This window comes from Rousettus aegyptiacus, unplaced genomic scaffold (genome assembly GCF_014176215.1).
Source record: "Rousettus aegyptiacus isolate mRouAeg1 unplaced genomic scaffold, mRouAeg1.p scaffold_m13_p_12, whole genome shotgun sequence".
In the NCBI taxonomy this organism is placed as follows: domain Eukaryota; kingdom Metazoa; phylum Chordata; class Mammalia; order Chiroptera; family Pteropodidae; genus Rousettus; species Rousettus aegyptiacus.
This window is the reverse complement of record NW_023416287.1, coordinates 29539581-29611669: the sequence shown is the minus strand read 5'-3', so window position 1 is coordinate 29611669 and position 72089 is coordinate 29539581.

Here is a 72089-nt window from a genome sequence, read left to right as displayed (position 1 = left end):
ATGTTTGGAAAACATTACCCTAGAGTCTAGACCGATGCTGTCCAATATGGTAGCTACTAGTCACCTATAGCTATTAGCACTTGAAATGTGTCTAGCCTAAATAGAAATAGACTATAAAAAGACTTAGTACAAGAAAAATAATATTAATATCTCAACAATTTTTAGACTGTACATTGAAATGCTAATATCCTGAGTATATTGGGTCAAATAAAATGTTTTATACAAATAATTTTACCTATTTATTATTATTTGTTTAATGTGGTTACTAGAAAATATTTGTAATTACATATCTCGACTGGCCAAGAAGAATAAGCTTGCTACAGCCTGCCTCTCCTACACATTACAACTAAAAATTCTGAGCAGAATGTGAGAAACAACTACAAGATCTCTGAACAGTAACAATAACTAGTGGCTTAGGTTTTGAAGTTAAAACATGAGTGATATGAAGAGTAGAGCTGAGGGATGGAATGTGGGACCTGAATTTCATGTTCTCTTTTTTCTACTTTGCTTCCCAGCTTAGACTTGAGGAAGGGCCAAATCCTAGAATTCCATGGCAAATACTGAAAACAAAAACTTCTGGAGAAATTTTATCTTTTTGACTAAAGGATTAGATAAAGGGACCTCTGCTGGCTGGAGATTGTTGGGGAAATCTTTAATCTTTGTTCTCTCATGTCCCGCCCTTCCCCAGAGCTGTAAATAGGTGGTGGTGGTAGTGCACATACGTTTTCTCTCTAGCCAGAAGAACCAAAGAATCATTTGTTGTCAGAAGAGTGTGCACAATTCATGTCATTTTTCTCTTTCTCTTGTCTTTTACCACCGAACCTGAAATAAGCCCCATTTACACAGAACTACACAACATTGTGAGGGGGGAGCTAAATATCTGAGAATACTGTCTTTCTGGCTAGATGAGCCGAGAAAAGAAGCCTTTGGGAATTGGAGAGTGTGCAAGAAGACCCAGAGAGGAGAGAGCTGAAGAAATAGATCTTCAAATACTAGGTATGTAATGACATAACTCTTGGAATCACCCTGAGCTGGTTATGTATGGAATGTCTCACCAAAGCATAGCAAAGGCTTTGAGGACATAACTAAAATACAAACCATGTCTCAAATCTGAGGCTATCCTCTGAGCGGAGTATACAGTAGGCAAGCAAAGACTGAAAATGGAACTGACATTGGGACCATCACCACTGAAGGTGAAACTTCTTGTCAGCCTGAAGCTACTCATGTGGGTTAGCAGTTTTTTTTGTTTTGTTTTTTTAAATCAACATTCTCCAGAGGGTTTTAACATGACCCAGAAGTTTGCAAAATAAAAAAATGCCCTGGATACAATCCAAAATTCTGTGACATACTAAGAATCACAAAAATCTGAAATATTCTAAGGCGAAGACCAAAAGCAGATGTCAAACACAAGACAACCTAAGTCTTGGAATTGTCAGTCAAAAACTTATATTATAACCAGCCATTATAACTATCTTCAATGAGATAAAGTTAACACTCTTGAAAGTTGAAGATTCAACACAGAGAAGTAGAAACAAGGAAAAAGTATCAAATGGAAATTTAAGAACTGAAAAATACAATATTTGAAATTGAAAAAATACACTGAACAGGCTCACTAACAGAATGGAAATGAGAAAGCACAGTCCAATAAAAATTATAAAATCTGAAGAAGACACTTTTTTTTTTTAAATGAACAGAGCCTCAGAGACTTATGAGAACATATGAGACAATATCAACATGCTTAGCATTTATGTCACTGGAGTCCCAGAATGTGAAGGAGAAAGAGTTTGATGCAGAAAAACATATTTGAAGAAATAATAAATGAAAACTTCTCAAATTTATCAAAAGTCATAAATTTACAAATTTAAGAAGCTTGGTGAATCTAAAAAAAAAAAAGAAAGCAGTTCACATGCATAACAAACTATTAAAAACCAAAGTAAGAAAAAGTTGATGATAGCTAGAGAAAAATAACACATGGCATAACAATGATTCAAGTGACTACAGATTGATTTCTTATCAGAAACCATGGAGGCCAGGAACCTGGAATTACATTCTACAAGTGCTGAAAGAATTTAAAAGATTTAAATAGCTAAACAAAAAATCTTATCTACCTAAAATCCTATATCCAAAAAAAAAAAAAAAAAATCCTTTAGCAATGAAGACAAAATAAGCACATTCTCAAATGAAGGAAGGCTAAGATAGTTTGTCACCAGTAAGTTTACTATAAAAGGAATCCTAAAATTCTTTAGGCTGAAGGAAAATGATGCCAGAAGAGAACTTGAAACATCAAGAATAAAGGAGGAAGAAAATAAACTTAAATACTTGTATAAGTATAAAGAACTACTTCTCTCTTCTTAAAACTCTTTCAAACATTTATGACTGTTGAAAGTAAAATTGTAACATTGTCTGGAGGTTTTTAAAATGTAATCAGGTGTAATGTATATGGAAATTATTTTACAAGAGGGAATTGTAAATGGACCTGTATCATTTATTAAAATTGTTCAAATAATCTAAAATGAGGCAAGAAAAGAGGAAATAAAGAATTAAAAACAGAGGGGACAAATAGAAAACAAATGATAAAATGATAGACCTAATTTAATCAAATATAGTCAGATAAGATAAAAAATTAAGACCCAACTAATTGCATAAAAGAAATCCCCTTTAAATATAATGAATAGTTATGCTACAAGAATGGAAAAAGAAGCACCATGCAAATCCTGTTTAAAAGAAACCTGCATGGCTTATTTTAATATCAGGCAAAGTATTTTCTTTGGATGATAAAAATTAACATGAATAAACAGACAAAGTCAGCAAGAATATATAAGAATTCTAAATGTGTTTGTACCTAGTAAGAAAGCTCCAAAATACATGAAGCAAAAAAAGATTACACTGAAAAGAGAAATAGACAAATTCAAAACTATTCTTGGTAATTGAACTCTCTATTCTCAGGATTGATAGAGCCATTAGACTTCCCAAAAAATCATCAATGACAAAGAAGACTGTAGAAACTTATTAATCAACTTAACCTCATTGATGTATATAGAATGCTCCAACCAACAACATAAGAATATACATTCTTTCCAAATACTCATAGAACATTCACCAATATAGATCATATTCTGAGTCATAAAACAAACTTTAAAAATTTTTGAAGAATTAAAAAATATAAATCATATTCTATCACTAGTCAGAATTAGAAATAACAGATACCAAAGAAATCTCAAAACATTTTGAAATTAATTGACATACTTCTAAAAAACCCATGGGTTGTAGATAAAGGAAACAAAGATCTAATAGGACAAATAGAAAAACAAATAGTGAAGTGTAGGTTTAAACTTAATTATTATCAATAACTATTAAATGTAAATGATATAATCCCCTTTCTCCCATTAAAAAACAGAGATATTCAGACTGGTGAAAAAATTAAGACCAAACTATATGCTGCCTACGAGAAACACATTTTAAATACAGAGACACAAATTAGATTAAAGTCAAAAAGTAATAAATGATATATCATGCTAATAGTAAGCAAAGATGAAGTGGCTGTATTAAGTAGACAAAGTAGAATTCTGAGCAAAGAATATTACCAGGGGTAAAGATGGTCATGTTATAATGATAAGGGGATAACTTTCTCAAGAGGGCATAATAATTGTAACTCATTTCCTGTTTAGGAAAAAAAAAAAGTGCAGCTCACTGCCAGGATTAATTTAATTTTACATAAACACACTCTTTGTGGTTGAAGCAAATCTGACTGGTTTTCAATGTGAAAATAAAATATAAAGACTGTTCTTGGAGTTTATTTCTAAACAGAACCTATCTCTAATCCCGATATAACAGAGATGTATAAATCAGATTCATCAAATGAATCTTCAGTTAACAAGTATTTGAAAATGATGTTAACATCACAGGTTGGAACATTACGTTTTTCTAAGATTTGACATTTTCAGTGATTGAGAATTATTATATTTTGTAAATGGAAATACCACTACTAAAAACAGAATGCTATAAATAGAATGACGTCATATGTTCCCAAAGACTATTGATACTAGAGAAATGCAAAATAATAATAATAGTGAGACATTTCGTGGTGAACATTTAAAAAAATTATTTACTTTTTTAATGGTAAAATTGGTTAACAAAATCCAATAAGTTTCAGCTGTATATTTTAGCAGTAAGGCACACACATACACACACACACTGCGTGTTCACCTCCCATAGTTATAGTTCTTTCTGTCACCACAAATTTGACTCCCTTTACCCCATTTACCTTCCTCCTTCCGCCTCCTCCCTACCCTCTGTCGTGGCAAACTTTGGGGGCAAGGTTAGGACTGTAATTTGCAAGTTATCTTGGGGTAAATGCTATAGCTACAGTGCTACTGGTGAGTATTCTCAGGGCAAACAGGAAATAGGCTAAGAGATGTATTCACTTAATAATAGGAAATGGACTAAGAGATGTTTTCACTTAATAGAATCTCAACATATATAAAGAAAAAAACTGATAGAACTGATAAGACAAATAGTCAAATCCACAATTATAGGCAGGGATCTCAATAATTAATAAACTAGCTTGCTAGGAAATCAACAAGCATAAAGAAGACTTCAACATTTTTTGCAAATGCAGATGGAACATTTACCAAGACAGATTATATTCTGTATCACAATACAAGTCTTAGTAAATTTAAAAAGATTAAAATCATACTAAGTATGTTTATTCATCACAAAAGAATTAAATTAGAAATGACTAACAGAAAGGTCTCTGGAAAATTCTTACATATTTGGAAACCTGCTTATGATAAAGCTGCTTATATGAATGAAGAGTGATATTTTAGTTTGTGAATGATTTTGGCTAAATATCAGTCTTTAATATCTACTGAAGGGAGATACATTCTTATTTAGGAGGAAACTAAGACTTGATTCTTAATGGACACAATTGTAAATAGCAAAACACCCAGTATATTATTGTTTCTTCCTTTACATTTCCTAGGAAACTGATAGAAAATTTGCTAGTCTAAATTACTTACAACGTCCTGGCCTGTTTCAGGCACTTTATTCATGATTCCATTTACTCCTCACTATACAATGTAGTATTACACAGATATGTGATCCCAAGTTCAGAGAAGTTAATTTTTTTTTATCCAGCTTTATTGAGATGCAATTCATAAACCATGAAATTATCCCATTTAAAGCATACATACAATTTAGTGGTTTCTGGTATATTCAGAGTTGCAGAAGTATCTCTAGAATTGAACTTTAGAATACCAACACAATCAATAATCTGTTTTCTGTCTCTGTGGATTTGGTTATTCTGGACTTTTCATATAAGTAGAATCACACAATATGTGGTCTTTTGTGACTGGCTTCTTAACACACTGTTTTCAAGGTTCATCCATTGTGGCATGTGTGAGTACTTACTTCATAAATCTTCATGATTAAATAATATTCCATTGTATAGATTGCTACATTTTATTTATCCACCCATCAGTTGATGGACATGTGGGTTGTTTCCACTCATTATGAATAATACTACCATGAGCATTCATGTACACATTTTTATGTGGACACATGTGCTCAGTTCATTTGGGTACATACTTAGGAGCAGAATTGTTGGGTCATATTGTAACTCTGTTTGGCTTAGAGGAACTGCCAGATTATTTTTTCTCAGTCTGAATACTCTCAGTTGAGCTCAAATATGCTGTTAACCCCCTCTAGAGTATTTTTCATTTCAGTTATTTAATTTTTCAACTCCAGAGTTTCTTTTATAATATCTCTTTATTGGTAAACTATTTTATTTGGAGAGACACCATTATCACACTTTCCTTTAATTCTTTAGGTATGATTTCCTTTAGTTATTTGAATATATTTATAGTAATTGAGAAAGTCCTTATCCGTTAAACCAACATCTAGACCATTTCAGAGACATTTTCTATTGGCTGTTTTCTTTTTTGTATAGGCAGTACCTTTCTGTTTGTTTGCACGTCTTATAATTTGTTGTTGAAATCTGGACATGGCAGATAATATATTTTAACAACTTTGTATCACATTCCTCCCCACTCCCTAATACTCCTATTTGTTATTACTGATATTTTGTTTGTTTTGGCTTGTCATGTTGCTGCTTATTTGTTCAGTAACTTTCCTAGACAAAAATCTATAGATTCTATATTCCCTGCAGTGTGTTCTTTGAGTTTTCTGCTAGCTTTTAAAAGAATTCTTGTTTTTATTTTTAAGACTAGGACTTAGGGGTCACTCCTGAATCAGGTGGGTCACTGACATCCGATTTCCTTAATTGCCTTGAGCCAGTATACCTTCCTTTCACTTTGCCAAGAGGATCCGTTTTGAAGCACATCTTCAAACCACAGGCTGTATAGGGATTGGCCTGAGCTTTTACATCCTGATTGCTTAGGGCTTTGGGTCAGTCAGAGGTGAATGATTGGGCTTCCTCCTTCCTCATGTATTTCCTGGACTCAGGGACATCTTTGTTCGTAGGTGCAGCCTGGCACATGTGCACAGTCTTCTAGATCCTTAGGAATATGTCGGAGCTTTTTGAAGTTCTCTATGGTCACCTAGTCCAAATCTACCTTTTAAACTTTTATTTGGTCACTTGTTTGTCTCAGCTGATGTTAGAGCCTTAGGCAGCTTTGAAGTTGCAGAGTTACCAGTAGATTGCTATTGTTTTCTCTAAAGCCCTAGGGACAGGGGTTTTTTCACCCGATATAAGCTTCAAGTAGAATCAAATAGAAACAACAACCTGAGTGTGAGGATTTTCTGGGAACCGCTAATGTTATCCAAAGATTGACTGCTCCCTGAAGATGGAGCTTTTACTAGGGCTCCAAATAGGTCAGTACTCTGCTAGTCAGAGGCTGCAGGCATTTCATGGTCACCTCAACCCTGAGCTGGGGAGGGAGGGAGATAGAACTATTCCCAAGTGAAAGTGACACAAACTCCACTGTTTTTCAATGAAATTCAGTAGTTTTTCTTCTATAGATTTGTTATTATTGTTGTTGTTCTGTGCCTTTGGTTAAATTGAAGTTCAGAAATGGTTGAATCTAATTGTTTTGCCTGTATTTTCATTGTTTGTGGGATAATAGATATACTGAAGTCCACACTTTACCATTCCAGCGGCTAAGTCTGAATTAAACTCGGGTATCTCAGAGTAAAACACCCATGCTGTTAATCCCTATTCTTAGTCAATAAACGATTTAATGAATATAAGTGCTTAGATGAGTTTCAGGCATACATTGTGTTATGAGCATGTTAAGTATATGAGTGGCAACTATTATTTTCCCTCCTACCCAAGAATGGCTTCTCTCTTCTGTTTCAGTGTTAGAAGCACAGGGAATAGTAAACTATTTGAAGCTACAACTCTATGAAGCCGTTGATAACTGAGGAAAGTATTTAAGATGGTTTTTTTTTTTTCAGAGTTAACACAATAACTAACAACTAATTCAAAGAGTTTCAACCCCCAAGTCAGCATATTGCATAGGGATAGCATCTACTCAAGCCTAGGAGAAAAACTAGGGTTAGATTAAGCAGTGACTGGAAAACAATTTCATGTAATAACGAAGGTACTAAATCATTCTGAGGGTGTCTCTATTCTTCAATTTAACCCTTTTAAATTAAAAAAAAAAACAAAATAACTTGTTTTACTTTAAAAACCTGATTGAGTGGAAAAATACTATTCTTCTTTTTCTTTTTCAACTCTATTTCTGGTGATTGTGGCTGTCTGTAGTCAAGTTATTAATGGGAGGTTGTCTCAATTAGAAGTGAGATAGATAGCAAGAAATTAGAAGTCTCTTGAATTATGTCAATTTATCTACACCTTATAAATGGAAAATAATTCCCCATTCTATATAGGATAGAAAAATTTGAACTGGGAAACACCTGTGGGGAGGTGATTAGAAAGATCTTTTCTGAACATGATATAGAAATAGAACGTTTTAATTTTTAAAAGAATAAAAAGTTATTTAAAATAACAAAAGCTCTTGATAATCCATGATATACTAATGACCTAAAATCTATGGGCGATAGATCCAGTTGTCTTAAAGATTAAGTAAGACAAGCCTTGATGTCTATATTTATCAGTTTAATGGAAGCCCACTTTTGGCCAACAGTGGAATTTAGACAGGAAGAGACAAATCCGAGAGAATGGTAGGCTATGCTGCCGATTTGAGTAATCAGTTTTTATTTTATTTTTCTTTGGAGAGAAGCAAAAAAGGATGGCTTTTTACAAGAATGCCTAAAGAAAAGGGGACAGGCCAAGGTGTTCGCTTGACCCTGGAGACCTGCATAAGTGCCCAGGTAGCAAGATTTGGAAGATGAACATTCCTTTCTTTCTGCAGGCTGTGGGCACTCCAGAAAATGCTGAGTTTGGTGCTTGTGAAACTCAAAGAGGCAGTTCAGCTGGTATAATTGTCACTGCACTGTAGAGAATTATGACATATGGAGGCCATAAACTAGGGGGATTATCAGGGAGACTAAAGGAGTAGCATGTGAATTCAAGTGAGCTGCACCCCTAGAGAATTATGGAAATAACTATTTGAGGCTCAGGGGAAGAATTGAGGTTTTTGTTATGACATCATGTTCCAATCAGGGAAATTTGAATTATAACTATGAATATGACTTCTTTATATCTACACACTAGTGAGGATTAAAGACACAGTAATAATCCCATTTATTGACCTCTTATACACCCAACGATATATATTTTTAAATTTTATTTTATCATTAGTTTCGAGTATACAGTACATTAGTTAGACATTTATATAGAAATGATCCCCAATTGCTCCTTCTCTCCTCTGGCTCTACACCTAGCCATCACATTACTGCTGACTGAATTCCCTATGCTGTATTCCCCATCCCTGTGACCATCTATCAACTACTGATTTGTACTTTTTTAACTCTATGGTATTTACAGCGATTCTCCAAGACTGTTTTTATTCTCTATATTTGGTAGATAAGAAAAGTAAGACAGAAAAAGGTAAGCAGCTTTCCCAAGGGAGTACACTTAGTATTTGGCAGAACTGGAATTAAAACTTAGATCTTCGTCACTCAAAATGTTATTCCAGTACGCTATGTCTCATGCATCCATAGAAGCACAGTTCTTATTTTGTACCTTCAGAACATCTGGATACCAACTTAGAGTGAACAAAGAAGGCCCATAAACTTTAACAACAGCAACAACAAACAAACATCAAAGGAAAAAGGCAAAAAATTATACATGGAACTTCTACTGTTAGCATGTTGTCAAGTCCTACAAAATCACATTGAGAAAACTGGGATGATGTAATTTTTTCTATAGGAAATGGGCCCCAAAGTACAGAAGAAACCTGACTCATAAAGCACTGTGATAATTTAGTGTACAGTAGCCAAAGTAACCATTACTTCCTATTCATTTACCCAAGTTGAGAAAAGAAAGTTGTTATGCTGGTAATTGCTAATGTGTGCGTCCATTTTAAAGAAAAAGCATTGCTGAAGCTGGTATTGTTCCAGTGCAAGGGTAGTCGGTGTTGGAAAAATTTAGGTGAAGTTTATTAATTGGATGATGATGAAGAAGAAACTCAATATGTCTAAATATAAATTAAACTAATTCCGGATGGATATAGTAAGTATGGAACTACTTAACAAATTAGCCAGCAGGAGGTTACCATTGCAAATGAAATTACACTGGTGCATGCAAGAGGCTAGCCTTTTGAGTTAACAATTTTTATTGAAAGTTGTTTTTCCTAAGGATCTAGGCCAAGGCACCTAAGATAATTTATGAAGTTGATTTTCTAAGTGTTATAGATTTCAGTGCTGGGATCCATGGTGAGACTCACTTTTATATCCTGAATGTGTCTACCTTCCCTTTCCCTGCTCCCGCCCTTCCCCCTCCCCCCCCCCCCCCGTGCCCTGCCCCCAAAACTCTAGGTTGAAGCCTTAACCCCCAGTGTGACTATATTTGGAGATAGGTCTTTAAGTAATTAAGTTTAAATAAGGTCATAAGGGTGGGGTCCTAATCCACTGAAATGAGGGACCTTATAAGAAGAAGAGAACCTAGGAGTTCACACGCACAGAGGAAAGACAAGGTAATGCATCAGCGAGGCAAGAAGAGAGGCCTCGCAGGAAACCAGTCTTATTGGCACCTTGATCTTAGACCTTCAGCCTCCAGAACTGTGAGAAAATAAATGTCTGTTTAAGGCACCCAAGCTGTGGTATTTTGTTCATGTGGTCTGAGCAGACTAATACACTCACACCGAAACAGTTCTCAAATTTGAACGTGGCCATTTCATGTGCTTTATAGTAGGTCAATATCATTTAGCATTCTTCTTTCAATCAATAGAAAATGTTTCCAGATAAGTAAGCAATGACAAAGATTCCCAAATTGAAATTACCTTTGAGTGAATTTTAAAATGAGTCATATGAATTAAGTCTGACAAGTGTCTTTCTCCTCTGTTTAATTTCATTGCATGTCATTTACATTGACCTATATGAATTTTGTCTCTGCCTTGCTTTTCTTTCAACTGTAAATAATTTCATTGCCCTTAGAGTTGCTACTTAAATACCACTTAAAAGAATTTTAAGAGGACTTTGCAATATCACAGGAAAACCTATGGTCATTTAATTCCAGAATGTCTTTAACATTCATTCAAGAAAAAAGAGGTGATCTGAGGAAAGTGAAGATGAGACAGACATAATTTTTAGGTTTTCTAGATCTCAGTAAAGGCATGGATGAAAGAAAGTTCTCTCCAGGTATCTATCACAAGGGCCATCCATTCTTTCAACATAGTTTTGAGCACTTACATTGAACTAAGTTAACAGAAACACAGTAGGCAACTTACGCAATTTCCAAAGTACTCATTTAAAGCTAACCCTTTCGAGACCTTTCACTTTCTCTAACTAGCTTTCAGAAATAACCCTTTGCCTCTGTGAGCTATTTTAGGAAGAAATCCGTTTTACTTTATTTCATTGTTTCCAGAGCCTCATATTTATTACGCACTCCAAAACATGTATTGAATTGTATTGAAGGCTACCTGAACTAATTAATATATTTAGCTCCTTAAAAACTGTATTCAAAATAAAACTACAACAGGATTATGGCTATTTTATCCTAAGTACATTTTAAAGTTTCATTTCTTTTATTTTATGAGATCCAAAGAGTACATATATTTCCCTACAAACAGAGCAACTCTACAAATTCATGATGACTCCTTCAAACAGAAGAAGAATAGAAGAGTGGATCAATTTAGCCAAACAATAAAAATTAAGTTACTTATATTTTGACTAAAGAAAACATCTTCTTTTATGAGAGAATTTCAAAACTGCAAATTACAATTTAAAATAATAGCTGAAGGACATAATCTATAGGAAGGCAATTTTTGTAAGAGATATTAAACCTGAACTTTTCTATTATATTTGATGAGATGTAGAATCATAGCATTTTAAAACTTAAAATAAGGAAGGGGCCTTGGAGAGTTTCTATTGAAAAGCAAATCACAAAAAAGAATCTTTTCCTGTGTATGTGTAAAAAATGCAAATTTGCCTTTGAAAGATGGAGCAGCATTTCCCCAGAGGTCCACATGCAGAATGATTTTCAGATAAAGACACCAATAATGAAAATTTTTGTTCTCCTAATGTCCACTTTTTTGAAAAAACAGACACACCAAAAACCAAAAACCAGGCATCCATCATCTAAGGTGTTGCACGTTGCCATGGCACCACAAGAGGGTTGCTAGCTGGCTTGTCCACCTGGGAGAAATCTTACATTGCATCCTCCATACTCATTCAGTCTTGAAGTCTCAACATTTAGTTAATGCTTCCCCCGCCCCCACTTTTCCATTCTGACACTAAATAAATCATTCTGGGGAACTGAAATATAATAGAATATCAAGAGTTTTAGAATCAGACTCAGGTTACATTCAGCTCTGCCATTTTACTAACTAGGTGATCTTAGTCAGCCACTTTATCCTTCTCATGTTCAGTTGAATGATAACAATAATGATGCTTGCTTGTGGCATTGTTGTAGGAGTTAGAGACAGTGTATCTGATCTAGATGCTATATCTAGTACACAGTGGGCGCTTATTTATCATTATTCAGTTTGTACCTGGAATAGCCAATTTGTCATCCAGCTATAGTTTCTCAGTTTTGATCTGGACTGAGTTGTGACCTTGCTCATTTTATTTATGCTCTGTGTATATCTAAACTAGTTTTGATCAGGTCATGTGAAAATATACACACACACACACACACACACACACACACACACACACTCTGCTTCTTTAAGCAACCTGTCCACCCCTAAGAAATATCCTCTAAATGCATAGGAGTTATACACTCTGATGAATATTATAGGCAATTAAATCCAAAATGTTTACTGAAAACTACTGTGTCAGGTAGTTCGCAAGATGTCTGGGTAGCAGCAGTGAATCCGGTAGTCATAATCCTGGAATTCATGGTATTACAGAGAAAACAGAAATTTAAAAATACTCACAATCCCCTTTCCACAGATATTTTTTTACTCCTCTCTCTTCCCAGGAAATTTTAACAATCAATTTCCTCAGAATCCAATTCTCGATTACAGGACACAAGCTATTTTTTTAATGTAATAAAGCTCAAGGTCATGTATTTGTATTAGTATGTAGTACTCTATTGTCAAATAAAAAATGGTTCAATAAATAGAGTGAAGATTTTGGAGCAAAGGAGAAAAAATGAAGGGAATAGAAATTGATGTCTCTTGGTCAACCCAGGGTAAATATATATAGTAAATAATATGCTCTAAGATGTATTCTTATCCTTCATATTGATCAATTTACCTTTAGTCATAGAAAGCCCAGACTAGACATTATGTATCTTACACATTTAGTCACCAGAGTGGGTCTATTAGCAGGAATGCCCAAGTCAAGCTGCACAATTAAATTCTGGATTTTAAAATTTTGTGTTTGAAAACATCATAATTTTTGTTACGAGAGGTGGGGATGCTGGAGGAAGACTTGGAGAAAGGAGGTCAAAGGCACAACATTCCAATTATAAAATAAATAAGTGACAGGGGTGTACTGTACAACATGATGACTAGTTAACACTGTTGTGTAATGTATAGGAAGCTATTAAGAAGGAAGCCTCGGGGGAAAAAATAGCATAGAGATGGAGGCTCCGTTCATCCCTCTGATGACCAAATCAAAGTTGTGACGGAAACGAGCAGCAGCAAGGAAAAATTGCCTGGGATCTAGAGAAACAAGCCATACAACTAGGGAGAAGTCCAAGAAATCATCCTGCAACAGCAGAAGGTAGGATGGGGTAAGGATGAGGGGCTGCCAGGTCCTGAGCAGCTGAGTGAGATGGGGGCTGCAGCAGCGGCAGAAGCCTCTTTAAGAAGCCACATCTGCGGCGGATTTTCTTAGTGATAGACCTACTGGCTCTGAGCACCAGTGCTGATTCTGTTGCAGAAAAGTTGCAAAACTCAGACTGGCAAGAAAACAAGCAGCGCTCAGAGAGTTGGAGAACTCAGGTTTATTATGCCTGTGGTCCCAGAGGAGCTAGGGCTCTGAAGATCTAGGCCTGGAGCTCAGTTGAAACATTGCATATATAGACAGAACTTTCTCCTCCTTTCTCCAAGTCTCCCTCCCTTATTTGGCATGGGCTGATTGGTTAATTTATTCTCAGACGGTCACAAAGTGTGGGAGTTGCTATGAGGTGCAGGCAGTTACAGAGTTGCAAAGTGCAGAAGTTGCTAGGGGATACATGTAGTTACATTTGTTGCTTGGAACGAGCAAAGGGAAAATGAGTTTTTAGTTAATTTCAAGTAAGGCCTATGTAGTAAGCATATCTATAGAAGCAGAACAAAGAGCTGATTAGCTTTTTGAGTGAAAATTATTCTTCATTTCGGCTGCACACAGGGGGCACCAGGGACATACAGGGAGACATTGTCAGAGTTAGGGCCAAGGCGAGACTTGCTAGGTACAGAGTGCTGGCAGTATCCATTGTTCCCTTTTGAGCCCTCCCCCATACCAGTGTGCCAGAGACATCACTGCCATAGCCATGAAGTCATCAAACTGGATAATAGAGATTGCTCTGCCCAGAGGATTCCCTGAAACCCTGCCTTCCCCAATTCACAGCCCCACCCAAGCCACATCCAGGTATATCCTCAGCGAGTCAGGTGCTCCTTGCTGAGCAGCTCCTAGACTCACACTGGAGGTAGCTGGCCTCAGTTTCTATAGATTGCTTGCTGAATCTTAACAGGTGACCCTGGAGGGGTAGAGGCTTGGGCTAAATTTGGCCTGTAGCTGAACCCCTCTTAGGACTATGCCGTTGGTTACCTACTTCACAAATCCACACTAATAGGACCGGGAGACTTAGGAGCTTTGTGTAGTACATAAAAACAGACACAGAAAGGCAGCCAAAATAGAAAGAAAGAAGCAGAAACCATATGAGAGAACAGAACAAAGTCCCAGATATAATAGAGTCAAATGCTATAACATGCAGAGTTCAAAACACTGGTTATAAAGATGCTCAATGAACTTTTGGGAAGTGTAGATAAATTCAGTGAGAACTTCAACAAAGAGATAAAAAATATAAAAATGGAAATGGAAATTATAAAAGGGAATCAGTCTGAAATGAAGAACACATTATCTTAGATGAGAAGTATATTAAATAGAATAAACAAAGGAATAAACAAAGTGAATAAAGAAAAGGATCAAATTCCCTATCTAGAGTACAAGAAAGCTGAGGACACACCATCATAATGGCAAGAAAAAAGATTCCAAGGCTACAAAAATAATTTAAGGAGCATGTGGAACACTATTAAAGGTCCAAATATCCATCAGATTGGCGTAACTGAAGAAAATCAAGATGTTGAACAGCTGTTTGAAGAAATAATGATGGAAAACTTCCCTAATCTGGTGAAGGAAATGGAAATAAAACCCCAGGAAGCTCAGAGAATTCCAAAAATCAGGGAACCAAAGAGGCCCACACCAAGACAAATCATAATTAAAATGCCAAAGTTTAAATACAAAAAAAGAATATTAAAAGCAGCAAGAGAAAAACTGATAATTACTTATAAGGGAACACCCATAAGACTGGCAGCTGATTTCTCAAAAGAAGCTATACAAGACAGAAAGACTTGGCAAAAAATATTTGATAGGATGAAGACTCAGAATCTACAACCAAGAATATTTTATCCAGCAAAGCTATTATTCAGAGTTTAAGGACAGATAAAAAGCTTTCCAGACAAAAATAAACTAAAGGAATTTATCACCACCAAGCCAGTATTACAAAAATGTTGGAGGGACTTCTTTAAGAAGAAAAAATACAAAACACTCACTTTAGATTAAAAGACACACACAGACTAAAAAGAAGGGGATGGAAAAAGATATTGCTTTGATGGACCTAGAAGGTATTTAAGTCAGACAGAGAAAGGTAAACACTATATGATTTCACTTATGTGTAGAATCTAGGGAATAAAAAGAACAAACTAATCAAAAACAGACTCACAAATATAGTGGACAATTTGGTGACAGAAAGCGGGGAGAGGGGTTTTGGGGGCTAGGAGAATGGGGTGAAGGATCACGGGGATGAGGGGCATGGCATAGGGAATGAAGTTAACATTAATACATTGGCTAGGTGGAGGATCAGGGGAGGGAAGGAGCAATTGGAAGGATCATTTTATGAACTATATAGAACCAATGTACTTTATACGTGAAACTAATTAAAATAAATTTTTTAAAAAACAAAGAAAAAAAGAAAGAAAACCCTTAGAATTATCATCAACAGGAAAAATTTCTTTATCTTTATTGTTTCTGTATGAGATGAAAGATGTTAACTAAACCTGTCATAGTAATCATCTCACAATATATGTAAATCAAACCACCACACTGTACCCCTTAAACTTGCACAGTGAAGTATATCAGTTATTTCTCAACAAAACTGGTAAAATGGTCAGATTCGAACTAGAGTTATTTCTTAGGAAACCTTTTGGCAGTATCTACACAAGCTAAACATGCACTTACCCTCTGATGTGGTAATTCTATTTCTACATATGTGTTCAAAAGAAATGTATACTATATTTTTTTCTTATATTTTAATTTCTACCTTTAAGACTAGTTAAATTACTGTCTCTAGTCCCAAATGTGCATGAATTTTATATCTACTTGGGAATAGTGTTGAAGTTTTTAAAAAATCACATTGGAGTACATGTTTTAAATTTTAATTTGAAAAGTAAATCAGATATGCAAAAAATTAGAGTAAATTGTATAAAAAATCTCATATGCCTGTTACAATTAATCAATTTTTTTTTTAATTTGGTTACATTTGCTTCATATATCCAATTTTTCTTTCTTTTTTTAAATAATGTATTTACTCAATTAGTTTCAATGTGAATGGCTTGATTTTCTACCTAACAATCTAGTAATTTGACAAAGAGAGGTGATTATGAGACAATATTTATGTACATTAGCTTAATGAATTCAACAGAAATGCATATTATGTTTACTGGATAGCGTATATAAGAATTTTCATGGCACCACTACTTTTAACAGCCCCAAACTGGAAACAACACAACTGTTCAGCAATAAACAGTACAGTGGCAGATCAGTTGTGATATATGACCCAGCAATGATAATGAATTGTCTACAACTATTCACAACAGTATGGATTAATCTCATGAATATAATGTTGAGTGAAAGAAGCTAGATACATAAATGTCCCCTATATGACTCTCTTTACTTCTAAGCAGACTGAAGTAATATATGGTGTGAGAGGCCAGGATACTAGCAACCCTTGCAATTCTTGAGAGGGTGGTGACTAGAAGGGAACACAAGGAAGTTTCTGGGCTGCTGGTGATGTTCTATGTCTTAATCTTGGTATTGTTTTTATAGATATGCTCACTTTGAAAAATTAATTTATTATTAATTACTTATGGATTAATTAATTATGACTTGTACACTTTTCAGCGCGCGCGCGCGCGCGTGTGTGTGTGTGTGTGTACATGTCTATAAAAATTGCCAAATAAAACACAGGCCTCTCTCATAACAGATGGAAGTAGGGAGAACTAGTCAACAAATTTATGAGAAGATATCAAGTTGAGTATGATCATTATCTCTAAAAAGGATAAAGAGGCAAAGGTGAATCTGATATCTATACTTTAATATCAGCACCTTCTTTTAACCCCTTGGGTTTCAACTTTCCCCCTTGGAGATAACTAAATCCAGTGGTTAATACCAGGGAGCCCCTGTAATTGAATCAGCATTTTCTTGAACAAGATCCTCTTATTGATCTTGTTTACTTGTTTGCATATATTATGAGATGGACAATGCAGTATTTTAGCTAAAAGCCTCTCCCAGGTTGTAAGTAAACAGGCTCCTTACACAAGATATTTCAGTAACACAGCTCACCAGGACTATGTAGTTTAAACGAAAAGCAGAATCTGAATGAATAACTTTGTTCTTCCTCAAAGAAGACCATTGTTCTTATGTAGTCATCGATTAATTCATCAATCAGTCACAGAATTTACTGTACTCCAGGCCCTGTCTTTAAATGCTGGGGACAGAAAGAAGCAACATGCAATCCCCGTCTTCATGGAACTAATGAGCTAGCCATGGGTTAGTTCATTTAATAACAAAAATCTAAAATGATGGCCTTTACCATAAGAGTGAATTTTGCACAGGGCTTTGAAATATTAGACAAAATGAGTGACTGATCCTTTCTAGGGATAAAAGGAGACTTTATCAAGAAGGTAACAATTGTACTTGGTTGTAAAGAATAAGGTAGAGCTTTCAAAGAGGAAAGGAGTCCAGCCTAAGGAAACTGTGAAAGTGTATGCTATGCTATGTGATGTGCTTGGGATTTAAGGACAGCAAGGGCAGTTGGGGCTGGATATAAAAGCATATAAGATGCTGTTCATGATGTACCCAGATCCCCTTTGCCTGACCAGTGTATTCTTCTTCCAGTTGCTGTGTGTTGACTCATCTCTTCATTTCTCAAGATATTTTCCCTCAGTCAGTAGGAGCCGCCTCACTTAGAAATGCCTGAGAGGTTATAGACCTCTCTTCTTGGGAAAACCTGCAGCCAATAGGTGATGGATCTGGGGATATAAGAGCCTGTTCCTTACTTCAAGATGAGGCAACTCTGCAGTGCTGTTCATACCCCAGAGGTCTTGTTGGATCAGGTTGAGCTAGACTCCAGCTGAGACCACATCCTTGCTTCGGTCCTTCCGCCTGTCCTAGCCTGCTTCCCTTCTTCTGAGGGCATCCCTCACTAAATTACAGGAAGAATAATCCTAGTCTCAGACTCTTGCTTTTAGGGGGCTTGACCTAAGACTCTCTTGATTTTGAAAATAATCAGGAGTTAGTGAAAATTTTAAATCAGTAGAGTGACTCAATCAAAATTGCATTTTGTAAATTTAACACTGTTATAACTTTGAATGTGAATTTGAGAATGAGCATTAATCCTTCTGGTTTCTTTTTAATTTAAGAATATACCACTTTTAAACACTGTTTTGAGGAGCGATGTGTGTATGTGTGTGTGTGTGTGTGTGTGTTTGTGTGTGTATTTGTGTAATTCTGATTCTGTGAGGAAAATGTGATTATGTGATTGCATCTAGGAAAAATAGAAAGGGAATTTTTTCTTTACCTCTTGTGTGTTTATTATTCAATTCTAATTGTATTCCAGAATTTTCCCATTTATGTAATTGTTTGATGATAGCGGTTTTATCATGTTTCTTGTGGCAGTAACTACTTCTCATTTTCATGTACTCTGAAAAACATTCTTATCCTATAGTTTATTATTTCATAATATTATTAGAATTTGAGCTTTAATAATTGATCATAAATGAGAAAGGTGACTAACTCTCATTGGTGACCTGCTAGGAATCACATGAACAGTGTTATAATCTTCTTTCCTTCCTTTCACCTGCCCTTCCTTCCTTCCTTTCTTCTTTCCTTCCTTCCTTCCTTCCTTCCTTCCTTCCTTCCTTCCTTCCTTCCTTCCTTCCTTCCTTCCTTCCTTCCTTCCTTGTTCCCTCCCTCCCTCTCTCCCTCCTTTCATTTTCTTTCTTTGTTTTCTTCCTTCCTTCTTTACCAGAATATGTTAAGTGTATAATAATTAGGCTTCTATCGCTTAGAATAATTGCCCTTTAAGTTCTGTTTTATAAAAATTTACTCTTGCTAATTAATTGACCTTAATGAATAAAATACTCACAGTTTTATTCAAGAGGTGCTGGGGGATGTAGGTATTTGCTGTAGAACATTAATCTATTCATTGGAAATTGCCTTTCCAAAACTGTAATTCTAGGCTTGATTTATATATCTATGTAATTTCTTCTCAGTCACAGAAGAAGAGGATAAACATTTATTTAAGATATTAAATACCTAAGAAACTTCAAATGACGAATTGCTTGTATTAAAATAAAGATGTTATGTTCTTTTATCTTTTTCTAAGGAAATTCTATTTAACCTTAAAGCTAAGTCAGAATATCACTTCCTCTAGCATAGAGGAAGACGAGAGAAAACATTTATTAGTTTTACTAATCCAGAGCCAACTTTTCCTCTGAATTCTTCTAGTATTTACTTCCAGTCCTTTTAAACTGCCATTGAATGATTGCCCTCTTGGATTATAACTATGTGAATTATAATGAGCTATAATTGCATGATAAACTTCCCAAAACTAAGTGACTCAAAATAACACTTTATCATCACTCATAAGACTGTGGGTTATCTTGCTTGCTCTGGTCTCATCTGGGCTCACAGATGTGTTTATGGTCAGCTTTAGATTGAGAGGGAGCTTTGCTCTTATTTGTTGGACTCTCACATGTTTGGGGCCCAGCAGCTGGTCCAGGTTAGCCTTGCCTAGGACAACTGTGCTATTTTCTATGTGATCGTTTATGGTCTTCAAACAGATTGGCCCAGGTTAGCCCAAGCCTGTTCACATGGTAGATTCTGAGAGAAGTCAAAGTGTGCAAAGCCTTTTGAGGCTTGAAACTGGCACATTGTCACTTCTACTAAATTTTATTAGTTAAAGTAAATCACAAGACAGACCAGGTACAAGGAGTGAGAAATTTACTTTACTTCTTGATAGGAGGCATCGCAAAACATATTATGAATAATATGGTTCAGAGGAGGATGAACAATTGAGGACTTTTTGCAATGAATATACCACATATACCATGTTTGAATACATATTTTCTGTTGGTTTTACATCTTCTCGAAAATAAGGCAATATTTTATCATCTTATATTCCAGCATTAATGGTGTTGTTTAGAATGGACAACTTCTGAAGTTAAGTTTATAGCATCTCTCCTACTTTGCAGCTGGAGAAAGCTCTTTGCTTATCCTTTGGCTTACTCTTCCACTCCTATCCAACAAGGTCCCAATGGGTTAGTGGGGTTTTCAGTTGGGTACCCTAAACCAAACACCTTGTCAAGGAATCAGAATAAAATTAAGACTGGGACAATGAGAGTCTTTCTTGCAGAAGTTTGATGTGGCAGGAGAAATGAAATTTCGATTGAGTCACTATACCGATTTAAAGAGAAAATGTGGTTGAAGCTGAGGTTCCTTGCCTTTTTGAAGCCTGGTTCCTTAAACCTTTCCTCCATTTGGAAATTTCCTCCAGTAAATATCCTTTATCTTTCTTCTTAGGGCAAAACATCCAACTGTTATAAGGACTTTACACACTCCCAATTCTCAAGAGTTTATTGAGTGACTGAATGAAGGCAAGAGTTATAATCACTTCCTGTCTTTACCATATATTTAACATATGCTCTCCTAGGGCATGGACACCTCCAGTTTGGTCAGCTCTAGGTCCCTTTCTCCATGCTTCCCTCATCCACATGGTTAATGAGGAGCCAACAATTATTACTGCAAGGGTACCTTAATTTGTGGCCAATGGGGAGGAATTGAGTCCCCAAATTTGTGAATGGAAGACCAAGTCAGTCAGATAATCAGTAAATATATTATGTTAAATTGATATACTGTGGAACATAATTCCAGTCACATGCAGAGATTTCTTTCTGTGAGTATGTGAATTTGAGCAAGTCACTTGACTTCTCTAAGCATCAATTTCCATATCCGTAAAATGGTGACCACAGTTTCTACCTCCCAGGGCTGTTTAAAGTATTAAATGTGATAATGAACATGAAGAACCTTGTATAATACCAAGTAATGTGCAGTTTTATTCTTTTTCTTTTGTGTGGATTACCTTTCATAAAATATTTGATTTTGGAATAGCTGAATTATTTTTTACAGCAGATCTCACACAAAACTCCTATAATGTGCCAACTACTTTGTCAAGATTCTTATTCAGTAAGAATAATCCTGAATTCTTACATATCACCATACTAAGTGATTTGCATATATTGGCTGATTTTATTCTCACAGCAATATCCTGGATAGATAAGGAAATGAATGGAAGACACTTGGTCAAGATTCATTCCTTTCAGTCTCTTACATTTCCTTCATCTATAGTCCTTGTGCAGTGTTTTCTCAATCTTGTGCACTTTGGCTTACAGCAAAAATAATATTTCTATGGCTCACAAGGGTAAATGGATGAAATTGCTCATGGACAGAGGTGATTGGACTTCAGTGCTCTGCTAGGCTCACAACCCATCTAGTACTCCCTTGTGGCTTAGAGTATAAATATTGCAATTGTCCATTTGCAGATGTTCAAAGGTTCACAGTTTGGGACGATTTTAGAATGATTTTTGACAATAAAGTTAGGGGTAGAAAAATATTTTTCTGGTAAATATTTTCTCTCAGGTAAGCAGAACACAGAACCTGCACCGTTGCTATAGAAAATGGACAGAAACAAAGTACAAAACTGATCTCTAGCATTTTGACAATTTATAAGTCAAGGTTGATTCTACTTGATAAATTACTTCATCTTGCTGTCAACATGTTCTATTGCTTCCGTTTTTAATGTAATGATCAAATGCTTAGATTTCTAGGTTTCCAGATTAGCAATAAATAAAATTGTTTTAGAATCCATCCCCCTATTTCCTCACCTACCTTTTTCTTTTCTTTCTCATGAGTTAGAATTCTTATAAGAAAACAGAATGTTTTTGATATGCAGCAGATGTTTGATTCTGGAACTAAAGTGTTCTGCCCAGCATTGGTACACGAACACTTTGCCAGCCTTTGTTTTTTGCAGTGCCTGTGATAAAGAAACGTGCTCATAGCTTCATTACTGAAGAAAAGGGCTGTGTTTTAAAACATGTGAATAATTAACTCTATAAATTCTAATGGAAGAGAACAGCAATATATCTATGTAATCAGAAGCACATCCAGCAAACTGTTCTTTAAACAGGAGAGGAAGAAATACACCTGTCAATAAATATTTAGGATAGATATAAAAATATGAGAGAAGATGAGAAAATTTTATAGAAGACCTACTATGTGTATGAAAGTGACTATGATCCCTTAAATTCCACAATAAACTTGAAGGGTATTTATTTTGACCCCTATGTAAGAGATGCTATTGGTTCCCTTGTCTCAAGGCGGGACCAACTCTAACGTAATGTAATTCTGGCACCAGGCTGCCTTAGGTATTGAGCTGAATCTAGACTCTAGCTGAACCACATCCTTAGTTCCTCCCCTGCCCTGTCCTGCTTGCTCCTTTCCCTTTCTCCTCAATAAATAGCTAACACAAAATTCCCCATCTCAGGCTCTGCTTTTTGGAAATCTGACTCAAGACACTTTACTTTATTGATAGAATAATGGACTCTCACAGAGGTTAGCAGCTGGGTGAGGGTAACCCTGTTGATATATGGAAGAGCTGGGATTCAAATCTCAGCTTTTCAAACTTTACCAATGACATTTCTTAATGTAATTTTTATGCAGAATTGGTAGCTGAGATAATTAAAATTCTCTTTCATCTCTGCATTTCTGTAACAACACCATGCTGGTAGCCATGTGCTAGTGATCATGGATCAAGTATTACATCTGAATAGTTCAGTCCAAGTTGTCAATTGCTCTTCTTGGACATCAAAGACATCTCAAATGCAACATATCTAAAACTGAGCACTTATTTTCCCCTACAGCTGTCCTTTTTGCAGTCTACTCCAACTCAGTTGATGGTAACTCCATCCTTCCAGTTGCCAGACCAAAATCCTTGGAGGCATCCTTGATTGCTATTGTTTTCTCATGCCCTACCTCCAATCAGTCAGAGAATCAGGCTTGCTTTAACTACATTCAAAATATAGTCCGAATCTAATCATTTCTCTCAACCTGCACTTTTACCGCAATGATCTGAGCTGCCATTATCTCCAGTGAGAATTGGTGCAAAAGTCTGTTAACTGGCCTCCCTGCTACTCTTTCTTGCATATAGCTAATTCTCACAACAGCTAGAAGAATCCTTTTAAGGTGCAAGTTTGCTGGCTTTCGTTTCCTTCAGAGTAAAAGGCAAAGCTTAATTTGATCTACAAGACCCAATATAGTATTTCCCACCCTACCTCTCATTATCTCTCTGATATCTCTCCTTCTACTCTTCCCCCTCATTTATTCCACTCTTGGCATACTGGCTTCTTTGCTGTTTCTTAAACACACTAGGCATGCTTCTGCAATAGAATCTTTACACTAACTGGTTCCTCTGCCTGAGACACAATTTAAGATATTTATGACTCCTTATTTTACCTTCTTTGAGTTTTTGCTCAAATGTCATCTTTTTATTTAAAATTCTACCCCAACCCTAACTAACAGCTGATTTCCTTTATTATACTTTACTTTTTAAAAATCACACTTACCTTCTTCTAATATATGATAATATTGATTATTAACTTTTTTTTTTTTTTTTTTTTTTTTGCTTTCTTCTCCCTCTGTTCTCATTAGAATGTAACCGCATGTGGGAAGAGATCTTTGTTTTTAATCACCAGTACATCTCATTGTGCCTAGAGCAGACTGGCATATAGTAGCACTCAATAAAAATGTTAAATGACTAACAGAAACTTACGTTTTTCAATTTGCGCGTCTGTCTTTTGATCAAAATGGGAGTTGAACAGAGTAATATTTTGGAATTAAAAGGCTAGTCAAATAACTTGAGCTAACAATTTCTGAGTATTTGATTTAATGATTGAATTCATTGAAGTGGAGATGCAAACATACAAACATATACATAAACATGATTTTTGTTCCTGTTATCAACTTGTTCTGTTTGTCCTTTTACATGTGAATTTCTCTTTAAAATATATAATTCATCATTGAGAGATTGAAGAACTGCATCACTTATCAGTAAAGGACATTTGCAAATTCTTTTTTGTTTAATTAGCAGCTAAATGAGAGCATGGTAAAAAAAATCAGCTATTTATGAAATTTCGAATGAAACAATTCATAGTCTATTTTAAGATGAATTAACCATCAACTGTTTTCCCCCCTAGGTTGGCATTTTTAAATCTTTTAAAAGACTTCTAGTTCTTTCTATTTCAAATGGGGATAGGTTAGGTTCAAAATTCATATCCCACAGCACTAAATGTTAATAGTTTATTTATACTTTGCTCGCTCATTAGTCCTAAGTTCCTAAGGAAGGAATAACATAACAAACCTCTTCACCATCATAAGAAAACTTATAAGCATACACACACACACACACACACACACACACACACACACACAGAGAACTGGAGAGAAACATCTCAAAATACTATACTGTTCTCTGTGAGGTGTAAAACTGGAGATATCAATTTCTGTACACATCTCTCCTGAGGACTTCTGCAGGCTCTGAAACATTTTGCATTTCGTTCAGCCAAAATGTTCTTCCTCCATTTTAAAAAATTGGGTTGTTTTGTCCAAACTTTAATAGCCTTTCTAATAGCTAAAGTATAAAGTAACAGCCCAAATATTCTTGAAATACCCTTTCTGAATACTCATTCTTCAATTACATTTTTTTTACAACCACTTACATAGCTGTGAAGTTTGGCCTTTTATACGTTTCCAATGGTCATGTTTTTACAAGTGATGTAATTGTTCTTTTGGGAAGTACAAGCTTTGTATTTTTGTTGGAAGGTTATAAAATTTGGTAGCTTCAAGACTTTGTGACAAATTCTGAGTGGTCTATTGATGATCAACAGTGGTGACTGTTTCCATGAAGATAATATCCTCATCTATTGCGAGTATAATATTGAATCCGGAGCTTGATATTTTCCTGGCTCCTCAGGCAATCAGCATTTGCCCCAAAATATCCTTGTGGAAAGTGAGTGGTCATTGACATTTAGAGGTCATGCTCCATAAATATTAAAAGTCCTGGGCCCCAGGCATGTTTCAGAGTAGAGCCTGGAACTCCTCAATTATTGGTAATATCTTTCAAACTGCCAAGGCAGGCCTTTCCGGCTAATCAAGTTAAAGACAAATAAGGTAGTTTCCTTTTGACATCATTTCTCTCTGTGGATGCAGCATTTTGTAAATTCAGATAGCCTTCAATCTGTATCCCAAAAGAACAATGAGGGTGACCTTGAAAATATTGCTGAACTTGTCATTTACTTAAGCAGAGAGGATCCCTCCTCCCACAGACTCCCCTCTATCACCCAAGAAAATAACTGATGGCTTCAACAAGAAATGATGTTAGTTAGACAGGGTTATTAATAGGATGGGGAGACAGAATTAACTCTAATGGTTAATAATGAAACTGTTGAGAAAAAAGATGTACACATATTCTGAAGTAGCTGTTGACTATAGTGCAAAACAAAACTGGTACAATTTTTTTTTGTTTTGTTTTGTTGAAAGGAAAAGACAAACTGTGAGGATCCATTATGTTGAGCTACATTTAGAAACAATCAAGTTTATTTGTTGTATATGACCTGGAATTCTTCCCAACTGAAAACAGGTGCATAGATGGCTACATCTACGTGTGATGCATAAACATAATACATTTCTTGAGGGTGTTTTTCTTCCCTCTCAGATACTTGTTTTTATTCAAGATTGTTACATTGTCAATTAAACACTAACTCTATTCCATTCTTTGCTGCAAGGAAGTGCTTATTCATTAATTGGAAAGAAAAGGAAAGAAACCACAGCTGCCTAACTGGTTAAACTAAACACTTTGTTTTCACTATCATCTGCCAAAAATAATGTCTCACATTATGAGAGGAAAAAAAGATAAATACATTTGAAGATTTGAGAAGAATCAATTAATTTTTGTATTACATTTTATAAGGAAAAAAACTAAAGGAATGCTTGCATTATATGTGTGAATCACAACCACACATATTAAAGTATCAAATGTGTATTTGTCTCGGTTCCTGAGTTTTGCCTTAGCCCAAGGTTAGTTTTCCTGGAATATGAATAAAGATCCTTGGATTTATAGAAAACTCTTTGGTAAACATATAGTATCTTTAACAGGACTCTGATGGTTCTCTACAAGTTACAGACACTTCCTTAAATTAAAGTTTTCACTTTTATGAGAACATAGTTTATCCATTAAAAAGATGTGCTTTCGAATTCTTTCTTGATTAATAGCTTCCTTCCTTTTTTTCTTTTTTTGTAACTTAACTAAGAATCAAAGGAAAAACAATTCTGAAATTCTATTTCAAAATTTTAATATTTTACGTATATATTAGAGCTATGGCTAGTTAATATTAATACTGATCGCACACGGGATTCTACTACAAAATAAAAATAAAAACTGTAAAAGGCATCCACATATATAATTAATTGGTTAGCAGGTTGTTTAATGATAGAGAATATTTCATTTCCTAAAAATAAAATTGCTACTTCTGTCTTCTTTCCCTCCTGTTTCAGTGGCAAGGAATCATTCCTTAAATTCCACTTTATTTTCTCCTTTTGTCCTCAGAATATGGAACTGATCTAGTCACAACCCCTGCAGGATAACACTGAAAAAATGGTTCCTAGACCAGGAGTTGATTTTATTTACCTTCTTTCATGACGCTTTAACAGTCTTCCCTTTTCACAGAATGCTGTATCTTAATGTTTTCATGTTTCCAAATTCTTCTCATTCTTCACATTTAGCTCAAAAGCCATTTTCTCCCAGCAGCTACTCTCAGCCATCCATTTTTGCCTCGTTCTGTGTGAGCGACCTCTTTCCTTCATTGTTACAACATAGAGCTTGCTTATCACATACCTCCAATTTTCTCTCATAACTTTGGCTCTATTTCATTATGTGTATATTCCCAAGATATCCCATATTTCTGAAAAGCAGAGCACATGTTTCATGCATTTTTGTATTCTCCATTCTATTCAGCAAAGTTCATTGTATAAAGTAAGCCTTCTAAATGTGGATGAAAAATGAACATATTTACAACACTCATGATATAGTTTTATTTTCTGTATACCAATACAATAGGGATAAGGGCAGGTTACATATGAAGGTTTTTGATTGAAACTGTACTATAACATAGTCTAATATTCTGTATGTTTCAAGTTTTAAAAAAACACAGATGTCATGGTGACATGGAGAAAGTAAGTTCAGGATACACAATGAAAAGAAGGAAACTCTTCAGTGCTGTAAATATCAATCATGTTTTGTTTGTTTGAAATTTCCTACTCCATAGTAACAGGAAAAGGACTAGAGCCCAGTGTCCTTTTAGAGATAGAATCACTTCCTGGTAAATATGAAAATGTACTCTCAACTTCTTTATAATAGTTTTCTATGAATAATGAATGTCCTTGAAAGAATATGCTGCAGTTTGTTTCAAGCAAAACGAAAATATATATATATATAAAAAGCAAAGGTGCTGTTTTCTCTCTGTACTTCTGCTTTTTTTGTCTTTATAATAGGAGAAAAGGAGATGTGGAATGTCAGGAATTGTTTGTAAAATTAGCACACATTCTTCCCATTAACATGGAAAACATCTGACCAACAGTTGCCCCAGTTTGTTCAATGCTGTGGATATACTGTGGGTAGAGTATCTGTTCTTCCACAGCCTCTAGGCTGCAGGGCACTCTGGGTAAACAAAGTTGGATAGTTTTCAAAACTGTCATCCTTAGTAGATTTACAGACACAAAGAGGCTGTCATTAAAATTTAGTCAGTGACCCTGAGCTTGGAATAATTTCAAATTAGCGCTCTCAGCCCGGAGTGGACTAAAGTCTGAGGAGCAATTAGGGGCAAATAGCAAGATTGGATTTTGACATATAGGGTGAGAGGTGAGTAGAAAAGAATTGAAATGCTGATTGGGTGATGTTAGATAATTTAGTTCTAACTAAAGAATGATTTCTTCTTCACTGAACAGTCCTAGAATTACTCGGTAGGGTCACCTGCCAGCAACGTTATCATAATCAGCGCTTCTTAAACTTGAGTGTACATAGAAATCATTGAGGATCTTGTTAAAATGCAGATTCTGAGTCCTGAGATTTCATATCTCTAACCGGCTCCCAGGTGATGCTGATGCTACTGCTCCTCAAAACACACTCTGATCAGAAAAACAGAGGTCTACAATTATATTAGCTAATTCAGTATATGATGGCTACATGTGGATATTGAACACTGAATAAGTGTAAAATACACATTAAACCTTTTTTTTATTGAAAAACAATTTAAATACCACAAAATTATCCCATTTGAAGTGTATAATTCAGTGTGTTTTAATATAGTCACAAGATTGTGTAGCCACCACCACTACCTAATTCCAGAACATTTTCCTCACCCACACACAAAAAAAACTATACACTTTAGCTGTCACCCACCTCCCATTCTCACTTCCTTCCAGCCCCTGATGACCCATTTCCTAGGTTTTCTTTTTTTGTGGATTTGCCTATTTTGGACAGTTCATGTAAATGTAATCATATAACAAATATGTGGCATTTTGTATTTGGCTTCTTTCATTTAGTACACTGTTTTCAAGGTTACTCCATGTCGTACCATGTATCAATTCTTTATTCTTTATGGCTAAATAATATTCCATTGTAAGGGTATACCACATTTCATTTATTCATTTATTTGTTGATGGACATTTGGATTGTTTCTACTTTGGGGTGATTATGAATAATGCTACCATGAATGTTCTTATACAAGTACTTTTATAATGAATCAACATACATTTTCAGTTCTCTTGAGTATACACCTAGGAGTAAAATTGTTGGGTTATATGGTAACTCTATGTTTCAATTTTTGAGAGTTGTCAAACTGTTTTCCAAAGTGAATGAATCATTTTACATTTTCTCTAGAAGTCCATGAAGGTTCCAGTTTCTGTACTTATTGACTAACGCTTCAACCAATATTAATGCATAATTATCAAGTAAATTCAATATTTTATTGAGATTTCCTTGGTTTTTGCTTAATTTTTTTGTATGTTTCACGATCCCAGCCAGGATACCACATTACATTTGATTGTCATTTCTCCTCAGGCTCCTCTTGGCTGTGACAGTTTCTCAAATTTCCTTTGTTTTTGGTGACTTCAACAGTTTGAGGAATAATGATCAGCTATATTATAAGATGCTCTTTTGTTGGGATTCAAAGTCTAATGAATACTTATTTTTTACTTTGGGTTATAATCCAACACTATTTTATTTTTTGCTCAGATTAGTCCAGGTTCGACCATTAAGAACTCTTTCAGTAAGAACTCTTTCAATGTGAGGTTTATTGTTTTGAATACTTTTTTTTTTCTTGGCACTGCAAGTTGTCTTGGCTCATCTCGTGTATTCCTTTTCTTAGTTGTAGAATCAGCCACTCCTCCAAGCAGCGCTGGTTCCTTTAATTAGATAACGGTATTCCAAAACAAGATCTATACATTAGATTGTTTAGTTGAGATCTTTCTTGTTTCTTAATGTAGACATTTATTGCTGTGAACTTCCTTCTTAGAACTGCTTTTGCTGCATTCTGTAAGTTTGGAATGTTGCATTTCCATTTTCATTTATCTCTAGATATTTTTTACTTCTCTTTTGATTTCTTCTTTGACTGATTGGTTGTTTGGTAGAATGTCATTTAATCTCCACATATTTGTGAATTTTCCAATTTTCTTTTTGTAATTGTTCCCTAGTTTTATACCCATGTGGTCAGAAAAAGATACTTGATATGATTTCAACCTTCTTAAATTTGTTGAGACTTGTTTGTGCTTTAACATATGATCTGTCCTTGAGAGTGTTCCATGTGAGCCTGAGAAGAATGTACAATTCCATTGCTTTTGGATAGAATGTTCATTAAATGCCCAAGCGTATCTGATCAAACATGAAGCTTAAGTCTAATGATTCCTTATTCATCTTCTGTCTGGATGATCTCTCCATTGATGAAGTGGGGCATTGAAGTATCTATTATTATTATATTGCTGTCTTTCTCCCTGTAGATCCGTTAATATTTGCTTTATATATTTAGGTGCTCCTGTGTTGTATGCATAAATATTTACAAAATTCTATCCTTTCATTGAATTGACTCCTTTAAGACTATAGATTTTATTCTAATGTAATGGGACGCTTATGACAGATTGCATTTTCTAAAGCTGGCAGCAATATCACTTATCTCAGGTGTTCTTCCAGAATGTGAACTTGCTACCCTCCCATAAAGAGGTGGAATCAAATTTCCCATCCCTTGATTTTGGGTTAGCTTTTACTGCTTCAGTAAGTATAGTATGGAGGAAATGATGTTGTACAATTTTTGTGGCTGAGTAATAAAAAGCAGTACACATTCGGCTTTGCTTAAGGGAGTACTTGTGTAAGCACTCCTGAGGCCACCATACATAAGAAAGCCAAGCTACATGGAAAGACCATGAGCAGGTGCTTTGGTCAGTAGTCCTAGTCTTTATGTCATACCAACTCAACTGAGTGAATAAATCTTCCAGTAATTCCAGCTACCAGACATTAAATCACCCCAGCCTTTGCATTTTTCCAGTTGAGGCTCAAGGCATCTTGAAACAGACAATCCATTCACTCTGTGCCCTGTCCAACTTTCTGAGCCACAGAATCTTTGAGCGTAATATGATGGTTGTTTTAAGCCACTAGATTTGGGAGTAACTTGTTAACAGTAGTAACTGGAACAGCCATGGAAGGCTTCTGAATTGGTAAGTGATGTGATTGTATTTATATTTTAAGAAGACCATTCCAACTGTTCTGTGGAGATCAGACTACAAGAAATGGGGAGAGAAGTTAAGAGTCTGTTGTAGTTGCTCAAGGGAGAGATGATGGTAGCTTGTGTAGGGTGGTATTGATACAAGAAAAAAGACATTGTGGGATTCTGAATATAGCCTGAACATGAGGTCAGTGGGGCTTGTACATGGATCAGGCAAGAGGCGCAAGAGAATAAGACAAGTTAAGGCCAACTCTAGGAACTCTGAACTGAGCAACTGGGTGATAGTGGAAGTGAAGATGATGGAAGGGGGAGCAGGTTTTGAAGATATTAAGTTTATGATACCCTTGAAGCATTTTAGTGAAGATGGCAGTGTTGGGAGATACTTATATGTATTTGCAGTTTAGGATAAAAGTGGAACTAGAAAAATAAAACTGAGATGTCAAAATATAAATGGTACTTGAAGCCATATACTTGGATGGCATAATTTAAGAAATAGCTTTAGTTGGAAAAAAATGATGTGCTTGGACTGAACCCTCAGATGATCCAACAGGAAGAGGAGGAAAACAAGGAAAACGAGGAGGTTGCAATGTCCAAGAAGCCATGTGAAGAAAATAATTTACAGAGCACTGAGTCATGAAATGATTCAAGTGCTGCTCATAGACTCAGTGAGTTTAGGAATGAAAACTGACTATTGTGTTTGGCAACTCAAATGTCATGGGTGATGCTGCCAAGAATGATTTAGTTAGTGAATTGGCAGAAATCAGTGCCTGAACAAGAGAAAGGAAGTAGAGATAAAAAGAACAGGTAACTTTCTGAGGAGATTTACTGTAAAAAGGCAAAGAGATGTGGTAGAGTAGTTGAAGAAAGACATGGAGTTAAAGAAGATTTCTTGATATTGAGAGATGGTGCAGCATATTACAGAATGTTTGTATGGTGCTAAGAATGATTTAATAGAAGGGAGAATATTGATGATGCAGGAAAGAGACAGATACCTGAAAGAGCAAAATCCTGGAGTGATTACATTTAGTATCCATGTGGATCAGGGAGAAGGAAAGCATCTTTTAGCAGAGGAGGCAAAGCACATTGGCTCTAAACAGAAAGATTGGTAAATTGGATACTGTAGAAGATGGGAGGTCTCTGATTTTTAAATCCTTTTCAGTAAAATAAGATGTCACTCACTAATAGGGAAGATGGGGCTCAGTGCGGGGCATGAGAGGACTGAGGAGGTACAAAATAATTTTTCTCTTAAAAAAGAAGAACAAATTGACCAGGGAATTGTAGAATTTCTGGGTGTCATTTAGGTAGCACTTGAGATCAATGGTCATGAGTATAAGGTGCGATTATTGTAAGTTGAGCAGTGTGTGGATGTGTGGAGTTTTTCTCTAGCCATATTCAGCTATTTGAGAGTAAGTTCAGTGAATTTAAATGGGAGTTAGAGACTCCTTTGTTTTCTTTTTTGTTTTGTAATTTTAATAGAGGAAAAGAGAGATAATGGAGCTGAGATCCAGTAGGTTGTATTATTCTCAATTTTCACTTTCTCCAGTAAATAAGATATACATTTACACCCTTTGCCATGTAACCTGCAGTGCTTTCCACTAAGTATTCTCTCATTTACCTTGAGTTTGACCATGTGACTTGGATTTGGCCAATAGAATGTGAGCAGATGTCATGTAAGCAGAGACCTGAAGCATTGCTTGCATGATCTGGCCGATTCTGCAGAGCTTCTGTTAGCACCATGAGAAAAGCTTGCTCCATGCAACTGCCTGTCTAGAATGAGGACATGTAGAGTATATCTGAACCAAGCTTATAGCTTGATGTAGAGCTTCCCAAGCTAAGCTGCAGATGTATGATTCAGAAATCTATACATATATGACCTTTTTTTTAGCCATAGAGTTTTGGGATCATTATTTCAGCCGAATTTTTATTAATATGTAAAAATATGATCATACATATGATAATATAAGAGCATCATAATAATGATGAATAGAATCTAAGCCAGAAGAGGAGGAAAGAGGAGGAAGGGATAGACAATTACAAGATGGCACAGTCAATGGATTAGAAGTCACTTTTTAGAAGAAGTTAGGATTTTAGAAGGAGTGAGTTAGAGATATAAGGGGTAGTGGTTAGAGAATGGGATGCTTGAACTTGATATTCAGAGGGGGCAAAGTTATCGGTAATGTCAAGGAAATGACAGGGTCCAGAGAGGGCCATGGTAATGTGTACCTGAGGTAGGCAAGAGGACAAGGGGAAGGTTATGGAGGATGAGGAAGAGAAAGTTCTGGGAGGTAAGAGTAATAGACAAATCAGCTATGTGGCCATTGAAATGATCAAGAAAGATGATAGGAATCCTGTTGGAGCTCGAAAAAGTAAATAAATTGTTAAAATCTTTAATAAATGAGGAAATTTCTGATAAGCGGTTGATGGCAGCAATAAGGGGAGTGAGCAGCTGGTGTAGCCTAATGACAAGAGATTCAAAGAATCTGCATTATTTGGGGAAGAGTGAAGACCAACTATTTGGAAGCAGTGATAGGAATCTGTTTCTTCTAGACTTAATAGCAAATGGAGTGAAAATTAAACAATTACAGCTAGTCCTTGGAGTGGCTGCAGGGAGTTGCATTCATCCTCAGGGGCAGCCTAATTCCAATTAGAGCCAAATGGAAAGAGTTCATTTCAGAAAGAAGACGAGGACATTAGGGGTTTTGCTGGTGATGCACTGTGTATTAAAGATGACAGAGGATGAGTTTGAGGGGTCAGGAAAGGGTTAGATTGGGTTAGATAAGAGGACTAACATGGTTAATTAAGAATGAGAGCCTAGGACATGTAGGATTAACCTTTGGTGGTTGGAGTAAAGAGGAAAGCAAGGCTTGATAGGGTTGTTTCTGGTGTCTTTATATCCCTGGTCTCTCAGGGGTATGAAGTGGGGTATGAAGAATAACTTGCTAAGCATTGAGGAGGATCTTTGAGGTCTACTTAAATTTCATTGTATTGAGGCCTGGAGAAATGGACTTACTGAGACCTCTTAGCCTTTCTTCAACATATCTGAAATTATGCAAAATATGTCTACACTAATCTTTACTTCAATTGTATATTCATTTCTTTCTTTTGCTTCCTGTTTGCACCTTGACTCCTTTTTCTGCTGTCATTGAGAATTATTTTTTTATACCTTGGTCAAAGAAATGCTCTCAGGACAGGATCTGAAGATCAAGTATTATTAGTGTTGTTATTTTATTATTATGACAAATTATCAATTACATATTAATATCGATTGAACACTTATTACGTGCCAGTCCTCATTTTTATTTCTTTACTTAAACTATCTTATTTAAGCCTCATAACAACTCTATACGTTGGGAAATAAATACTGTTCACTTGTTACAACTGAGGAAATTAAGGCTCTGAGGATTTAAATCACCTATTCAGGGTCACTCATGGGGCATGTGGCTGAATGAGTATTCTTATCTGGAATTCCAGGCTCTGAGTCCTCAGTGATTCATTTAGCCAGCCTGTGACTGATTGCTCAGTGGAAGTCTGTGGGTAATTCTGAGCAAGTTGGGGCATCAGCACCAGTGGAGGGATATCCTTACCTCTTTGTTGTCCTAGATCCTTTTCACTGATCTCTTTCACACTAGATTTGTCAACCTGTGGTGGCTCCAATTTCACAGGCATCTTTTGTCTCCTTTGGACCAAGTGGCCCACATCCTCTTAGTCACAGCAGCTAACAATATGCTCTGCATACAACAGATGCTTAAAACAATATATTGGTTGCATGAGTTAAGAATTACCTAGGCATTAGTTAAGTCCATCTAGTTAGGCATATATTAAAACTAACAGGGGATTTTTAAAAAATGTCTCAATGTTTATGTCACACTCTGAACTAAATAAGTTAGAATCACTGAGGCTGGGGCCAGATGTTGGTATTTTCATATCTTGCCAGAGGATTTCACTGGACCACCAAAGTTGTGGATCACTGCTTTGAGGGGAGCAGATCCTAGTATTTTCTGATTCTACTTAAAATATAATTGCATTTCTATGATAATGGCATTTGGGATGCAGGAAGTAGTAAGTGCTGTAGAAACACTGATGTCTGAAGACTTAGAATGTCAGTGACAGCCCTTTTCTCTTTCCATATTGTTTCCTAGAGCAAAAGTGACATGTAAATTGCTTTTTATTCCATTTAATTTTGCTGCTCTCTTCTTACATGTTTTTGCTACGTTCCTCCAGTACCTTTGTTTAGCGCCCACTTGATTTGCATCCTGTTCTGCCTCTCCTGAGGTTATTTGGCTGTTCAGTAGACACAGCAATCACTCCCAAGAATTGCATCTGAAAGTAGAATGAAATCTTCATAATTTGCACTATCCCAACATGTATTCATCCTAATGGAGGTGACTGGGTCATGTAGAGTGAATTTGAGAAGCATTCTTGGCTTTGTGTCCTGAGTCCTTCTAAGCCACCTGGCAGTTAGGGACTCCCTTCAGGCAGTACTTGCTGATGTAAGCTGACTTGAGCCTCAAACAAAAAGGGAACTAAAGCCAACCTTTGCCATTAATATTCTTAGGTGTTTGTCCAAGGGAAGCTGGAAAGAAGAACCTGTATTTATAACCTGTGAAAAGGAGTCTGAAGTGTGGGTGGTAGTAATACAGGGAAGAGGCAGGAGAACTAAAATGTTAAATCAAGCTACATTCAGAGACTGCAGTATGCGGATCAGCTCTGTAGCCAGGCCACAGGACACCTGCAGAACAAAGGAGGCTTTCTGCTGGAATTGATAACAACCCCTTTCCCACAACTCTGAAGGGGAAACAGGAAAAACAGTCTTTAAGTGGCTGCCCTATACAAATAAAATTGTTCATTCCCTATGGCTAAAAACATGGAGAAGCTATGGAATAAAGGCTGGAAACTGCCAACAGGCCTTTCACACTACATATTCTTACCTTTTCACACTACATACTCCTCTCCTTCCTCGCCATATGCCTATATCAAAGGAAATGGGTAAACAAAGTCTTTGAATTGTAACTCACAGGAAATGGAGAATGATATATAAACTGAATTCCCCTAAACTCAGGGTCCCTCTCCATGCCTTTCTCTGTGTCTCTTTCTACCTTTACTCTCAATGTCTTTCTCTCAGTCCCTCTCACTGTCTTTGGGCACTCTTTACTCTGTCTCTCTCAATGTTCTCCTCTTTCTTAGACTCTTTCACTCTCTGCCTCTGAGAGGAGACAACTCTGTTGGTGGAGTGTTACCCCTTTTCTAATACTTTCCCTTTGACTCTACCTCTAGCGTGTGTATTGAATTCTTTCTACACTCTTCACAAAAGAACCTTCTTCTTCTCTTAGTACAAGGCTTGGTCTCCCTTTACTCAAGGAAATTTGCCCTGTCCTACATCAGTTGGAAAACACTCAACATAAATCAATTAACCTTTCTCTGCTCTACCTTGGACTTAACTCTCTGGTATATTGAATGCAAAAACTTGCCAGAATAATTTACCCCTCCCTGTATCCACATCATTTGCAAGACTATGAAGCTCTTCTCCTCCTATTTCTTTAGCTCTTCAATCTAGATTGGCCTGCGACCTGCTATTACCAGTAGAGTATAGTGGACATAGCATTGTGACGGTTCTGAACTTTATCAGGAAGCCTTGCTCTCCTTTCTTAGAACTCTGAGTTGCCTGCTGGATCATGAGAAACGACATAGCAGAGAGCTAAGTTGTCCCATCTTAGGCCATTCTAGAACAGCCAGCCTGTCAACCTCAAATATGTGACAGAGTCCAGCTATGACTGCAGAGCACCTGTGTGATCTGACAAGAATGTGTGGATCCAGCTAAGACCAGAAAAGGTGCCTAGGTGTCCTATAGATTCATGAGCAAAAATTCTTATTATTTTAAGTCACTAAGTTTTGGGTTGTTTGTTAAGTGGCGATAGTTAATTAAAAATAATGTCGATTATTTTTTTTTCTTTAAAAGAAGAGTTAGTAGATTGACTTCACATTGATTTTTAAGGCACTGTAGTTTTAACTGAGGCTATGCTCAGTAATCACCTGTGAGTCTCAATTTAGCAGCTTTGTCTTAATTCCAAACCCACTGAAACAGGGGGTTGGGCCCTCATTTCTATGCTCTTGTAAATTTTATAAATAGCATCAATGCATAGGTGGATGAAAAGAATTCCTTGAGAGTTTTCTTCTGGCACTAAAAGTGTGATTCTCTCAGAGGAGGATCCCTTAGAGGGGTGCAATCTACTGTAAGAAGTAAACGCCCAGATAAGGTCAGAATCATATTAAATCTGAAGAAGAATTTTCCACTCTAAGGCTAACCTTATAATTAGCTCTTTGTTCTGCTTCTGTAGATATGCTTGCCACATAGGCCAAAGGGCAGGGTAACCTCAAAATTAACTGAAGACTCATCCTCCCTTTTGCTTGTTCTGTTTAGATAATAGATGTACTGTCTGAGTTCCTGTCTGAAAATCTCGCGCTCTGTGACTGCCTGTAACCCATAGCAACTCCCATGCTCTGTAACCGCCTGAGGACAAATTAACCAATCAGCCCATGCCAACTATAATAGCGCAGATAAGCACGATAAAAGCAAGATTGTCCTTGAGTTGGGGGCCTAGATCTTCAGAGTGCTAGCTCTTCTGGGACCATCAGCATAATAAGCCTGAGTTCTCCAACTCTCTGAATGCTGCTTGGTTTCTTGCCAGTCTTATTTTTCTGCAACAAGCCACCCTAGAATGAAGGGACTCACACTCTACAGTGAAACTTTGAACAAGCAATAATCCCTTAATCTTTGGGCTTTGAAGATGTTTGCTGGTCTCTTTTTTTCTCTTGAAGATTTCTGTGTTCACCAGAAATTATTTTCTTATAGGAAAAAACTCACCAAATAAGAGAATTTATTGCATGAATTTAAGAAATTCTCTCGAATGTATGACAGAAGACATAGTCCAGTATTACCAGGCGTGGACTTGGAAATGAATGGCATCAAAGATGAGGAAGTTTTGGTTGTTCTTACGCATTTCTCTTTTACCTTCCCTCTCTTGCCACAAGGATCCCCTGTACATATCCTTTTTTTTTCTTTCTTCCATTTTGCAGACTACCCTTCTCTGATTGCTCAGTAGCCTATATAGTTTCCCCAAAAGTGGGGATTCAGGCATGAAATTTACCTGACCTTCCAGTTGCATACAGCTTAATCTCTTCGTGTCCTAATTACAAACTACCAGGACGAGGGCTCTTGTCCAGTTCTAATCAGAGGTCTACCCTGAGTCCAATCACCCATAGCAGGAAAGCACCATGTTCTACAGGGCTGACCCTTCTGGGGCTATCTGAAACAGGTTCACAAAAAAAGAAAGTGTGGAATCAGGAAAAATGATTCCTGAGTTTCATCAGTGACTTTTCTAGGACAATCTATTATATTTACACTAGCTCATCAAATTGACACAAATAAAAATGGAACAACCAAATTTCTGAAATACTTAAAATTCTATTATACAAATCATTGTTAAATACTATTGCATGCAAATGTTTTCACAGTTTTCACTATATTTCAGGTTTTTGTAAAAAAGGGAATACTATTTATGTTGAATATGTAGGTAGCGCTTCTCAGTTGTCAGAATACAAATCTAACACTTGTTTTACACCTTTTAGTGCTGACTTGAATTTATGCTTTCCCCCTACGCAGAATGTAGGGAATCATTTAAGAAATGACCAAAAAATAAACACAAGCCTTCAAGAATAATTTACCAGCAATCTGGCTAATCTGTTTCATGGTCATATTCCCAGGAGCAAAGCATATGTGCTCAAATTAAAGAAAGAATTTGGCTGATAAATTTGGAAGGCACAGAAATGATTGATGTTTTGCTGTATTTATTTGGAATGCTTTTTAAAAGAATGTAGGTGCACAGAATTATTGCACATAGTCATTTCATTTCAATTCAAGATGTGAGAAATTTTGCATTCAAAATTAAGTAAGATATAATTTATTTTTCTTTTATAGTTTGGTGTTTTGGGAAACCATATTGAATTTAGAGACATGACCTCCAACATTGTTGAGTTTCATAGTTTAGCTGGGAGCTGTGATATTATCAATTAATGACATAGGTAATTATTTGTTATAAACTGTGGTAAGAACAGTAATAGAATATTACAAGTAGCTTTAAGAGCATAAAACTAGGACACCCTGTTATAGTGTCAGTGGGGTGAGGCGTTGATGAAGTGATTTTTAAAAATTTCTTCATTTTAATTAGTTTTGAGTATACAGTATATTGGTTAGACATCTATATAGTTTATAAAATGATCCTCCAATTGCTCCCTCCCTCCCCTGACCCTCCACCTAGCCGACAATTAATATTGAATGCATTCCCTATCCCATACTCCCCATCATTGTGACCATCCATCAGCTACAAATTTGTGCTTCTTTAACCCTTCACCCCATTCTCCCAGCCCCTCAAACTCCTCTCTCCTCTGTCACTAAATTGTCCACTATATTTGTGAGTCTGTTTTTGATTAGTTTGTTCTTTTTATTCCCTAGATTCTACACATAAGTGAAATCATATAGTGTTTACCTTTCTCTGTCTGACTTAAATACCTTCTAGGTCCATCAGAGCAATATCTTTTTCCATCCCCTTCCTTTTAGTCTGTGTGTGTCTTTTAATCTGGAGTCTCTTGTAGGCAGCATGTTGGGGTTTCATTTTCTTACCCATTCATCCACTCTATCTTTTAGTTGGAACACTTAATTGTTTTCCATTTGAGGTACTTATTGATAGGAATGTAGATGTTACTATTCTTTATTCCTGTTTTTTTATACATGTTTTTTTCTTCTTAAAGAAGTCCCTCCAACATTTCCTGTAATACTGGCTTGCTGGTAGTAAAGTCCTTTAACTTATTTTTGTCTGGGAAGCTCTTTATCTGTCCCTCAACTCCAAATGATAGTTTTGCTGGATAAAATATCCTTGGTTGTAGATTCTGAGTCTTCATCCTATCGAATATTTTTTGCCAAGTCTTTCTGTCTTGTATAGTTTCTTTTGAGAAATCAGCTGCCAATCTTATGGGTGTTCCCTTATAAGTAATTATCTGTTTTTCTCTTGCTGCTTTTAATATTCTTTCTTTGTACTTAACCTTTGGCATTTTAATTATGATGTATCTTGGTGTGGGCCTCTTTGGTTCCCTGATTTTTGGAATTCTCTGAGCTTCCTGGGATTTTATTTCCATTTCCTTCACCAGGTTAGGGAAGTTTTCCATCATTATTTCTTCAAACAGCTGTTCAACATCTTGATTTTCTTTAGTTATGCCAATCCGATGGATATTTGGACCCTTAATAGTGTCCCACATGCTCTTTAAATTATTTTTATAGTCTTGGCATCTTATCTTTTGCCATTCTAATTGTATGTTCTTGGCTTTCCTGTCCTCTAGATAGGGCATTTGATCCTTTTCTTTATTCACTTTATTTATTCTATTTAATACATTTCTCATCTCGGGTAATGTCTTCTTCATTTCAGACTGGTTCCCTTTTATAATTTCTATTTCCATTTTCTATTTTTTTATCTCTTTATTGAAGTTCTCACTGACTTTATCTACACTTCCAAAAGGTCATTGAAAATCTTTACAACCAGTGTTTTGAACTCTGCATCTGTTAGATTACTCAACTCCATTATATCTGGAACTCTGTTCTGTTCTCTCATATGGTTTCTGCTTCTTTGTCTTCCCATTTTGGCTGCCTTTCCATGTCTGTTTCTATGTATTATGGAAAGCTCCTATGTTTCCTGGTCGTATTAGTGTGGATTTGTGAAGTAGGTAACGAATGGCACAGTCCTGAGAGGGGTTCAGCTACAGGCTAAATTTAGTTCAAGCCTCTACCCCTCCAGGGCCACTTATTAAGATTCAGCAAGCAATCTGCAGATGCTGTGCTTATGGTTATCTCAAAAGGCCACACCTGAAACTGAGGCCAGCTGACTCCAATGTGAGTCTAGGTGCTGCTCAACAAGGAGCACCTGACTCGCTGGGGATAAACCTGGATGTGGCTTAGGCGGTGCCATGAGTTGGGGGAGGCAGAGTTTCAGGAAATCCTCTGGGTGGAGGGACCTCCATTATCCAGTTTGATGACATCACAGCTGGTATGGGGGAGGGCTCAACAGGGAATAATGGATACCGTGGGCACTTCTGTACCATGCGCGTCTTGTCTCAGCCCTAACTCTAACAATGTCTCCCTGTAAGTACCTTGTGTGCCCTGCATGCAGCTGAATCAGCCCTGGTGCTCAGAGTGAGCAGGTCCATCACTGCAAAAATTCGCTTGCCAACGTGGCCCCTTTAAGAGCCTTTTTTCACTGCTGCTGCTTCAGGCCCCATCTCACTCAGCTGTTCAGGATGGGGAAGCCCTACATCCTCGCCCTGTCCTACCTTCTGCCTTTGCAGGGTGCTTTCTTGTATTTCTCCCTAATTGTATGGCTTTTTCATCAAGATCCCAGGCCATTTTTCCTTGCTGCTGCTCCTTGTTTCCATCACAACTTTGATTTGGTTGCCAGAGGGATGAACGGAGCCTCTATTATCTGTGGCATTTTTTTTCCTCCCCGAGGAAGCGATGTTTGAATAGTGATCTGATCTATGCATGGACTTGAACTAGACAAAGACTAGTTGAGATGGAGGACCTGCATTTGTACGGGCCCTGTGGTGTGGTGAAGTGTAGCGTTGGAGAAAATGAAGGAAGGACGGTGCTATTAGAGAACAGAAGATACAGGGGAGCAAAATCAGGTCAAAGAGAGTGGCAGGCTCCACATGCAGCAGGGGCATACTCAGGATATCTACCTTTATTTTTAGAACAATAGGAAACCATTGGGCAGACTTACGTAAATGAGTGGCCAGAGCAGGTTTTCTTTAAAAAAAAAAAAAAAAAAAATTTCTCACCACTGTGTTGAGAATGGGCTAAAGAGCAATGGACAAGAAAGATTTGGATAGAAAATTAGGCAATGATAGGCAAGAGGTCATGATGCCCTGAAGAGGTGGTAGCAATAATATAGAGAATATTGGATGGTTGTGGAATGTGTTTCTAAGGTGCAATTGACAGATTTTGCTGCTGGGCTGGGTGAAGGGGTGTGGCAGATCAACTTCAAATGCAACCATGATTCTTCACCCTCTTTGCATCTACCCCCTTTGAAGTGTCCTCTGCTTCTGTCTTTAGACTTTCCTGTGTGCTTGGCTTTGGTTCATAGAATGAAGCAGGAATGCAATTGAGATTCTAAGTCTACAACTCAAGAGACCTTTCTCTTGTGTTTCTGTCATCTCCATGTGGGCATGCCTGAGGTAGTCTGCTGGAACATGACAGATATATGAAACAGACTTGAAGTCCTCAGCCAGACTAGTTGAGACTGGTCTAAATCAATGGACAGCCAGCTGGTATACAGCTAATGCCAGCCATGTGAGCTATAAATGCTGTTGTATTACACAATTGAAGTTTTGTGGTTGTTCATTACATAGTATTATTATGATAATAGATAACTGATTCAGGAACAAGGGAAGAAAATATTTGGAACAGAGTCATTCATACATTGTTATTACATTACTATTATTATTACAGCAGAGTTTAATATAGTATATTATCATAATGCAGCATTCTGAGGGAATGGGAAGTAGTGTAGATAGTTCTTATGAGATAAAATTATTACCCTGCAGCCTTCTGAACACATAGTAAATAATAAATAAACATTTTTTAAAAATTAGTTGAATAAAAGTATTGGTTCTTAGTAGTGATAGATACTAAGAAAGACATTTCCAAAGGCATAGTTTAGATGTTTCACTTATTTTTCATAGTATGTCGTATGCTTGTTGTCAAATCTTTTTTATATATTCAATCAACCGTGATTCTAAAAGGAAAAGTAGAAAATCAGATAGCTTGGCAATGCATAAGAAAAAAGAAAAGCTAAATTGAGCTGGCAAACTTCTGTGTTTTAGAGTTTCCCATTTCCTTCATTTTTTTTTTTTTTGTTGGTTTTGTCCTAATTTTTGCACTGGCTCACCAGAGATTCACAGAAAGACACAATTTATGGAAGGCACAAAACAGTTCCCAACAGTGACACTGTTAGTTCAAAGTTACATCTCTTCAAAGGGATGAAAGGAGAAATTGGACAAAAAGTTCATTCCTGGGGTTTGGCAGTAAATGGGAACCAGTCATGGACCAGGCCACTTACATGCAACCCTAACCTCTGTTTATTGATGCGCTTAGAGTCCCCACACTTAAATGTGGCTACTAGGGTGAGGGTTTATAGTAAGTTTTCCTTTCAGATGAGAGAGAAATTGAGATATCCAGAGGAATAAAATAATATCCTTTTTCTTTTCGATTGAACTATGATTGCTTGATATTATTTTTGGATGCTTTCAAGTGGTTCTGAACTGATAGTGTGTATAAGAATCATTAGGGAGCTTGTTAAACTACAGATCCCTAGAGAATCTGATTTGCTGAGTCTAAGGAGGAGCTCAAGAATCTGCATTACCAGCAGGCTTCCAGGTGATGCTGATACCACTGGTGTATGTATATACTGTATTTTTGAGTGGCAAGACCTTAGAGACTGAGGTACCCCTATTTATAACTCCAAAAGAGAGAGAATTATAAAAGCATTCTCTTAAGCAAATGATTTCCATCTTTTAATTTTCTTTCTTTCTTATTTATTTTTTAAATCATGCCTTAAAATTAGTCTTAAATCACTGGTCTTACTTTCTGGTTATTGTCTAAAAAACAGTGGTGCAGATCAACCATGCTAGGTTAGAAAAAAGACATAGTTCTTCCTAATAATTTATTTGCAAATAATATAAATTGGTAAAAAGCTACTATTGCTCTTCCCTCCTTCCTTGAACTCCCATCTCTTCCTGTATTTCACAAAGTCAATCAAGCTGAAGAACCAAAAAAATTACGAGTCTTAAATGAGAAGAGATGAAGAGTTTTGTTACATCCCTTCTACACCTGCAGGGTGCTGCTTGGAGTAAGGCAGCTTAATGCTACAACATAAAAGAAAATCCATGGGTGGAAAGAGTCAAAAGCTTCCTCCTTCATAATGTTGCACTTTCCATTTGATGATAATCAGCATGTGCAGAAGGCAGAACAGTGTCATGCCCGCTTTGCTGCAGATTTTTCTTGTTGAGCATTATTGGGGCTATTCAATTTTTTCCATTTCTCTCATGTCACTGACAGTCTGAGTGTGTGATGAGAAATGCAGGTGGATGAAAAACATGTTTTCAGGTTCCTGCTCTTCTTAATTCTTCCTCATTTTTGTTCATGGTATAAAATGAGGATGTATATCTTGCATAAAATACAGAAAAACGTAAGAATGAAAGAATGCATGGGTCCATTCCCCAGATAAAACCACTGTTAATGCATTAATGCATTACTTTCCAGTATTTTTAGGTCTGTACAAACATATAAATGTTTTTAAATTTAGGGGATCATATTTTACATATTTGGACCATTGCATTCTTCTTAATAACCTCATGGACATTTTCTCAGATTATTAAGTACTCTCTAAAAAGCAAGATTTTTATCGACATAGAATTTTTCATCTTGATCATTTATGATAATTTATTGAAATCATTCCCTACTGCTGGTTTAAAAGTTAAAAGTGGACATTTCTCTCTCCCTCTCTCTGTCTCTCTTTCCCCTCTTTTCCTCTTTTTCTCTCATTCATTTCTGAGCTTGTGGGAAAATAAAAATTTTTCCTAATCAAAAGGAAAGTTCAAATCTGGAGAATATTGAAGTACTAAAAACATTGTTTATCTGGGGCTATTTTCACACTCCTAATTGCCTAGAGCCTGAGTTTATATTGGACATTCACAAAAGGGATAGGAGACAAAGCCTGAGATCCACCCCCTCAAGAAAGTGGGAAAGCAGAGGCAAGCCCCAGGAAAGGGGGCTATATCCATAGAGGTGATCTTGAGGATATCTGGTGAACTTAGCCTTTGCTCTGGGTACCAAGGGATGAAAACAAAACAAAAGAAAACACATTGTATGTGAGTGTGTGTGTATGTGTATATAGTACATATAGTACAGCCCTATAGTGCAGAGCCTGTGGAGGTCTTTACTTCTAGGTGCTGGTGTAACTCTTAACATTTGTTTTAATTTGTGCTAAGGTAGTATAGTTTCACATTCTTGGCAGAAGAAAATGCATATTTGCTTTGGAGAAATGTGAGTTAAGCTGAGAATTTTCACAGATAAAGTTACAAGAATTAATAACTAGAAGAGGAAATGAGCAACTATGGGAGAGAGTCAGCAGAAACAACACATTTCAGAGTCACACCTATAATTATAGTCAATGCAGGAATTACCAGATAACGAATATGAAATAAGTGTGATGGATGTTTTAAAAAGTAAAGGTGTATTGAATGTGTGAGTAAGAAATAAGAAATATCAATATTGCACTTATTAGTAAGAGAACCAAATAGTTCTAGAGATGTAAAATAAAATTAGAAAATCGCAGCTTTTAAAAATAATATGTAATTTAAAAATGTCTACTAGAAACAAGAAAAAGTGGAAACAAGTTAATTTTAATAATATATTTAACCCAAGAAATCTAAACTATTACTATTTCAACATCCAATCAATATAAGATTTTTAATGACATAATTTACATTTCTCATACAAGTATTTGAAATCCAGGGTATGTTTTACACTAAAAGGACATATTAATTTGGAGTAGTCACTTTTGGATTATTCTCTATACATACTCATTGGAACTTACATTTTTCTACTATATATAGATGGGGGTTGGTCCAAGTTGAAATATATGAGTCAAAACCATTGATTTAGATACATACCTATGGAGTGTTAATTTAATTGAACAGATACATATAGTTTATTGAACTATTTTCCTACTGAGAGATATTTAGTTTTCTTTTTCCTACTTCAAATAAGTCTGAAAGGAACATCCTTTATACAAAACCTATTTGCACTTGAGTATTTCCAAGGCATAGAGGTTTACATATCGACTTGCTGTGAAATAGATGGTTTTAACATCAGATTAGACACAACTAAAGAACAACTTAGTGAACTAAAAAAGAGATCTGAAGAAATTATCCAGAATGTAGTACAGAGGACAAGAGAATGAATAATGTGAAAAAGTGATTAAAATACATGAAAGATACAGTTACATATGTCTAAACAAAGACAAAAAAAGGGAGATTAGGAATGTTCCTAAAAATATACCCAAGATGTCTCTAGAATTTATCAAAGATATTATTTCTCAGATTGAAGATTCCTAATAAATCCCAAGAAAATTAAATAAAAAGAAACTCATCTAGACACATGGTAGTGAATCTGTAGTACACTGAATACAGATCTTACAATCAGTTATAAGAAAGAAGACAAAAATAAACTACAAAACAATAAATATTAGACTGACAGCTGGCTTCTGGCAACAACAATGGAAGGCAGAAGTCAGGGAGTAAGATCTATAGAGTATTGAGAGAAAATACCTGTCAGTCTATAAACGCATACCTTGAGAAAGAGAAAGAGTGAGATAAAGACATTTTCAGACAAAAACAGAGAGTTTATAAGCAGCAGATGTTCACAAAGTGAGTGCATCTAGAATGCATTTTTTTTTACAAGGAAAATGATTCCAGAAGGTATGAAATGAAAATGAAACAGATAAAAATTAAAATAATGAATATGTTGGTAAATCTAAACATTAACTAGATGTAGCAATAATAATATCTAGTTTGGAAGGTTTAGAAATATCAAGATAGATCTGAATTCTGGACAACAGAATCTCATTTGAAAGTAGTAGTGACTTGAGCCAAGTATTTTAACGTTTATCTCTTATTTAGGTGTGAAGTTTAGATAATGATTAACTTTAAGCATCTTAATCTAAGAATGTATATTAAAATCTTCATAGGATTTCCTAAAAAAATAGAAATTGAATGCAGAACTTCCAAGCTAGTTGATGCTTCAAAAAAATGGAATGAGGACTATAAGTGTCAGTTGCGGTGTCACAGAGAAAGAAAACAAACACATAAACAAAAAATAAAACAAGTGGGTAGAAAATAAGCTGAGAAAAAAAAAATATATCGACACTAACCGTCAATAAAGAGTTCATTTCTCACTCAAATTCAATTACTTTTTCTTTCTGTATAAAAAATAAATTAATGCTTTTAAAAAGACAAAGTTCACAGAAAAATTGAAAAGCGAAAGTATAGAACAAACACATGTCAAATACTAAAAGTAAGTTGGTATGGGTACATAATACAATACAAAATTGAGTTAAAAATTATCAAAGATTATTTACATAGTGACAAAATTTTCTATTCATTAGGAAGATATGCTATAAATTTGTATGCATTGTGCCAAATAGGCCTAAAAGAAATAAATCAAAAATTTATAAAACTACATAAAGAGAAATAAAAAATCCATATTGGTATTTAGCATATTAGGAGATTTCAACACACCTCTCTAAGTGATTAATAGATTAGCTAAACAAAAATAAGGCTACAGAAGTTCTGAACAACATAATTAACAAGTTTGATATAGTAGATCTATTTAAAACATTGTTCCTGGCAACACATAGATTTATGAAAATTAACAATGTGATAGACCAGAAATAAAATTCTAACTTTCAGATTTACAATATTATGTACCACATACTCTATCTTCGTTATTAAGTTAGAAACTAATAAAAAAAAAAAAACTGACACGAAAAAGAAAGGGATATGGAGTGAAAGGTAGGTGTAAATTTGTCCAAAACTGGTACTCCGAAGACTGGCCTTTCAGAAAAGTAACTGGCTTTCTTCAAAGCTCCATGGAAACTACTGTGGCTTAGCAATTAAAGGGTCAACTGAAGGCTTAGATGGTAGCCCTCAGATCATACCAGAAGAAGGGCAGCTGGCATGCCCCTAGCTATCAACACAACTGACAAGAGAGAGCCAAGGCCAAGACTCTGCCACATCCTATTTTGTTGTATTGGAGCCTATGATCACCTGAGGGGAGGAACTGGTATGTCCCTCAATAGTGATTCCTAAAAACTCTCAAACAAAATATAAGAATTCCTCTCTCAGAATCTGACTTCTAGCCATGTCATTTTGCTGTGTGCTGCCTCAAAGAGTAATAGGGACAAGAGGAAACCCACGAAACTATACAGATCTTATCTCTGTGAGTTTCCTGCCATATAGACTCATTCAACAAGCTGGATGTATGCACTCGGGTCAATTTCCCTTGTTTGTACTTCATGGCACAAAGCGACTCTCAGACATCAATGTGGAAATTGAGTGGAAATTGACAAATCCACTTTGGAAAATAAGTTAGCATTGCTCATCCACACTCATAACACCTGCATCCAGGAAATTTTAATCTGGAGAAATTTGCCCACAGATACACTGGAGTACGCTGGAGAGGTGCGTGCTCTGACATTTTGTAAGTCAGTGAGGTGGCAACATGCAAAAAGATGTCATTCTCTGCTTGTAAAGGAGCTACTCCCACAGGCAGAGATCTTGGAAGGTCCCTTTTACTGCTCCTTGCTTTGAACCCCAGAAGACCAACTTCGGGGCATGAAATTCACAAAATTTCAATCTCTATATAGTCTTTGTAAATAACCAGGCAACATTTTTCCCTACTAACATTCTAATGTTTTTGAGAAGTAGAAATAAAAACTTAAGGTTGTACCAGTACAACTTTATAGAATGTACAAAATATGGCCTTTTAACACCAAGGCAACAAATAACTTGCTAATCAGTATGATTTCTCAATTTTCAATTTTTTGTTTTACGTTTGTGGTTACTCAACCAATATGGGGGGTTTGAGAATTCAACCTTTGTGATTTTTTTTCAATTCCATTTTTCCCCCAAAATTGTCCTTTGAAGTTATGGCTTAAACATAATGAAACTAATGGAGGATAGCACATCTGATAGTTTCTTAAAGATTCCTTTAAAAATTCTTCAGGACAACTTGCTAACACCAGCATTCTAACAAATAAAAAGAAGCCTATACACATATTTAACTAGATATCAAAACTGGAAAATCAGCAAATCTTTATAGGTAGATTAGAATTTTATTTTGCTAAAGTGGGTGTCTTTTAAATTTATGTTTGTTTATTTGCCATAATGGTGTCATAAAAAGTGTCCTAGTCTTGATCTGAAATTTGCTTTTCCTTTGTAGCATTTCCCTTTGAGTTACATGCCATATAGAGAAGTAGAAAAACCAACTTTACCAATTATTTACATTCTTTCAGATGAGAATTCCTTAGTGATCACATAAAAACCCCATAGACTTTTGGCCCCCAAAAGTAAGCAGAACACATGTAAGATATTTTTCCTTTGGAGCATATTCAACTTTTCCTTCTTTTAAATCTCATTGCTCCTGTTACTGTTGTTGTAGCCTTATAATTGTTCACCAGCATCTTCTCTTTCAAGTATAGGAGAGGATTAATACTACCCCTCCACCTTGAAGTCAGCATAGCCACATGACTTACTTTAGCCAAAGAAATGTGAGTGAAGTGATATGTGTCATTTCTGGATGGATGTATTTAATTGTTAGGATAAGGAGCCTCGGAATGTTGAGTTAAGACCCAAAGGTGTTGGATAGCTGTCCTTGAGAGTCGCCTGTACCCATAGTGTACTATTTGAAAGCAAAAGATAAGCTTTTGTTTTGTTAAGTTGCTGTGATTTCAGAGATCTCTGTAGCTGAGGATAACTTAGTCCATCCTGACTAATACATTATCTAGTGTACTTAAGGGAGAAACACCTCTACTAATAAAGACATTATATATTTTCTATTAAATTAAATTTATTGGGGTGCCATAATACAATATATGTTTCAAGTGTATAACCCTGAAATACACCATCTGTATACTGCATTGTGTGCTCACCACACAAAGTCTAGTCTCCTTCTGTCACCTTATATTTGGCCCCCTTTACCCTCTTTTATCTCCCCACAACACTTTCCCTCTGATAACCACCCTACCGTTGTCTGTGTCTAAGAATTTGTTCATTTTGTTTGTTTGTTGCTTTCTGTTTTATGTCTTACATATGCATGAAATCATATGGTTCTTTTTTTTCTGTCTGACTTATTTCACTTAGCATGATACTCTTCAGAGCTATCCATATTGTCACAAATGCCAGTATTTCATCCTTTCTTGTGGATGAATAGTATCCCATTGTGTATATGTACCACTTCTTCTTTATCCAGTCATCCATGCATTTAGGTTGTTTCCATGTCTTGGCCACCATAAATAGTGCTCCAATGAACACAGGGTACATATTTCTAATATGGTAGCTCTATTCTTGGGAAAATATTTTAATTATCCATTCATTCGACAAATGTTTTGTTATCAAAATTAAAATAAAAAGAACTCTACTGACAGTGAATCTGTTATTCTCACAGTAATTATATTTCAAATCTTGAAATGATCTGTGATTCTTCAATCTTGATCTTCACTTTTAATGATTTGCAAAGTTCTATTGATGTCAGAAATGGAGAAGGGGAAAGCTGGGAAACAAGAGACTATGGTTCTAATTCCTGTTTTTTAAGTGGCCAACAGATGTTTTGAGGCAATAAACTTTGCATCTGTATTTTTAAAATGAAAGTCGGGTATGATACGTTAAAATTAATTTTCAGCTCTAACATTCCTTGACTTTTTGAAATGTTTCTCAAATGAGATTTTTGTTTTCTTTTGTTGTGCAGTTATTTTGTCACAACTCACCATCAGCTCATGTTCTGGCTCTTGCCCAATCTGCATCTAGTGCAGAGTTTTCCGTCTTATATCTCAGTTTCATGTACTTGAAAGTCTTTAATTCTCCTTCATTATATAGAGCAGTTGCTAAATACTGTGGGGTTTTTAGAGCTGAGTTTTTTAAAACCCATAAGTTTTTACAACTTTCTGGCAGGGTTGGGAACCAGAGTTCTGGGTCAGAAATAATAAATATCTGTCATTGCTTTCCCAGCATGTGCCTGTGGCAGATATCAGTAATCAGTTTCTATACTTTTTTCTCTTTGAATGGGGGGTACATCTTCAGAATCATTTTCAACACTGAACTTTAGGAAGTTACTACTTGTCAATCAGAGATTTCAGGGTTTGTGTTGAAATGTTTTGCTATCCCAGATAGAATGGATAAAAGTCCACCTTTAGCGAGTGTTCCAAGTCCTCCTCAATCAAGCTACATGTTTACTTCTTGACCATCTCACCCCCACGGTCTATTTCGTTTTCTATAGTAGTTTGTTATGGCTTTGTGTTCTCACTTGTGTCGTTCTATCCATCTGGAGTGACTTCTTTAAGAAAAAAGTTGCACCCAGTCTTCTAGCACAAACTCAAATTTCTGTTATACCCACTGCCTTCTCCAACCACATTAACTTTCCTTATTGCTGCCTGTCCTCTGAAAATGTTTACTGCTGTTTCCCCTGTAGGGTGTCACACTCTATGACTGTAGTTGCATTGCTAGAATTTACTGTCAGAGTATATACATATTGGCATATCAATTTAGATAACATTTTACAATAAATGAATATTTTATTAATCACAGCTTCATCCATTGATTGGAATGTGGGAGAATTCATATACATGAAGCATTTATTCTGTCTGCTGACATTATTTGGTGCATATTAGATTTGAACCTTGAAGGAAGTTTGTACACACCACTAATCCATGACCTCAGTGGAGAAACACTTCTTAGAGTTCATGATGCTTTCCTTTTATTTAATGGACTACATTTCTTTAGGGGAAGAAACACATCTTACTCTTTATTTTTATTTTTTTCTGTAGCATGCCTCCTTTTCCAGCCTCCTGGCATCATCCCCAGCTACCATATAAGGATAGAGAGACACAGAAACACAATACTAGTTTTTACAAAATGCTACTACTGACACACTGATTAGAAATTTTGAGATATGTACTAAATACCAAATAAATAAGGAGAAATACAAAGCAAAGAAAGATATTTCTTTTAGCTCAGTGCTTCTCAAAGTATGGTCTGTGAACTGGTGCCAGTCTATGATGATAAAAGTGCAGAAGAGTAAGCATTTAGAAGCTTCTATACCAACTTAACTCTGTTATTCTTTTTCTGATCATATTTAATGCAATGTAATTTCTTTAACTATTAAATCTAATAGTGGAAATCTGGACTTATAGTTTGTACTACTATTTTTTACTTCACTTTCTATTAATATTTTTATTTTATTTAACAGAAGTATACATCTTTGACAGATTGGAAATTAAAAACAAAATAAATTGATCCTTCACTATAGAGCATTTGAGAATGATCTTTCCACCTATCATCTATCTATCTATCTATCATCTATCTATCATTTATCTATACTGGTTTTTTATACATCTTTTTCCTAAGTGATTAGGATAGCTAGCATTAAAATTCATATTTTGATTCTTTTATGAAAACAAGAAATATTATACCATGCAGATTTCTCTTAGAGATAATATCAATTCAATAATTACACAATGATTATTCAGCTTTTAAGGGAGCTGAAAGAACCTTACCATCTCTCCTCAGGCTGTGGCATTATATTTAGAAGCATGAAGAAAACTGAATAGGTGGTGAATAAAGAAACTGAGCTATTCAACGGAACTGTTGAATTTCCTGCACTTAGCTAGTTCTAACTTTAAATCATAAATATGATTAAACACGGACTCTGGTCTAAGAAGAACAAATAACTGTTATATCCTAGGAACAGATGATATATTGTGCTCAGGAATAGGTTTTTATTCACCAATGCTGGCATTTAGAGGTTACCAGCTGTATTTAGGATATAGGAGATATAAAGCACATTAGAGGAATATAATTTTAGAGCTGTTGAGGTCATATGGGGATTTGATTCACCCACATTTTCATTTAAATTATATTCACAAGTAATGCCATTGTGAATGAAGTTATATCATTAAAAGTGTCAGACACTTTAGACTCCATTTCCATATGCCCTATTATATGAAGACCTGCAACTTGAAATTCTCTCCAGATTAATCTGGGAGGAAAATATAGGCTCTCATTCTGAATACATCCCAGGAGGGATTAAATGACCTGATTTCAAGAAAAAAAAAAAAAATGGAACAGGCTATGCGATGACTAATTTGCCTCCCGGTAAAACAAAAGTGATAAACAATAATTTTATTCATAATAGAAGTTTCCCCCACAGCGGACTTTTTGGCTAAGTCTGGCATATTTTATTTGCAAAATATTTTTAATGTATTTTATGTTGTGTGCCTCTATTTGTGAACTCAGATTTTCTCCTTACAGGAGCATAGACTCCAACATTTATTTTAAAGTAAAATCGAAGATTTGTGGAAAGCATAAGAAACATATAACAACGAACACATAATTTTCTTGAAAGGTAGGCACTCCAAATCTCTCACCCTCCAGAAGAAACATCATAGTTTTCTAGTGAATATTATCGGAAAATTCATACATAACATAATATGCAATCTGTTTGTTTTATTAAATATGCTCTGATTTGGTAATGAAGAAAAGTTTTCAGTATAAAGAATGATTTATTTAGGAAACTTACTAATTGAAAAATAAATATGTGCCTAATATTGTCTCCTCTTTATACACCTATCACCTGGGACTTCTTAAAATAAATTTATTAATGCAAAATGTTGAGGTGCCTTACTAATGGTTTTGTTTTAGTTTAACAAATTGAGTGGAATACTAATCAGTCTAGATTGAATAGGTTTTAAAATAAATTATTTTAATATTTTGATTCATAAAATGGCTCCTCTTTCCCAAGACTCTCTCCTAGATTAAGAAATTTTATATCATTACTTTTAAATAAGAACTTTGAAGATTGTCATCATTTTAAAAATTCAATAGCATCTTTCGAGAAAAAGAGAATGAAACACACAAAAATGAGAAAGAACAGATAAAATAGGACATTCAGCTCCTATTTTAGTTTGAAATATTATTTCTAAATATATTAAGAAGTTGTCTCATCCTCCTGGTACTGGTATCGAAAATGGGGTAATAACATCTGACAGGCTCACTAAAATCTGGATTTATTATTATGTGAAGTTTTCAAGTGCTTTTTGAATTTTTCCTAATCACAGAATAACTGTTTTTAAAGTGGTTGTGATTAAAGACTGAATTTAAGCTGTACCTAATGCCTTGTCAGTCAGCACCTTTGATATATCTCAGGATCAAGTAGGAATTTCTAATGTGGCATCTGATATAACAGAGGAATTAGATGCCAAACTATAAGATAGAAAAGCTGAGAAACTGGGGAAAGAAATCCAAATTCATCAGCATTTTATTTACCCTGTCATGTCACAGACAGTGAAGTGCTTTGAAAGTGATCTCTAGGAGAAGACAAATTCTGAGTGTAACAATGAGATTTCAGTAATATGGAGAAACTAAAGAGATGGCTGAAATCCACAGAATGTGAAATCTCACTCAGTCAACATTTTCTTAGACATATTTTAAGAGGAATTCACTGCTGGGTCTTAAGAGTGTTGTCACACATGTGGTTATGCCTGGAGAAATATGTGTGCTCCCATGCTGCACATCGTATGTAAACACGGAATTAAATATCTTACATTTATAGTTAATAAAGAACAGAGCAACTTGTGCATACTACTGAAACCATAAACAGACTTTCAACAATCCTTCCTTCCCTCCTCCCATCCCTTCCCCTCAGAATTCTACATATATCTTGGTAGAATGTGTGGTTATGCCCTAAAATAATTCACATTTTAAATACCTTGCTTGTTGTCTTTTGGGATAATAATTCAAATGGAAGAGTTGTTGTTGTTGTTTTTTTAATGAAATATATTTCTTCTTTCTTTTTCCTCTTTTCCTTGTTAGTTCCTGGGGAGCCATTCCATGAAATCACTAGTTAAAAATAAAAATAATTGTACTTTTCATTTTAGAACTTTTAAACCAAACATGTATTTTGGTCCCATACTCCCTGAAGTACATTTTACAAGGATATACCCCCCAAATGAATAACCAGATGAGAAAAGAGTTGAAGAGCTAGGACAGTCCATTTTTGAGTCACCAGTTTCTAAGGCTGAAGTAGCAGCAGGAAGACAGGTACTTCTTTCCCTGGGATGAGATTCATTCAGATATCTCAATGCATAGTGGAAGTTCCTTCTATGTTGGGACTAGGATCAAATATGGACACATTTATGAAATAGGCAACATTTTCTTTGTCTTAAATATATTCTGCTTTCAGGTTTGTGACTCCTTCTCCCATTTTCTCTCTGGAATTCAACATTGTCCTGCTCCCCTCCTTCTCTCATGCAAATCCCTAAACATAAGTTCTAAAAATCTAATTATAAATCACTCCCACTCTCATATTCTAGAGACGATGTAAATACTCATTCAGAAGTATTTCTTGTAGGAGGATTAATTGTGTAATAGGCATCAAATTCAAAAGTAAAGAAGAGACTGTGGAGTCCTGGCATCCCCCATTGGCAAAGAGGAATGTTGGCTGGGTTGAGGTCTTGCGGGTTTCACAGTCGCTTCAGTTGAGTCAGTTAGGCTCTTCTGGATGTGACTGAGACTTGTTCTGGGAGACATTATCACTAGCACTGGCTAAAAGAAATAACTTAGTTTACTCTGCTTCAGAATACAGTATACATTTTCAACAGTGAGTGTTCCCATCAAACCACTTAAATGGCTTTTTTCACTGAGTGCAGAGGGAAGAAAAGGAAAGTGGAAATTAGAAATTTCAGAGTTCCTACTCTGTGCAAGGCATCCTACATATTAGCTCACTTATATTAAAGCTTTATAAAATGAGAATTACTATTTTTGCCTTAAAAAATAACAGCAACCATTATTTATTAATCTCTTGTATGACAGTTAATTTCCAATTTATTGCCTTATTTCTTATATAAAATTGATATTACTAGTACCCTTGTTTTCCAGATGAGGAAAATTTAAGCTCAGAACGGTAACCTGTTTAAATGTAAATATAGGACTGGGATTAAGAATCCATTTTCATTTTTTATAGGATTAAGCAATAACCTATGGTTATATAGATGGGAAGTGGTTAACTGAGAAGTGAACTAAGGTTCGCATTGACCTCAAGCCAATGGCAATGCTATTTTGGCTATATTGAGTGTGAGTGTGAATGTGTGTATGTGTGAGATAGAGCTCTCTCTTTTTAATTCTTTCTGACTTTCTAAATTCTTAGTCCTTTTCTCTGAACTAATCAATGATTAATTTAGAAAAATAAAAATAAAAATAAAAAACAAGAGAAAAGAAGGAAGGAAAGCATGGGAGCAAATATTCCTACAATCAAAACCAGGAGACCATTAAGATATAAGAGGAATAAAGCATGCACAGCTTAGAGAGAGAATGATCAGTAATACCTGCCTACAGAATGGTAACTAAGTGCTAGCCAGTACATTAAAGTTGATAAATTTTCACACTTAAGCCTCTAACAGTTCTGCGAAGTAGACATTATTGTCTCCATTTAACAAATGAAAACAATATGATGCAAAGATGTTAAGTAATTTATGTCAGGTCAAATTTCCGGATTCTGTATATGCACACTAGTCTATGCTCCTTTCTAAGGCTGTTCGATACCATCTCTTTTAAACTTTCTTCATGTGCTCAGATATCAATTCTTTCTTCTAAGGAAGAGAGACAGTGCCAAGAAAGAGTTCTGCTGGTCTGGATTCAGGCTAGTTCAGATTATATCATTTTCCTTTTAGCCAGAAAAAGAGAGGAGGAGAGGCTCTGGCTTTCCAGAGACAGGTAACAGCTCAGATTGTCTCTAGGCTGCCAAAGGAGCAGAAGGGGGACCTCAAAATTCACCACTCTGCCAGTCCAAGACCATTCAAAGAAGAGATCACCAGGTCATCATAATGTTATTAGTTGGTGAAAAAAGATAAGAAAATAGAGATTAAAAATATTTAGGATAAAAATTATCATAACATGATATTAAATTTCAGATGATAAAATGAGTTGTTGATATCTTTTTAGGTTTATAAGAGATATTCTGCATTTAATCTTTGATAAATATACTTCTGTAGCTTGAGTGTCTAAGGAGTCCTTCTCGTATTGGTTGTTTTTATTTACCCTAGACTGAAGAGACTCTTTTCTTTAAGAGCTCGGGATTATAACTGTCTTACTTATAGGAGATGCAATTTGGAAAGCGAAATGCTATAAAGACTGACTAAAAATAAAAATATGGGAATGTATATTAGGAAAACACGAATAAAAAGCAAGCAAGTAAAGGAAGCAATATTAATAACAAAGAAAAAATCAAAAGTGAAAAGTATACATTAAGACCAAGGGAATCTGATATAATCATTATTAATCCATAACAAAAGAAATAGCTACCAATAATAATATAACAGCCCAATACAATGGATTAGAAATATATGAAGCAAAACAATTAGTACTACAAGAAAATAAACAAAAAACATATAGTGAATGATTTTACATAGCAGTCAGTTTTTCTCTGATCAGTTGGACAAAGAAGTAAATCTGAATACAGAAGATTTGAATTAACTCATTGATGTAATTGAATCAAGAGATACTAATCTGAATCTCAAATAGATCAATGCATAACATAGACTAAATACAACAAACAATAAAGTGTAAATGTTTCGGAGAAAAAGTAGGGGCAATAAACTCTTGTAGTTTACACACTAAAGCAGATCTCTTAATCTAAAGTCTTATTAAACACAAACACATACAAACACACACACGCGCATGCACACACACCATACTTAAAGGTGTGAATGTCTTATTATATACTTGAATTTGAAATCAAAGTCCTCATTCAAAATGAGGTGTTGACTTTTGTTTTCCTTTTTGCACTTACTTCCTCTGGAGAAATAGACATAAATCATTATCACCATCACCATCATCATCATCATCATCATCATCATTATAGTTAACATTTATTTAATGCTTCTGTGTGTCAGGAAATATTCTAAGCACATTAGATGTATTGCATCATTTAATTTGCAACAGTTTTATTAAGTTAGCAAAATTATTTGCCACAGTTTACGGATAAAGATACTGAGACTTAAAAATTCACAATAAATGCACACAGATGGTGATAGTGAGATCAGGATGCAAACACAGGCAATTAGTTATAAGAGCCTAGGTTCTTAAGAATTAAACTGTAATTTCATGTGTACACATATGCTTATATTTTAGAAGTATTACTAAGTAGAGGGGCAAAATCTTGACATAGATGCACTAAAATATTAATGCCAATTTTCTTTTGGTTGTGATAATTTTATTTCCTTCTTTATACCTGAATGTTTAAAAAATTACTAAGTAAACATTACTTTTATAATTATAGAAAAGTAGTTTTAAAAGGTGACTTTAGCCTGATAACTCCTTGAATGATTAGTTCAGACTAGCCTACCAAATCCATACCATCTGACTCATCAGCTCTCTAGCCCAATAAATCAATGTCATTCTTGTTTTCATAGTGACTACCAGAGCTGCTGCTGCTGCTATTGATTGGCACCGTCATCATTATTATTGCCACCATAATTCAAATTGTGAAAATTTTCATCTCTGGCAAATACTTTACATATATTACATCAAGCACTTTTATTTTCATCATCATCATCATCATCATCATCATCATCATCATCGTCATAATCATCATCATCATCAATTATTCCCATTTTGCAGAGGATGAACTGAAGCTTGCAGTGGTTGTAGATCTTGCCAGCAGTGACAGAGCACGTTCTTGAAACAGACAAGGTCGCATCCAGGTCTGTTCTGTTTCACAGAGTCTACTCCTTTTCTGCAATGCTATCTCATAGAAGTGTCCAGATGGGCCAGATGGAAACCATAGGGGCTAAAACTAGTGTTTTAATACCTCATTGGTGGTCATTAAATTTGGATGCACATCTAATTAATTACCTTACTCAAGGTAATTACTTTATTAAAATATTAAGTATGAGTTATTTTTCATTATATGAAAACTTAGTCTCTACTTGGTATTTGTGCACCTTCCATTCAAGATAATCTTAAAAAAAGGGTATTGTTCTCAAGTCTCGATCAAATTGTTGGAGGAAGTAATTGAGAGGATGTGACTGCCAGTTGACCTGCTAGCTGGATCTCGGCTGTTGGAAGCTTCTAACCCCCTCCCCTGTCCTTGGAATGTACATTCTCCTCACTGTTCCCATAGTGGGAGTTGCTTCCAAGGACACAGCCTTGAGAGAGCAATGCGTTGTTGAGACCATCTGAATGGTATACATGACTGAACCCAATTAAGGTCTTTAAATAAACTTTTAAGATTCTGGCAGGTAGGTACAGAAATCTACTCATCTTGGAGGTACTGCAAACAAGCCTGCTACATAAGTTGCTTTTCAAACCTGCCACCTGCCAGTCTGGAGTGGTCTGTTTCTTTATTTGTTCTTTCTTTGCCCTCCATGTACAGGGTCCAATTTATGAATCAACACAAATGCAGATACCTCATCCCCTCTATCAAGAATGTCCCATATACCAATATATAACACTTGAATTTAGTCAATAAATACTTATTGAAGATCTACTATGTGCTAGATACTGTGTTAAGCATGGAGAATAGAATCGTGTTCTATTAGGGCAGTGCTAGCTGCTGTAAAAATTAAATTTCCAAATCTTTGTGGCTTAACATAAAAATACACCCATTGTGGATGTTCTGGGTTGTGTAAATTTCCTCCTTTTATAACTCAGATTCTCTTATTTTCAATACATAGTTTTTAAGATCTTTCTCTGTCTCATTCAGTTTGAGGAAAATGTGCAAAGCATTTCACATGATAATTTTAGATTGGTCTATACTTGAAATGGTCCATATCTCTTTTGCCCACATTTATTTGGCCAAGAATTCAGTGAGATGACTGGACTTAACTTGCTGGGACATATAGGCTACCTATGTGCCCAAATAATTAATAAAACATACACTTTTCTTGCTCATTTGCCACTCAGTATAGTTGGGGAGACACACATTGACTAGGTAATATCTCAAACCAATGAGCAATTTCAACCAGGGTGGTTATTTTTAAGGAGAGGAATATTACTTATAGCTGATATTGATCTAATTAGAGAAGCCAGGAAGTCTTCTCTGAAGGAGTGAGACTTGGATCTCAAAGATTAGTAGGTAAAGAAAGGAGGGAACAGTGCAAAGATGCTGGGAAGGAGAGTTCATGGTAAGCAGGTAGGAAAAGGTAACTCAGTGCTAGAGAGGAAGTAGCAAGAGCCCTGAGGGGCCCTAATCTGTAGGGCCTGTGAGCCGTTTAGGAACTAAATCTTATACTCTGGACAATGCAAAACCATTGAAAAGTTTAATGAGCTGACCTGGTCAGATTTACAGCTTGAAAAAAAAATCACTTTAGCTACCTTGTAAAAATGAGTTGGAGTTGGGGGAAAATAAATGTGAGGAGGCCCTTTAGGAGGCTTATATAAAGTGATAATGACTTATATGTGGCTGTTGGAGGTGGAAATGGAAAGAAGAAACAGACATTTAGGAAGAGAATACAATAGACTTGGTGATGAACTAGACTTTGTTATTTATCTGTTTAGTTGTTTTGCTGGATGGTTCACATCTTCATAGTCTCTATGTTCATTGTTGAATTTTAAACCCGGGCAATGTTGTTGAGAAATGAAAAGCTAGCTTAGATAGCCTTGGAGCCATCTTAAGCAGACTGACACAGAGCTGTAATTGCTATTGATCTAGTCTCCTTTCTTATCATCTTTCTCTGTCAAAACCTTCATCTTCTCCCTTTGATTCCATTCTTCCATCTTGACCTCAGGTACAGTATAACTGTCCTGTACAACGTATGGGTCTATATAATGAATTTTTCCATGATGTATTATATTTCCCTATGGCATTTACATTTCAAAAGAAGATTTTAAATACCTATTTAAAGAGATTAACTCAAAGAAATAAAGCAGTGGTGCTTTGAGTATTTGGGTGAAAGTGGTCTTCAAATCATTCAACACAGATACCACTTTTGGTGCCATTAAAAGCCTTTAAAATTCTAGCTCTACTTCGAGCATCCTAACTCTGGTGTGAGAAGTTCCTTAAGTAAGCAAGACAAAGGCCTAGAGTTTCCCTAGGATAACGTAGACACATGCAGTTCTTCTGGGTTGAACTAAGATCTTCAGCTTCAGTTGTTTTTTTTTTTTTTTTTTACAGGTTGACACAACTTGGCAAAATTTGAAAACCGGAGGGATATTCCATTTCTTGCTGAAGCTATATATATTCTAGAATTATAAAATATTTTTATATGTACACAAAAAGGAAAAAAACGAAAATATGCATTCTATTTTTGTGTATGTATACTTACAGAAGCCACAAACCACTCTCAAAAACTTTATTTACAAATGCTCTTCCACTGTGGTTAAGAATTTTGTGCTTTATTTGAAAGCAGATTATATAAAACCATGCTCCTTTTCTTTTACTCTCCTCTTCTACAGCTAAAAATACAGGAGCAGGACTGAGGTCCTGCGAGGTGACACCTGATATAGCCGTAGATGTCTCCACATGTGTGTGTATGTGTGTGTGGGTGTGTGTCTTTTACTTTCCTTGTCTTTGAGGTCAAATTCATAAAATCCTCTTTAAGTTCAAGGTCCTCGAGTTTGGTTGCTATGTTTTCTTCTATGTATTGTATTGTTTCAGGTCTTATATTCAGGTCCTTAATCCATTCTGTGTTAATTTTGGTGTGTGGTGATAGACAATAGCCTAGTATCATTCTTTTACAGGTGGCTTTCTAGTTTTCCTAGCACTATTTATTGAAGAGGCTTTCCTTTGTCCACTGTATGTTTTTGGATTTTTTTGTCGAAAATTATTTACCCATATAAATATGGGTTTCTTTCTGGAATCTCGATTCTGTTCCACTGGTCCATGAGTCTGCTTTCCTGCCAATACAATGCTATTTTGATTACTGTTGCTTTGTAGTATAATTTGAGGTCAGGCAAAGTGATGCCTCCAGACTCGTTTTTGTTTTTTTTTTTCCTCAGGATGGCTTTCGCAATTTGGGATCTTTTGTGCTTCCATACAAATCTGATGATTTTTTTTTCTATTTCTTTAAAAAATGCTGATGGGATTTTGATGGGGATTGCGTAAAGTCTGTATAATGTTTTAGGTGATATGGCCATTTTAACTATGTTGATTCTTCCAATCCAAGAACACAGAATATCTTTCTATTTTTTTTTTTTTTTTTTGGTATCTGCTTTGATTTCTTTTAGTAGAGCCTTGTAGTTTTCATTATATAGGTATTTCACATTTTGTTAAGTTTATTCCTAGGTATTTTATTCTTTTTGTTGCAATTACAAAAGGAATTATTTTTTCCATTTCTTTTTCTGAGACTTCGTCGTTAGAGTATAGGAACGCTATAGATTTTTGAACGTTGATTTTGTATCCAGAGACTTTACTCTTTTTGCTTATTGTTTCTAGTAGTGTTCTTATGGAGTCTTTAGAGTTTTCTATCTAGAGAATCATGTCATCTGCAAATAGTGACAGTTTGATTTTTTCGATTACTATTTGGATGCATTTTATATCTTTCTCTTGTCTGATTGTACTTATATTGAATAAGAGTGGCGATGGTGGACAGCCTTCCCTTTTTCTGGATCTTAGAGGGAAAGTTTAGAGTTTTTCTCCTTTAAGTATAATGTTGGTTGAGGGTTTGTCATAGATGGTCTTTATTATGTTAAGATACTTTCATTCTATACCAATTTTGTGAAGTGTTTTGATCATAAATGGATGCTGTATCTTGTTGAAGGCTTTTTCTGCAACTATTGATATGATCATATGATTCTTATTTTTAAATTTGTTTATGTGGTGTATCAAATTAATCAGTTTGCATATATTGAACCATCCTTGTGCTCCTGAGATGAAACCAACTTGATCATGTTGTGTATTCTTTTTAATATGTTTCTGTATTCAGTTCGCTATTATCTTATTTAGGATTTACATCTGTGCTTATGAGAGATATTGGTCTGTAGTTTTCTTTTTTGTGTGTGTGTGTTATCCAGGTTTGGATATCGGAGTAATATTTAATATTAGTCTCATAAAATGTGTTGGGAAGTATTACCTCCTCTTTAATGTTTTGGAAGGGTTTGAGGAGAATAGGTATTAAATCTTCTTTGAATGTTAGGTAGAATTCACTGGTGAGGCCATCTGGTCCTGGACTTTTACTTTTTGGTAGGTTTTTCCAGTTCTTCTTAATTCAGTCTAGGAAGGTTGTATTTTTCTAAGTACTGGTCCATTTCTTCTAGGTTATTAAATTTGGTATTATATACTTTTTCATAGTATTCTTGTATGATCCTTTATACAAAGGATATCAGTCATAATTTCCCCTCTTTCATCCCTGATTTTATTTGTGTCCTTTCTCTTTTTTCTTTAGTGAGTCTAGCCAGGGGTTTGTCAATTTTATTAACCTTCTCAAAGAACCAGCTCTTTGTTGCATTTATTTTTTCTATTGTTCTTTTGTTTTTAATTTTATTTATTTCTGCTCTAATTTTGATAATTCCTTTTCTTCTGCTGACTTTAGGCTTCATTTGTTCTTCCTTTTCTAGTTTTTGTAAGGTGAAGCATTAGGTTATTTATTTGGGCTCATTCTTGTTTTTGGAGATAGGCCTGTAATGATGTGAACTTTCCTCTTATGGCCGCTTTTGCCATGTCCCAAAAGTTTTGATATGTTGTGCTATCATTATCATTCATTTCTATGTATCTCTTGATCTCTGTTTTTATTTCTTCTCTGACTCAGTTATTCTTCAGTAACATGTTGTTTATCTTCATGTATTTGTGGTTCTTCCTGATTTCGTTTTGCAATTGATCTCTAGTTTCAAAGCATTATGATCAGAGAATATATTTGGTATGATTTCAACCCTCCTATATTTGTTGAGGCTATCTCTGTGTCCCAGTATGTGGTCGATTCTTGAGAATGTTCCATGTGCACTAGAGAAGAATGTATTAGCAGCTATTTTGGGATGGAAGGCTCTGTAAATGTCAATTACATCCAGTTGGTCTAATGTGTGATTTAAGGATGTTATTTCCTTATTGATTTTCTGTTTGGATGATCTGTCCATATCCGACAGTGGGGTATTTAGGTCCCCTACTACAATGGTGTTTTGGTCTGTTTCTCCCTTTAGTTCTGTTAGTAATTGCTTTACATATTTTGGGGCTCCCTGATTGGGAGCATTGATATTAATAAGTGTTACTTCTTCATAGTGCATGATTCCCTTTATCATTATGAAGTGTCCCTCAGTATTTTTCTTTATCTTTTTTACTTTGATTTCTATTTTGTCTGATAGTAGAATTGCTACTCCCACTTTTCTCTGAATGCCATTTGCTTGAAATACCATTTTCCACCCTCTTACTTTGAGTCTATATTGTCTATATTTGTCTTTGGAGCTGAGATGTGTCTCCTGGAGGCAGCATATAGTTGGGTTTTGTTTTTTGATCCAATCCGCAACTCTGTGCCTTTTTATTGGTGAGTTCGGTTCATTTACATTTAGGGTGATTACTGAAATATGAGGTCTTCTTATAGCTATTTTATCATTTGCTTTTTGGTAGCTTGATGTTTCCATCGCTTCCTTGTCCATGTGTTTCTGTTTTCTTTATTTTGGTTGGCTTTTGTGGGTTTTGCCTCTGGTACTTATTGTTTCATGTTATATATTCCTGTTCTGAATCTTTGGTGTGTGGTTACCATTATAATATGTAAAGGATAGTTATATATATATATATATATATATATATATATATATATATACAGTCATTCCTTTTCTTCTGCATGTGCCTTATCTCTATTCACCTTTGTGAATTTGGATTTTTGAATCTTCCCCCTTTCAGTCATTGTTGTCTCATTTTGTCCCCATGTATGCTGAATGTTTGTTATTATCTTGTTATAACAATTCACTTCTTATTATTTAAGCTATAATGCCCTGCTCTTAATAAAGAGTGCACGCCTCTGCTTCTATTTTCCCGATAGTCACTTTACTCCTAATTATGTATTTTTGTTTTTGTTGTTATTTTGTTTTAGGAGAGCTGACCCCTTTCAGTATTTCCTGTAGTGCAGGCCTCATAGTAGAGAATTCCCTCAATTTTTGTATGTCTGGAAAGTTCTTTATTTCTCCTTCATATCTAAAGGAGAGCTTAGCTGGATACATTATTCTAGGCTGGTAGTTTCTTTCACTTAATAGTTTAAATGTTTGGCTCCATTCCTTTCTGGCTTGTAAGGTTTGTGCTGAGAAGTCTGATGATAATCTAATAGGTTTTCTTTAGTACATTACTGTTTTCTTCTCCCTGGCTGCCATGAGAATTCTATCTTTGTTGTTGATTTTTGATAACTTTAATGCAATATGGTTTGGTGAAGGCCTTTTTTGGGTTGAGATAATTGGGTGTTCTGTTGACTTGAATTCCCAGCTCCAGCTCATTCCTCAGAGTTGGGAGATTCTTATCAACTATTTGTCTGAAAATGCTTTCTAGTCCCTACTCCTTTTCTTCACCTTTGGTAATATCCATTATTCTCATGTTTCCTCTCCTGATGGTATCAGCTAGTTCTTCTATTTCTCTTTCATTATTTTTCATTCCTTGGTTTCTTTCTTCTTCCTTCTGATTTATTTCTAGATTTCTGTCTTCGATATCACTGATCCTTTCCTCCATTTGGTCAACTATTTTCCAGGCTTGCTATTTCATTTTTCACCTCTTGCAGTGTATTCTTCATCTGTAGAATATATATTCTCTTCTTCTTGTGGGTTTCAATCTCCTTGCTCTCCTCATCTAGTTGTTTTTTCAATTACCGAAATTGTTGATTTGAGTTGTTTTGGATCTCATTCAGTTTTTTTCAGAAGTACCATCCTGAATTCTCTGTTATTTAAATTGCATATTTCAATGTCTGTAAGCTTATTTTTTTTGGAGATTTTTCTCTTTCTTTCAGAGGTGTCTTATCACCTTGGTTGTTCATGGTGTTTGATGGACTATTTCTCTGCCTAGGCATTAATGGAAGTGCATTCTGTTGTTTTTCTAGAAAGAAGATTTACTAAAGAAAGGTCTCTCTGTAGCCTGCTGCAAAGTAGGCACTCTTCTTTTGGTTTCCAGTAGGTGGCGTCTAAGCTTCTTGGATCTCTAGCAGTTTTGGTTGCGTTTGCTCAGGTTCTCCTGGGGATCCGTGGTGATTGGTCTTAGAGGGTATGTGGGGAGGGGCCCTCTGGGTGGGGAGTTGGGGACTGCGGCTCAGCCTCAGTTTTGCAACCGGGGCTGATAAAATCAGTCATTGTTTCTCTGCTGTCCCACCAGCTTTCTAAGCTTTCTGCCCTGATTACTGGGCTCTCTGGTCAGCTGCATAGAAGCTCCAGCACTTCTAGGCAGGGTTGCACCTTCACCCCTCCCCTTCCTCCTACAGGGAGCTCTAGCGGCTGCAATAGGCAGCTTCTTTATTTCTCCCAGTCTACTGCCCAACACCCAGGGTTCTGACCTGTGGTAGCTCTTATGCACAGATCCCACACTCAGACGTACTGGTGTGCAGTTTTGGTGTTTTTGTTGAGTTGTAGATGTTCAGCCTATTGTTGTTTCAAGGGGAGAGATCTAGGGACATCTCTCACTCCGCCATGTTTCCACCAAATCCCCATTTAATTATTTCTAATCGTATTAGCTTCTGATCAAAGAATTAGCTTATAAAAATTATCCACTTATACATTTTTCTATTTTTTTCTTCGGTGGCCAAATATATGACCAACTTACATAAATATTTATGAGTAATTGAAAAAGTACATTCGAAGATAAGATGACTATCAATTTGTTTATTAATTGTATTTTTCAGGTTGTGTCCTTTATTTTTTGAACTAGATCTTTCAGTTCTGACAAAGTTGTTGATGTTTCTGACAGAATTAGCAAGTTCCTAGCAAGTTCTTCTTGCTTCTAAAACAAATTTAAATACTGAGCTGCTATGGTGATTGGCTGATACCATTTACTATTGCTACTTCTACAATTATGCCATTTATCATTGTATGATATCCCTTTTGCCCTAATTTGTTTTTTTACCCTTAAATTGCAATTCACTGACATAAATATTGTCACTTTTGCTTCCCTATTGTTCCAGTTTTTCCTGGTATTCACTTATTCCATTTACCTTTATGTTATTTTAAAATTATTCTGAGTATTTTTTTATCAGTAACATCTGAGTGTGGTTTGTATTATAAATAAATATGTTGCCTCTACCTTTCATGATAGAATCCTATTCTACATTTTAGATAGTGGCAGATATACCTGGTGCATTTATTTTAGTTTACATTTACTACTGGATCTATTGTTGTTTCTTTGTCTTACTTTTTCTATTTATTCTCATTTCTCCTTTGCTAATTTGAAAGTCTCCTATATTCTTCCTTGCCATTTATGATTAATTCTATTCTCTTGATCTAAATGATTAGAAAACAATGTCTACTACTCTGTAAAAAAAAAAAAAAGATTCACTCTTTCTCTCAGAAAACAAAACAAAACACTATTTTTCTACTTTTCTCCATTCCAGTAAATTGAGATTTAAAAAATCCACTTCTATTCTCTTCCCCTCCTTTTTATCTTCCCCTAAAGAGATGTTGAAGTCTTTTTACTGCCTTCCCAGTAACCATTTCTCCTGGGCTTGACAGGTAAAGTGTAGTATTTATGAACTTTCTAAAGATTAACTTTTCCTAAAATATGTCCTTCTATATTTAGTGTCATTAATTTCTGATATTACACATTACTATATAACCTATTCTTACTCATTTTTGAATCATGTTATATGTGTCTGTATATGTTCATACCTATATATGAACATATATATATATAATATACACATGTATATATATATACAATATGTGTATTATGTATAATCATTGCTCACTCCTTTTTATCTTTTCAGGTTTCTAAATGTTCTCATTTGTTGTCAGAGAGTCTTCTAAGTGCTTTTATTAGATGGGGTTCTTAAGTGATATTCTCTCCAATTTCTTTCTTCTCTTTGTGTTCACCTTGAGAGATTAATGATAATTTAGTTGGATATAAGTTGATGTGCCACAAATTCTCTTTTATCCAATGTTGATGATAAAATATTCTTTTATGAAGGATTATATTTTCTTCCTTTAGGAGTGTTAGATTCCAACACCCCCACCTCCCCACTTAGAAATCAGAAATTTTTCCACGATATACCTATGGATGTTTTTTTTTTTTTTGCTTTAATATTAATGAGTATGTTAAATTTACAGGCAATGGAGTTTCAGCTGTACATTTTAACAGTAAGGCATATATACATTTACATTGTGTGTTCACCTCCCATAGTTAGATTTCTTTCTGTCACCACATATTTGACCCTTTTACCCCATCCACCTCCCCCATCCCTCCTTTTGCTACTTTCTGGTAACCACTAGTCTATTGTCTATGTCCATGAGTCTCTATTTGATTGTCTTGTTCATTTGTTGCTTTCAGGTTTATATGCCACATATAAGTTATTATGTGATTTTCAACTTTTCTGTATGGCTTATTTCGCTTAGCATGATTATCTTGAGGTCCATCTATGTTGTTGCAAATGGTAGTATTTCATCTCTTCTTAAGGTTGAGTAATATTCCATTGTATATATGTACCACAGCATCTTTATTTAATCATCTAACATGGGACACTTTGGTTGCTTCTACGTCCTGGCCACCGTGAATCAATGTCACCATAAAAAAATAAAAGATTAAATCATAAATAAATAGATAGATAGATAGATAGATAGATAGATAGATAGATAAATTTACAAGCCGTGGAAAGCAAAGGGGTCCCTCCTTCCATGGTCAGCAGCATAGAAGAAGTGGGTTGGCATCACCCACTCCTCCAATCTCACTGTAATCTCTCACCTGCAGGAAGGAAATGCCCAGCTTACTTGTTCATTTCCCACTTGGCTTTTTGGTTGACATTAACATTCTTTTAAGGGGCCACAGATCTCTGTATGCCAAGTTTCTTCCTGAATCCTATGTTTTAGGCCCTTGGCTATGCTGTTCTTTTCTATTTACTTACTCAAATTTTGAGATCAAAAGGCCCACACCTTTATCTGTGCCCAGGACCCTAATAGCAGCTAGAGCCTCACTGCTTCCATTTGCCATTTGGCCTGGGAGAAGCAAAAGGATTAGAGTTGGGAGCAGTGAGCAGAGATGCCATATTTGGAGTGTCATGTTCCAAGACTTCTTCCCCCTCTGGTTTGTTCAATTGACAGGTATAGTTAGCCGTTTTCGACATGGACTTGTGAGCTAGGCCAGTTGTTTTTAAAGTTAAAAGTACATCTGACTATCATCTGAATGTTATTAAAACATAGGTGAAGATTCAGTAGATTGGGGTGAGAGCCCAAATTCTGCATTTCTAAAAAACTTCCAGTGGAGACACTGATGGTCCTCTAACTATACATACTTTGTGTACCAAAGTGTTAGAGCCATAAAATAAATAGCTTTATTTGATCAAAGATGATGATTGTATTGAAAATGTAAATTAAAAAGACTAGTATAGGAAGCTGACACCAGCAGATTTTTTTTTCATCAATGGTGATGGTAGACAAAAGATTAGTTAATAGTAGAGGAGTGTATAACTTAAGATTCCAGCAGTCTCATAACAATTTCTCATAGATGCATAGGTGCATCACTGAGGTTTTTCCCCTATGTCTTTGTTACATCTTCTCTTGATAAAGGTTTATACTTTGTAATCTGCGATAGAGAGTTTCTTGAAATGAATAAGAAAAATGGGTAATTTGATTGGCAGAATTATATTATGCATACATATTGAGAACCTCATATTATTTATTCATTTATTCAGCAACTATTTATTGAGCATCTTTTGTGTGCCAGACCTCATTCTAAGTGTTGGAACCATGTTTGAATAGATTGCATGTGCAAATGATCTTTGTTCATTGATTGGTTGGCCATTCAGTATCCATCCCCTCAGTTTTCTTTTGGGATTGCTTTCTTTCCAATTTGGTACAGTCATGCCAGGATTATAAGAATTATACTCTCCTACAAAAGAACCAAGTATTCTCCTAAGGCTTTTTCTCTTGATCAAAGTTTTATAACCTTGGGTACCCAACAAAATCTCTTGGTGTGTGTGCGGGGGTAAAAATATCAAATGCCTTAATCCCAACTCCAGGTATTCTGATGTAATTGGTCTGTGGCATGGCTTAAGTATCAGGGTTTTATGAAGCTTTCCACAATTATTTTAATGTGCAGCCAAAGTCAGACAACTCCTTTCCTGGAGCTTTACTTTCATTGACCCAGTAAAGTCAAGTAGTGGGACCCTGACCTCAGTTTGGCCAGCTAGACTCCCTCCCAGAACTCTGAATCTTGATAGCGGATGGAAGAACCATTCCGCAACAGCCCTAAACAAGTTCACACAGCATTCTCTGTGCTCTCTCTGTATTTGTCATTCTAATCTTTTGAGTTTCCTCGTACCTTAGCAATAAATATGCTTTTGCTTAAGCAAGGCAGAGTCATTTTCTGTTGCTGATAGCCAAAGAATATCAATGGAGAGAATCCATGAGCTTTTCATTACTCTTTATATCTGCTGAGGTCCCTCCGATCCGTTGTGTTTACCACAGTCTCAGCAGTTGGTATCATGCCCCTTATCACACAAAAGGAAAACTCTGAAGACAGAAGGCAGGAGAACCACCCAAGTTCCTATTAAAGGGATCAGTGACTCACAATTCACATTTGTATCTTCTGGTCTGTTTCTTTGCTTGGTCAGTCATTACCACATCTAAAAAATCTTTTTTTGTTTGTTTGTTTCTTTATTTTTAGGGAAAATATAAAGATGACAGAAAGGGTGTTGTGTAATTGGATGGACAAGTCAGAAAGCATATGACTAAGCAGAAAAACTGGGAAACATTCCATATTACCAGACAAGGAGAGTACAGGGATCCTGTTAGATGCAGAACTCTATCTCAGATACACATTTGCATAGAGACCAAAGTGGAAATGGATGAAAGAGACATAGGATATTATAAGTTGCTATATGGTGCTTATTATCTCTCCTACACACTCATTTGGTGTTTTTGGTCAGATTCTCTAAAAGCACTTGATTTATTGAAGGCAGGCTCCTGGGACAACATGTAGGTGGTGAGTGAAGCAGGATGGGGCAAGGGAAGGAGCTGAACAAGGATGTGGTCACAGCTGGAGTCTAGCTTCAGCCTCACATCACGAAGAGCTCTGGAGTGAATAAAAACCACAAAGTCGAGGCTAGGGGCCTGGCCTTTCAGATGCCCACATCAATTTGTCATAGGTAATTCTCTCAAGCATCTCCAGGAGAGCCGGCAAATTCTCTGGTGAAGGGGACAGACCTGACTTCTTAGCAGCAACACACAGTAGCTGAGAGATGGGGGCAGCTGCTGGTGAAGGTGATCCAATAGCAGCTACTACACCTGGGTAAATATTGTCGATTGCATTGTGCCTCAGTATTTGCATTTATGAAAAGCAGTAACTAGTCTCATAGTGCATGTAAGTTTAACACCGAATTATTTTGTAGATCAAGAAAATTAGCCCTATTTCTTTCTTTACATACCTCAAAAAAAAAAAAAAAGAAAGAAAAAGAAAAAGAAAAACCTTCTTCATATAGTGGCTATTGCTTCAGAAATTCCTTTCTCTTAAAACTTTGATTCTAGTGAAAATGTAAGGTCTCACAGAGAAATACTACCTTGAACCCTTTACTATACATTATTTAGGAGAAGGGATATTTATTGAAAAGCTGAGTGTTGAGAGATCCTGATTCCAGTCCGGTCTGTGTGCATCTCCAGCAATGTTACCTTGCAAGAGTGCTTTACCCTTTCTCAGCTTCACCTTTGTCATTTATTAAATAAGTCAGGGGTCAGAGAAAATGATTTCTGAGTTACTTTTGAACTCTGAAAACTTGTCAGTGGCTGATTTGATTTTTCATTTCCTGCAGGGAGGAGGCAGAGATAATTTTTTTGTTTACAAGGAACAAGTTTTCATCTTGCAGCCTTAATACAGGAGCAAGAGAAAGAAATGTAATAGTGCTGGGGTAACGGCAGCTTTGCTTTGTTTGGATTCAAGGCCTCTGATACGACATATTGGATGTGTCAATGGAATGTGATTTATTTTGCTTCATAACGTTTGGGAACAGATATTTGGTATTTCATCCAAGGAAAGCAATTTGCAGAAACCTTTTAGAAGGTGGCTGGAGCATCAGTAATCGCTGCCATTTCTTTATGCCAACATTTCCGTAAAGCCGCACAATCTTTCATTTTAATCATCCCTCTCAGCAGGCTCCTTCTAGGGCTCTGGAGCAGGACACCCACCCCTCAGAAATGAGGTTCTATTTTTAAAGTCCATCAGCCAACAAA